Genomic DNA, 72,089 nt, shown 5'->3' on the forward strand with positions numbered 1-72,089 from the left:
TTTCCGCAAAAAGAGTTCATGGAGAAAGTTGAACAAAGGGATGAAACTTTGAAGTCTCACTTAATCAATTTGATGGCATGCCAATGTGACACCAATGAATATTGGTATCATTGTCATTGTGAAATTAAATGCACGTTAAGAAACCTAGGCACACCTACTTGGTTTCCAACACTTAGTTGTGCTAAATATGCATGGGATGATTTACTTGAATTCTTATGAGAAGCAAATTCAAATAAAAGCGTTCCACCTGTTGAAGATGTAACTGATTTTTTGGCTGGAAAGAGTACCAGGCCTGAGGTGCTCTTATAGACACAAGCTATTATGGTTAAAGGATGCACCAAAATTTGGAACAGATAGTGATGAGGCGGTTTTGTCCTCCATCGAACAATATGTTACATGTGCCATTCCAAGAGAAGGATGAGAAAACAGCTTGAGACAATAAGTGTTATGCTTTCAAAGTCTTGGATGTAGAAAATACTGCTGATGGAAATAAAAATGTAGAGGAAAATGTTATTCAAAATATCGTTTTGGATTCCAACGACCTATAATTTCTAAAGGAAGAGTAAACAGCTTTTTGTCAGCAGTAAGACATACAATAACTCATAAATCTCCCAAGAATACACACAACTTAAGACGAACGGAAGCTTCAAAGTATGTTAATGACGATAATCCAGTGATTTTGAAAATGTGGACTGCAAACATGGACATTCAGTTTGTTGCAAACAACTCAATTGCTGTTGCTCGTTACGCTATATTGTATATTACAAAATCTGAACAGCCAGAGATTAAAATAGTGTGGAAAGACATTTCTGCAGAAAAGAGTCTCAGCAAGCAATTGTAGAGGCCACGGTCGGCTGGAAGAAAAGGTACGGTTTATAAGTCTTCTGACACTGATGCCGGTCCGCACTGATGCAGTCGACCTAAACTGTTGGATTTGGTTGTTTTCACCACTGCGGTAGCACCGGATGGAGCTACCGACTTCAAGGAACTGCATTTCCAGGGCTATTTTTGCTAAAAGCACATTCAGAATATTGAAGGCTGGATTTTTATCAGCTTTGATAATTTTTACACAGATAAATATTGGATATTTTTCTAAACTGTTGTGGTGTTCTTTTGTAGTGTTTCCACTGCATAACTGTATGGTATGTGAAAATGCTGTGCACACTGCCTCTGAGATAAGCCTGACTGCTCATGCTAAGCTACCAAGGGGGTAAGCAGTGGTTATTTTAGTAGTGTATCCCTCTTACCCTGACTATGAAGAAGGGTCGCTACTTGTACAGGGTAACAACCTGCCAACTAGAAACCCCCATTTCTAACAGTCTCCATGTTGGAGGTTCCAACAATTGAAATGGTTGAGGTGTTGCCTAGAGGCATCTTGTACCACTCACCAATACTGATGAGAACGCGAGGTTCCTAGGTGGATCGTACCTGGAACTGGAGATTTAATGCTTGGAAACTTAAGGACAATGAGATGGTGGCAGAGATAAGGACAGATGCATCACTCTACTTTCAGGAGAATGAGTGATCTGTAGCATCTGAAATAGTCCTATGAGAAGACTAAAAAGCAGACCTATGGAACAGAGCCCAAAATATTGTTGCTCCAATTAAAGCACTTAAAAATGAAAGAGGTGCAAAGCACAGCATTAGGCATGAACTCCTGGAGCTGGAGTGCTCACTGGTGGCAGATCAAATGCACCTGGACTTGTGACACTACAATATACCCAAGGCGGCCAGTCTGAATGAGCTCAAAGATAAGGCTCATCAGCTATACTTGGCCAAACAGCGGCACCATAATGAAGTAGGAGTCAAAGTGGGTCAATTGGAAATAGCGGCTTAATAGATATGTAAAACAAAAAAGTACTAGAAACAGTGGATTAATTCTTCCGCTACTATGCTAAATTCTATCAGATAGAGTGACTGCAAAAGAAGGACAAAAATGAATCTCCCAGCTTTAGATAGACCTCAATATATGTAAAGTGGAGAGAGACAAGGGGCAGGATCTGGACCAGGAAATACCCCAAAGCAATGTGGAGGAGGCTACTAAACATATGAAGACAGGTAAGACCCCATTCCCCTATGAATCCCATTAGAATTCTACAAGAGATTCTCTGCACTTCTGAGCCCCAAATCCAAAAGTTTTTCAATGGATCTAGAGTGGAAGGTTCTCTACCACCTGATTTGACTTAAGCTTCTATAGCACTCATTCAGAAAGAGGGTAATTCTCCCCAGGCATGCACATCATGTAGGCCTATACGTCTTCTCAATCTTGAGGCAAAAATCTTAGCTGCAATCTTGTCAACTGGGTTTATGGGGGTCTTCTCCCCAATGATCCACCAAGATCAGACTGGTTTAATGCCTTGATGATATACAAGACATAATTGGTGCAGAGTTAACAATTGGATGGCAGAGATCCATCGAGTGGGTTACCCAAGGGAAATAATGAAATTAGATGCAGAAAAGCCGTTTGACTCAATACAATGGCCTTTCCTGTTTCAGGTGCTATGATTGTTTAGTTTTGTACGGGGGTCTGTAAGTGGGTGGTGGTCCTGTACAGTCTGACCTCTTCTGCATTCCCTCTGTAAAGAGTTGGTCAACAGGATTGTCCTCTCTCCCCTCTCCTCTTCACACTGCATGTCGAGCCATTGGCTGTGTTGGTAAAGGTAAATCCTCATATTAAGTTTCAAATCTTGGATTCCTCACTTCAGAGAAAATGTCCTTTTTTACAGAAGATATACTCCTGTACCTGGATAATCCTCTATATTTCATCCCAGAGTTGCTAAGTCTCTATGGTCAATTTGGCAGATGCACTAGATATAGGATCAATTGGAATAAATCTCAGTTATATAACATGTCAGGATGGACATACGGTCAGAAGCATCCAGTATGTATCACTGCTTCACAGGTGTTGTTCAAATACCCGTGTATATGCATCACACAGTGAAGTAAGCAGTTTCTTGAATATATCTTGACACCAGTGATTAAGGATTTTCAGCTAGATGTTGTGAAGTTGCATTCAATCCCCCTAGCACTGCTCGGAAGATGGTTCAAGTTGACCATGCTGCCAAAGTTATTACACATGCAGAATAATTTATTCCTAAAACCAAATGAGGTGTTCATAGAGAGAGAGAGTCCTGCACACTCCTATGGGATGGTGACACCCTCTGGGTAGCTTTGATAACGCTGACCCGCTATGTGTGCAATGGTGGCATAGTTCTCCCTAACATTAGGGTAATTTACTGGGTGATTTAAATTTCACCTGTCAATAATTGGATACATGCCCCAGCAGACAAATAGTTTATTTAGTTAGAAAGAACGAAACTGGTAACATCGTCCTTCCTGTACTACATATACAGAGGAAACAGCCTATCCTGGCTCCATCCGACAACATAAACTGTGGTATTGGCTTTGGAGAGAGCCACACACATTCTAGGATGGAAGGGCAACATCTATAGAAAATGCCCACATAGGAAGGAACCCTACTTAATGAGGTGGCCAAACTTGAGGGATTGAAACCCTTCTACCTGATGAAGATTCTCACGGGTTAGACCTCTTAGAGGGAGACTAATTGAAATCAATCCACAATTCTCAAATGTATAGGTACATTTAAATACAACATGCGCTCAAAGCGAAAATTCTTAATTAGGGGACAATGCTAGAATATGCACCACTGGAAGGGTGGTTCCTCAAGGGAGAGTTAGGATTGGGCACAGTATCTGCAGTATATAAGACTTTAATGAACAGCATGCCTGATGGGCTTCACAGGGTGAGGGATAAGGAGAAACCACACTAACAAGAACTGGAGGACCTTGATTGGGAAACAGACCTGATGTATCCGAGGGAGGAGGCAAAAGGAGGACACATCCGCCTCATACAGTTGAAACTTTTATACAGGGTCTACTATAACTGAAACAGATTATACAAAATGGGGAGGGCACCTGCTCCCACCCACACTTTCCTGCATGCAGTATTGAGGTGCATAAAATTGCAGGAATTCTGGATGTTCAAATTGAATGATGTCACCTAGTCCTGCAAAGTGACATGTCACTACAACTCCCATTTATGACCCTAGGCATATCTTGCGAAGTGAAACTCCCCTGAGACCCAAACTTACATTCTGTATGCTCGTAGTTGCCAGGAGAGACATAGGAAAGAGCTGGGAAGTTCTGATGATGCCAACTATAGACAAGTAGAAGTCAGTGAGAAAAGCAGGGGATACCCTGTGAGATTTAAGAAGGTTTGACAGTGGTGGAGGCATTTCTTTGGATTGGAGGACTAGTTGCATAACAGACAACAGGACAATAAAATAACCACTGTTCTCCAATTGGGTGAATATAACTTCAAATCAAAGCTGTGACCTGCTGTGCTTACTCACTGACTTTCTCAGGAGAGGTGGTGGGGGCTGGGTATATCTGCACAATACTGAATTAATGTGTGCTTGCACTAACCCTAATTGTGATTCAGCAGCAATATAAGTGATGTGGTGTTAATCTGTACCTTTATTTGCTTTTGGGAAAAACATGAAAAATTGCAAAAAAAACATATCATTTACATCATAAGAAATCCACAATTAAGGTTGCTTCAAGACATTGGTATTGTAGTACTTCAGGCCCCATATCCTCAAGATTAAGCACTTGTCTTTCATTTTCTTTGTACAGTTAAAATGAACTATAGTTACACTGAAGAAGAACCTATGTGAGTGCTTAAGAGTGCAAGAATAGGGAATGGCAGTAGAGTTGGTCTCTGTGTCCTGGGTGTCAATCTCATGAAGTTAAGAAACCGGTTTTGTATGGTGTTAAAAATAGAATTATGGCTCTGGAACAAACAGGCAGAACCACTAAAATTCACCTGCCATAATCTGCCACCCGCATGTTTATCTGTTGATTGATTACCTTTTTTTCACAGCCATTTGCAAATGAGTGCTTTGTGCATGGCAGGAAATTTGAACACCGCAGGACATTTTCTTACGCATTCCCGACAGTGTCAATCTCCTTTGTGTGTATGTGTGAGTATGTAAGTGTGCATGTGAACTCTTTCCCCTGTGGAAGTCTAACAGATCTATCTATCTGTCCAGTGGCATAGCAAGGCGGGCGGGGTGGTCTTCTCTGGGAGACACAAGTTTTGGGGGCAGCGGCCTCTCCCACCACCCCTGCTCGTACCTGCAGCCATCGCAGGACAGCAGATGCGTGGGAATCACCAGCCCCCCCTTACATGCAGGCCGCTGCAGGGCAGCAAGCGCAGGGACCGCCATGGGCAGCCAAAGGTCTAGCTACACCACTGCTATCTTTCTATCTATCTATCTATCTATCTATCTATCTATCTATCTATCTATCTATCTATCTATCTATCTATCTATCTATCTATCTATCTATCTATCTATCTATCTGTTGGTCCGTCATCCAGCCATCCATCCATCCATTCAGTTTGTCTATTTCGGAGACCACATTTGCCCAGCTACTATAGCACTGTGCAGACCGTCATCTGTAACCAGGTCCTTATGCTGAAATGTTGTCTCTTACAAAGATGTCAGTGGTGTCGTTGGGCCTGATTACAAGTAGAGGTGCTATTTATCTCAACTGCTAAATAAGGATCACCTGGGGTTTGTTCTTTATTGGGTGTGATAAATAGCACCTATTATGAAGTTATTGAGGCATAACATGCAGCTTTTGGTGCTTAGCACACCAAAACTCACATGATATGGAAAATACCTTACACATTTCCGCTGTTAAATTTGGTCAGGTTTGACCTTCTGATATTTATTGAGGCTTGAGGTATTTAACACATGCGATAATTATTGGATGCATTAAATACCTTTTAACTTGTAAAATGGGGTTTACGCATTGGGTCGGAATTTAACAAGAAACTTATAATCAGACCCCAAGTCTACTGCATCCCCAGTGTAACGTTGTTAAGCTCTGCCCAACAAACGCATTACATCAAAAAATGTCCGTACTTTTGTGAACTGGTGAATTGATATCTGAACTATGATGGCTGCTTGTCCAAATATAGGGGCAGATTTATGATAACTGGCGCATCCCCAGGGATGCGCCAGTTATTTTGCGCCGCTGCTCCGCCACCCATGGTGCGCCGCATTTACAATGCGGCGCACCATGGGGCAAACACGGCACAGATGCGTGACGCATCTGTGCCGTAAAGGTGGCGCATTGCTGGAGTTGCGTCGCAGGCGCGACGCAGCTCCAGCAAGGCTCGGGGGTGCCCCATCTTTACAATGCTGCGTCAAGACCTACGCCTGCTTCAAGCAAGCGCAGGGTTTTGACGCAGCATTGCCCTGAAAGTGACTGAGTGCAATCTTATAGATATAGAAATCGTTTTTGGCCACTATAGGTGTGGCAGGGTATACTCAGACATGAGTCCCTTTCTCACTGCTCCATCAGGATTCAAGCAAGCCGGGCCGAAGAAGGCTGAAATGCCAGAAACCGGTCCCCGGTAGCTTGTCTCCTTTCTGGTGAAGAATTGGCTTGGTAGTTTAGTCTGCCCTGTTCCCATGATGCACTGGGCCAGGGACAGACTGATTTGCATATAGCCAGATTCTGAGCTGTGATGGGGCAGTGAGATAAATAACGGTGATGGATCAAGCCCTGATCTTTGGACTGGGTAAGAGTGGTCTGTTTAACTCAGACACTCTGTTCATCACCACCCCCTTCTCTAAATCGTTTTTGGCCACTATAGGTGTGGCAGGGTATACTCAGACACGAGTCCCTTTCTCACTGCTCCATCAGGATTCAAGCAAGCCGGGCCGAAGAAGGCTGAAATGCCAGAAACCGGTCCCCGGTAGCTTGTCTCCTTTCTGGTGAAGAATTGGCTTGGTAGTTTAGTCTGCCCTGTTCCCATGATGCACTGGGCTAGGGACAGACTGATTTGCATATAGCCAGGTTCTGAGCTGGGATGGGGCAGTGAGATAAATAACGGTGATGGATCAAGCCCTGATCTTTGGACTGGGTAAGAGTGGTCTGTTTAACTCAGACACTCTGTTCATCACCACCCCCTTTTCTAAATCGTTTTTGGCCACTATAGGTGTGGCAGGGTATACTCAGACATGAGTCCCTTTCTCACTGCTCCATCAGGATTCAAGCAAGCCGGGCCGAAGAAGGCTGAAATGCCAGAAACCGGTCCCCGGTAGCTTGTCTCCTTTCTGGTGAAGAATTGGCTTGGTAGTTTAGTCTGCCCTGTTCCCATGATGCACTGGGCCAGGGACAGACTGATTTGCATATAGCCAGGTTCTGAGCTGGGATGGGGCAGTGAGATAAATAACGGTGATGGATCAAGCCCTGATCTTTGGACTGGGTAAGAGTGGTCTGTTTAACTCAGACACTCTGTTCATCACCACCCCCTTTTCTAAATCGTTTTTGGCCACTATAGGTGTGGCAGGGTATACTCAGACATGAGTCCCTTTCTCACTGCTCCATCAGGATTCAAGCAAGCCGGGCCGAAGAAGGCTGAAATGCCAGAAACCGGTCCCCGGTAGCTTGTCTCCTTTCTGGTGAAGAATTGGCTTGGTAGTTTAGTCTGCCGTGTTCCCATGATGCACTGGGCCAGGGACAGACTGATTTGCATATAGCCAGGTTCTGAGCTGGGATGGGGCAGTGAGATAAATAACGGTGATGGATCAAGCCCTGATCTTTGGACTGGGTAAGAGTGGTCTGTTTAACTCAGACACTCTGTTCATCACCACCCCCTTTTCTAAATCGTTTTTGGCCACTATAGGTGTGGCAGGGTATACTCAGACATGAGTCCCTTTCTCACTGCTCCATCAGGATTCAAGAAAGCCGGGCCGAAGAAGGCTGAAATGCCAGAAACCGGTCCCCGGTAGCTTGTCTCCTTTCTGGTGAAGAATTGGCTTGGTAGTTTAGTCTGCCCTGTTCCCATGATGCACTGGGCCAGGGACAGACTGATTTGCATATAGCCAGGTTCTGAGCTGGGATGGGGCAGTGAGATAAATAACGGTGATGGATCAAGCCCTGATCTTTGGACTGGGTAAGAGTGGTCTGTTTAACTCAGACACTCTGTTCATCACCACCCCCTTTTCTAAATCGGGTTTGGCCACTATAGGTGTGGCAGGGTATACTCAGACATGAGTCCCTTTCTCACTGCTCCATCAGGATTCAAGCAAGCCGGGCCGAAGAAGGCTGAAATGCCAGAAACCGGTCCCCGGTAGCTTGTCTCCTTTCTGGTGAAGAATTGGCTTGGTAGTTTAGTCTGCCCTGTTCCCATGATGCACTGGGCCAGGGACAGACTGATTTGCATATAGCCAGGTTCTGAGCTGGGATGGGGCAGTGAGATAAATAACGGTGATGGATCAAGCCCTGATCTTTGGACTGGGTAAGAGTGGTCTGTCTAACTCAGACACTCTGTTCATCACCACCCCCTTTTCTAAATCGTTTTTGGCCACTATAGGTGTGGCAGGGTATACTCAGACATGAGTCCCTTTCTCACTGCTCCATCAGGATTCAAGCAAGCCGGGCCGAAGAAGGCTGAAATGCCAGAAACCGGTCCCCGGTAGCTTGTCTCCTTTCTGGTGAAGAATTGGCTTGGTAGTTTAGTCTGCCCTGTTCCCATGATGCACTGGGCCAGGGACAGACTGATTTGCATATAGCCAGGTTCTGAGCTGGGATGGGGCAGTGAGATAAATAACGGTGATGGATCAAGCCCTGATCTTTGGACTGGGTAAGAGTGGTCTGTTTAACTCAGACACTCTGTTCATCACCACCCCCTTTTCTAAATCGCATTTACAATGCGGCGCACCATGGGGCAAACACGGCACAGATGCGTGACGCATCTGTGCCGTAAAGGTGGCGCATTGCTGGAGTTGCGTCGCAGGTGCGACGCAGCTCCAGCAAGGCTCGGGGGTGCCCCATCTTTACAATGCTGCGTCAAGACCTACGCCTGCTTCAAGCAAGCGCAGGGTTTTGACGCAGCATTGCCCTGAAAGTGACTGAGTGCAATCTTATAGATTTCACTCAGCCACTTTTGCAAGGCGCACCTGCCCGGAACGCCCACCCTGCGCCGGAACGCCGACAAGTGGCGCAGGGCTTTACAACGTGACGCATCTGCCTAGATGCGTCACGTTGTAAATGGGTCGTAGGGATGCGCTACGTTTACGCCGCAGTTGCGTGACACAAAGTGGCGCATTCCCAACATAAATCTGCCCCATATAGTTTAAGCTGATATTTGAATGATGATCATTAATGCTACCTGAAATCATAGTTTGTATGTCTGATGTAAAATTCTGCTGCTCGAACCTGCAATGTCTCCCTAACATATGTGACAGAGCTGCTGTATGAGCCTCTAAAATTTTTTTAGCTCTGCTCTCTACGGTCGTAGATTGTGAGATTAGGACATTGTTTCATTTTCAACCCTGCACTTCCAAGGTGATTGTCATACATAATGGAAGGAGCACTGTTATGGTCTTATGACCGAAATCAAGTTTGATGATGATGATGGAAGGAGAATCTGCTTGAAAGTGGAAGTATGGAAATATAATGGAAGTAAATCCACAAGTATAAACAGATGCTTTTATCAAAACATTGTTGTGGAGGGTACACCTCAGATACTACTGGATTTGGTGCCTCAATGGACTAATGCATCTACACCCTGCATTCCTGCATTTGTGTTTGACCTAATAGTTACTGGTTTAAACCCAGAAGGGTCCATTCAGACTTTCATCCTTCAAAGGTTCATAAAAGAGTACAGTGAGTTCAGTATCAAAAATCATCTATTATTCAGGACTAATATGCCCCAAGTGGTGAACCAAAGCCTGACTCAACTGCCTGTCTCTTACTCGTGTTTTTTTCATATAATGTAGAAGAACCCCCTCAAATTAAGCTGCCTTGGTCCAGTGCCCCAGGACCAAAAATGTCTCCCTCGAACAATGCTTTACCTGGGGCAAGTCAGGTTTGATAGGCACACCATGAAAGTGCTGAAACATTGCATGAAGGCATTTTCAGAACTAATGACATTTCGTCAAAGAGTATACAATTGTGGCTTGAAAAACTTTATTTGGCTCAATTTCTTCAATATTTGCTCGAGGGAGAACCTCCCAAACCACTCATGAGGAAGTTGGGCTTGCTAGCTTGACTTGTGTGCTACCTTTCATGCTGGGTATATTTATTTCCCACATTCAACGATCACCAACGTAGATGCAGATTCCATAATAAAAGATTTTTCACACTCATTAATACTAGAGAGTCATACATGCAATGTCTATACTGAATTCAACGCAGTGAAGTTCTTTATACTTGACATGAGAGAGGCTTCAGACCTACTCATGTTTTCAGATTTTACATTTTAATGATGGTGATTTTCCAGCACTTGACACAAATTCATCTTCCCCTCCTAGTCAGTGGATCACGAAGCTTCGATATGGCCTTCAGGCTTCATAATAATTCTACGAAATTCATTCAGTTCAGTGGTCTGCTTCCACTGTAACATTTATCAGATGCAATGTTTGCTGTTCCTGATGATCCTCGACGAGACGGATTTTACAGTTGTATACAAATGAAGGTCACGTCCTAGACCAAATGGAGATGCTGTTTATATTTTCAATGTTGTATTATTTTTGTATGTAAAGCATAGTAAAGCGTACTTATTAGATTTGGGGAAAATGTCAATATTACTAAAAGAGATGTGTCCTATTCCCAGCGAAATGTAACTTTATTTTCACACTAGAACGATTGTACAGTTTTCTCTGTCTAGAAATGTGTGAGGAATCATTATTTTGGAGATGAGTCATAGTTTTTCCCAATTCTCTAAGGCTGACTTTATGTCAAACCTTTTGGTATACTGACCTTAGAATATTTTTCATGTTCTTTCTCTCCTGACACTTGAGCAATCCTTATGACATGTGCTTCTTGTTTCTCATTTGTCATGTCCTGGACCGTATTTGATGCCTGATATCCATTAAATTGGGGCTTTGTTTCCACAGCCAAAGGTATTTTAAACGTATTTACATTTTGCATATTATTATGACTGACACACGAATTCCTTTAGCCTTCTTCTGCGCTTGGACGCCCACTGGGCAGCAACCGCGCCATACAAATAACAATACAATACAATACTTTATTGCTTTTTTTTCATTTTTAATACACATTCATGGTTTGTACTTTGAACTTAGCCTCGAGTAGACTTTCCTGCGTGTATTTTCTTCTCCTTTGTGTAAACTTTTACATTAATTGTAAAGCTCCCATCTAGAATAGACTTACACGTAGCCATCAATCGACCCTTTTAATTTTGAAAAAGCGCCGACACCAGACAAATCTGTGTTCTAACAAAATGATTGCTGGATGTTCTATGATAAAATTAATCTTTTTTTCTTTCAAATATTTGCATAGAGTGCAGACTAAATTCTTTTGCAGTTTGAGAAACCTTTATTGTGGCATGAAGATGTATTCAAATGTTTTTTTTAAAAGTGTAAATCAACCATTTTTCACTGGAGGAATAGGGAAGGTAGCACTTGATTCAGGGAGTAGGTCAGTCAAGGGGCGAATAGACGTGGGCTCCTCTCCTGTACCTTTTAGAATTATAATCTATTTCCACAATCTTCAGAAGTGGGATTTGGGCTGATTTACGTTGCTTAAAGGGCCACCAGCAAAAGGTCGTAATAGCTCGTTAGTGCTTGAAGCTTCACGTTAGAATGACTCATTTGCACCGAGCCAGACTCTCTTTATAAGTAAGGCTGTCTTTAGGCATTTCTAGCAACGCATGGATGCACCCTGAGAGTCATGGGTCTTGGTTCAATTGCAGGACAACATTGATGTCCTCGGGGTCTCCCATCGTCTTTTATAGTGATTTATCAATGCACGTTTGTTGACATTGGTATTTAGGGCAAGAACATCCATAAAGGAAGGCAAGGTCATACAGTGCCACAGAGGCATCAAAAAGAGATGTGGCATTGCTAAGAGCTGCAGATACTCCACATTTTTTGCTTCAGGAAGGTGTAGGAAGGCACCATGAGAAAAGCTACATCTCTGTCTGTGGCATTGGTAACCCTGCCACTGCTGTTGTTGACCTTGCTCTGCGTCTTTCCAAGGGACATGGACAATGTTAATGTTAATGTTAATGTTATGGTGATTTGTATAGCGCACGGCTGCCCCAGCCAAGGGGCGTCCCGGCGCTGCGAACAGACAGTTTACAGAGAGATAGAGGCGCAGAAAAAGGGACAATTATTGAAAAAGATGAGTTTTGACAGCCTTTCTGAAGGCTAAGAGGTCCTGTATCCCACGGATAGCTTCGGGCAGACTATTCCATAACTTGGCAGCTAGGAAGCTGAAGGATCGGCCGCCCACTCTGGCCAGACTGGTGCGGGGGATAATCGCAAGATGCTGCCCCTCTGAACGGAGCGATCTTCTAGGGATGTACTCTGACAAAAGCGGGCGAAGCATTGGGGGGGAGGAGGTTTTAAGAATTTTAAAAGCTAGGCACAATGCCTTGAACTGGACCCTTTTGGCCACCGGGAGCCAGTGCAGTTTTTTCAATGCTCCAGATACCGAAGAATAGCGCGGAAGACCTACCAGAGCCCTGGCTGCCGCATTCTGAACTCTCTGCAATCTAGTGATTTCAGCTAGATTTGCCCCCAATAGGAGAGAGCTGGCATAGTCCAGTCTGGAAAGGATGGTCGCCTGGACAATTAGTTGGCGAGTGCGGCAGTCAAAGAACTTCAGAATGGGCCTGATGTTACGCAGGATGCCAAAGCACGTGGCAGCTACTTTTTTAGTGTGGTGAGTGAACTTTAGAGCAGAGTCCACCCAGACTCCCAAATTTTTGACACATTCCTTAGGCATAGGGGGTGGGCCTAAGACATCAGGCCACCAGTTGTCACCCCAGGACGAAGTGTTTTTCCCCAGGAGCAGTATCTCCGTTTTCCCAGCGTTTAATTGAAGAAAATTCGCCGTCATCCAGTTGGTGATGTCAGTGAGTGTCTGTTTAAAGTGATGGGCCCCCAGACCACTGTTGTCATTAAGTGCCACCACCAACTGGGTATCGTCTGCATAGGATACCAGTGCAAGTCCGTTTCTTCTAGCCACCTCCGCCAAAGGGCGGACATATACATTGAACAGGGTGGGGCTCAGGGAAGAGCCTTGCGGCACTCCCTGTCCAATGTTATGTTCCTCAGAGATGTAAGGGGGGGTAGAGACTCTGAAAGACCTGTTGGAGAGGAAGTCTCTAAACCATCCCAAGGCTGTCCCAGTGATTCCAATTTCCTCCAATCTCGTCAAGAGGACCTCGTGTGACACCGTATCGAAGGCAGCACTAAGGTCCAACAGGACCAGTGCTGCTGTGCCGCCGGTGTCAAGGATGGTACGGAGATCCTCTGAAACACTGAGCAAGGCGGTCTCGGTGCTATGACCGGCTCTAAACCCGTGCTGGGAGTCGTCCAAGATGTTATTGGTGAGGAGGAAATCGGATAAGATGTTGTTGACATGTGCCTCGATGATTTTGGCAGGCCAGGGAAGCAGGGAGATGGGTCTGAAGTTCTCAGGAAGCAAGGGGTCTAAAGTGGGTTTTTTTAAAATGGGGGAAACCCAAGCCTGCTTCCACTTGGAAGGAACTTTGGCGGTCGAAAGGGACAGATTGATGGTACTGGGAGTGCACGGATCAGGAACCTAACATACAAGCTGCAATCACATATGACAAGGCAGGGCACAGGCATATAGTGCATGCATTTCAACTCTACAATACTGAAAACTGTACTGAATGTAGTTTTAGAAGAAAAACGAGAAATAAAGAGATCCTGCATGAGTGAACAGGATTGTGCTTAAATACTGAGTGAGATGGACTGCCAAGTAATTTAAATTCGGAGCCTGTAGATCTGCATAACCTGTAGGATAGTTCAGGGGCATATTATCAAGGGGGTTTTTTGGCTTTAAAAGCCAAGAAAGCGGAGATAAAATTATCTCCCTATTACCTAGCTGTCGCTAACACCAGTTAGCGACAGCTAGTAGGAGATAGCGACCATCTTGGGCCCCGCTTTGCATGTCAGTGATATTTATCACTAATGACATGCAAAGTGGGCGTGCCAAGATGTTAGCGACTGGAAACAGTCGCTAACATTGCTATCTCCTATTACCAACTTTTGGAGATATTTGCGCTAAGCGCAAATATCTCCAAAAGCTAACACCTGCCCTGAACAGTTCTTAGCCATGTTATCCAATGGGAGGTGGATAATATGGCTAAGAGCATTAGCTCGCTAATGCATGAATATCGCTGACTTTTCAGCGATATTCATGCATTGCGGCCGATTTTTATCGCATTTGCGATAAACCTTGCTAATACCAAGGTTTATCTGCGGTAAAAATCGCCGCAGCTCGGCGATACTTTTTTCACGCTAACCAAGCAATAGCGATAATTATCGCTATTGCTTGGTAATATGCCCCTCAGTTCCATGACGGCCTTCGAAGCCAGAAATTGGGGGACAAGTTGGAATGTTTGTCTGGTGAGGGAGGTCTCCTCAATGTGCCTCATTGGGGGTTGGGGAGGGGGCTTAAAGTTGTGTTACACCACTTCTTGGCCAATCAGGGATTTCCTCACACTGGAATTATGGCCAGGCTTCATGAACAATTTTGCATTAGAATGCACTAGCATAATGAGGATCATACTGAACATTTATTGATCAAGCGCATCAGACCAACTGCTTTCGGTATTCAAGTCACAATTAGCAATATTCACTGTTTGAGTGATTTTAAACTCAATAACAGAGGCCTGAAATGTTTTTCCCAGCTATAACAAAGACATCTCCATTAAGCTTCAGTGTGGCCTTAAGAAATACATTTTCTGTGTTCGCTGACACTCCTCCATTGCCCACTTCTATCATTATTAATCAGACACATTCACTCAAACCAAAAGTCATTGTACTTTGCACAAGTTAATTGGTTACTGACAGTAAGGGATATTTGCTGGCATCTGAGGAACAAACTATGATGAAATGAGGGGTATCCTGATGCATCCCTTTTGCCTCAGCTATTTCTCAGTAGGATCAGGGATCCGGCGACCCAGTGAAATATGCTAAATTTGTCCTGGTGTTATTTTGCTGCCCTAGGACACAATTCAGCAGCGCCCGCACATTGTCTGCTTTCTGTGCAAGCACCAATCAGTAGGTGGTGAGGGGGTTTTCTTATTTTCACTTCCATCTGGGCCCGAAACAAGGCCTGGTTTAAAGGGCCATCAGCCCTCCTTTTGGTCAAGTATCATTGTGGCTAGGAGCCAGCTGCCAATGCAATGGGAGGCAACAAATGCTCACAGTGTATCACTTAACAAGTACATTGGTGAAACTATGATTTGGAGACAGATTTTGTATTTTGTTCAACTCCTCTCCCATGTAAGAGATGTGCATGTACTGTAGAATGCTGGATGGATCTGTGGCTTTGAGTAATGGCAAAAATGTAAGTAGCAAACATACATTTATTTTTTGTTTCATTATTTTTTTGCTCTATTCATTGCAGTGTAGGCTGTCAGAGCACTTTACATCACACACAGCAATACAATCAAACAAATATGTAAATCAATATACAAGAAGCCCTTAGTTTTAAGAAAAAAAAGAAAAAAAAAGAGAAGAAAAAAAAGGAAAAATAAAATTATGAGTTTTAGCTGACATATGTCAGTACATCAAATCCTTCTGCTCTTTTACTGAGTGTTATCGATGTCTATTACACAATTGTTTTAATTTTTAAGGTGCAATATAAATCGAGTAACAGGTGTCGATCGATTTTTACTGTTTAACTGTGGTAAAATATGTTTTGAAATTTTTTAATTACAATGTACCGATTTGTGGTTTCAATTTGCAATGCTTTTAAGGATATTTTTCTTTTATCCAAATAAAGATTTTCTATGTCCTATACAAGAAGTGTTAGGAAAAATCAATGAGTTTTATGTAGTGTAAGAGACACATATCATCTATTATTGGACACATTTTATGTTAATTGTGAATGGTCGGAAGAAATGCAAAGTCAGGATTTAAAACGTAAATCAGTGATCAGAGAAGTCTGATCTAGTAAAACTATATTACTACTCGAAGGAACACTTCTTTTCAAACTTAGAATAACAACTGATTGAGGAAAAAACAAGGACCTAAACCAATGGCTTGCAGTTTGCATGTAGCTTCTTGATACCGGTTAATATCTCACTGTGCTATATTAGGACTGCAACTTATGAACTGAAGTATCAAAAGGATCTTTGTGACAAAAGAATTACCTATTTACATAAAATACAAATCTTTGATCTGTATATAACTGGATGTGCTTCGCAACAGGCACATAAACCTCCATGCTAATTCATAAGTTAAACCTAATATAGACTAAAATATAGAACTCTCCTGAAACTACATAAACCTTCAGAGTTGCCTAACCATTATGGGGAGAAGATGTGGCCTATGGGCTACCAGGTACTAGTCTGATGGAGGCTCAAACGTCCTGCTATTTTGGGGAAATCACTTAACCTCCCCCTGCCAAAAAACTGAATATGTTCAACTGTAAGGCAACTGGTGCTCATGTTAAGCACTCTTGTACCTTCAGGTCGAGTGTGCGCTAAATAAAACTGCAAAAAAGAAAGAAAGATATATATATATATATATATTTTTTTTTTTATGAAGCTGGAATAGCGAAACGTGTCTGTCGGGGGTGTGGGGTTTGTAATAAATCATCGAAGAACTGGATACCTGTGTGCTTGCCGTTCTTTTGACGAGACGAAGTCAAAGTGTGTTGCAATATATATATATATATATATATATACATATATACATATATATATACATCCAAACACACAAAAAGGTTGCCCTTATGGAAACGCCGACACAGTTGGTAAGTAACTCCGTGATTTATTCCAGGCAGCAAACACAGCGTACCATCTCTCCCACACGGAAATTGCCAAATGCATTTCGGGCTCCCGCCCTTGTTCACTGGCTGTTCACAGGAAAATCAGCAGCTGTGTGGACTAAATGTCGTTACACCCCGCCCATGTGGGACTTCGTGTCTCGTTGCTTTATGGGTGTAGTAGTCCTTGCAAACTCCATAGTAGGTGCTGCTGAATGTTCGAGCAAAGTTCAACAGTATTCCCCCAGTGGGTTCCTTGGGGGAGACGCACTGCTGTGCTTGCCAATATCAGTCCCGAAATATTGGATTCACCAACTCCTAAAGGCACCTGAATCTTCAAGTGCCAAGGTCCGTTTTTTAGGCGGCAGGGCGTTTCCGCGACGGAGCGCGCCGCAATAATATCCAAACACACAAAAAGGTTGCCCTTATGGAAACGCCGACACAGTTGGTAAGTAACTCCGTGATTTATTCCAGGCAGCAAACACAGCGTACCATCTCTCCCACACGGAAATTGCCAAATGCATTTCGGGCTCCCGCCCTTGTTCACTGGCTGTTCACAGGAAAATCAGCAGCTGTGTGGACTAAATGTCGTTACACCCCGCCCATGTGGGACTTCGTGTCTCGTTGCTTTATGGGTGTAGTAGTCCTTGCAAACTCCATAGTAGGTGCTGCTGAATGTTCGAGCAAAGTTCGCGGAAACGCCCTGCCGCCTAAAAAACGGACCTTGGCACTTGAAGATTCAGGTGCCTTTAGTAAATTGTTGTAAAGGAAGTACAGTCTCTTGGTCTGAATGTTGTAAATCTTGTGTTGGTGTCATCAGGATTTCCAAGAGATCATCTTCATCTGTCCCGGTTATATTGCCTGAGTCTACTGGGGCTGCTTTATTCGGGGTTTGCATGAAGATTTTCTTAAACTTCAACTTTCTTATGTATTTAAACAAGTCGATTTTGGCATCCACTAAATTGAATTCACTGGTCGGACAAAAACTAAGTCCTTTCTTCAAGACCTTTATTTCATCAGTGGTTAAAATCCTTTTTGAGAGATTGATGACATTATTGTCTTCCTTGGTGGTTATTGCCTTTTGCGATTGGAGGCACTGCGTGTTACCATTGGGGTGGTGTTGTTCTGTGAACCTCCCCTTGCGCCTCTTCCCCCGCCTCGTCCTCCTCTTTGTTTTTGTTGTGGGGGGTGACTTCTTAATTGCGGTCTCTGGCGGGTCTCCTTCATCACCTGGTACTCGTCGAAAAAAGGTTCCCCTGCTTCGTTCTCCTTTGTTCTTGGGGCTTGGTTTTGTTCACCATCTGAGTTTTCTAATTCCGACTCCTCAGTGTCCAAGTCTATTGGCTGTGTGGTTCCCTGAGCCCAAAAAAAAAAAAAAAAAAAATATATATATATATATATATATATATATATATTCACTGAAAAAACCATAGGTTATAGACCATATATAGTTAGGAATTCGCATTTACAAAACCTTATTTTACTCACACAAAACCATTGAAATTCCATATATAGTTAGTTGCACTAACTATATATCGCGCACCCGCAATCCACTGCTGATGATGTCACATATTACATCATTCATGACATGGTCAGTGACATCACTGATGACATCACTGATGACATCTTAAATGACATCACTGATGACATCACTGATGACAACATCCAGTGACTGTATGTTTCTGTAAAGTTAAAATATGTCTTACATATTGAAGAATGAGTGGATGTATAAGTGTCTGGATGAAGGATTTAGTAGGTTCATGACTGACTGTATGAGTGAGTGATTAAATGTGTCTCACTGAGTGCATGGGTTAGTGACTAAACTGTCTTAATTTGTGCATCATTATGTCTGTTGTTCTGTAAACTGTTGCATGTGTTGATAAGTAGCTATATGAGTAACTATATGGGTTATTGATTGGTTGCCCAAGTATTTGTGTGGGAGACTGAGTGTGTGTGTGGGTGGCTGGGAGGTGTATGACTCTGTGCATAGATGTGTGAGCAGTTGATTCACTAGATGTATGGTTTCAAAAGTGCATGTGGAAACAGCTGTATGGGCGGTTGACTGTGTGCATGAGTGTATTGGTGAGTGAATGGATATCTCAGTGCTACATGTCAAAGTAAGTACATATGTAAAACACAGTACATGTGAGAGTTGACATATATAAATAACTGTGCATTAGAGCCAGTGAATGTGTGAGTGGCTGTATGGATCATTGTGAACTTGTATCAGGGATTGTATAAGAGAGTAAATATGTGTTAGTATATGTTTGAATAAGTAAAGTTTGTATAACTGTATAGTTGAGGAAATGGAGGTGTGATTGATTCTTTGCATGACTGACTAGGTGTGTGAGTAACTCCATGGATGAGTGACAGTCTGTGAGTGTCTGTTTACACTGATTGTATCTAAGGTTATATTAGAGTCTGAAGAGGTTCATCGTATTATCACATGAATGATATCATCAGTGATGTGATCAGTAATGTCAAATGAAATGTCATCAGTGATGTCATCAGTGATGTCATTTGAGATGTCATCAGTGATGTCATCAGTGATGTCACTGACCATGTCATGAATGATGTAATATGTGACATCATCAGCAGTGGATTGCGGGTGCGCGATATATAGTTAGTGCAACTAACTATATATGGAATTTCAATGGTTTTGTGTGAGTAAAATAAGGTTTTGTAAATGCGAATTCCTAACTATATATGGTCTATAACCTATGGTTTTTTCAGTAAATTTTCAAGGTTTTGTAAATGCTAATTCCTAACTATATATGGTCTATAGCCTATGTTTTTTTCAGTGAATTTTCAAGGTTTTGTAAATGCTAATTCCTAACTATATATGGTCTATAGCCTATGTTTTTTTCAGTGAATATATATAAATACATACATATATAAACATATATCATCTGTATATCTATATAAATACAAACATAAATGCATGCATACATATACTTATATGCATACAGATGCATGTTATTTACATGAAAGTTGAAAAAACACTAATAAAAGCAAAGCTAAAAAGCCACCTCATTACAAACAGAATGGCTTTAACTTAAACGAGGGCGAGATCTATTGCATTTTCAATGCTTGTTTACTTTGGTTCCATCAAGAAGGCATTCAGATGTGTCACACATTTGCCATAAATTCTGAATGTTAGCACTCTAGTTGCACATTAGATCACTGCAGTAAAGCTACTGCTCACCAGGGACGTCTGCTGCTGGTATTCAAAGTGCATGTTTCAGTCTGCATGTCAGAATTTTTTTAATGAAATAGAAGAGGATTTGAGAAGTCACTCAAAATGATCCCTAATTTTTCTTTCTGAAGCACTAATCATACTTTCCATGGCAAAATTAACCCCCTTATGTTGTTCCTTTTTAAATTGAGTGTTTTCAGACTTACCACTTCATTCCAATCAAGATGGCTTCTGGTGTGCCATACTTTTGTCATAAGTAAGACTGTTAGCGCTCTAGTTGTTCTTTAGAACACTCTGGGACATTCTGTCATTGGGCTATACTTGGGGTACATCTGGGTGATATTTGGGCTACATTTCGGCTCTTTTGTCTCTGGTGGCCATCTTGGGAGACTGTATGTCAGAATTTTTTAATGAAATTGAAGAGGGTTTGAGAAGTCACTCAAAATGTGCCCTAATTTTTCTTTCTGCAGCACTAATCATAATTCATATGGCAAAATATACCCCCTCATTTTGTTCCTTTTTAAATTAAATGTTTTAAGAGTTACCACTTTATTCCAATCAAGATGGCTTCAGGTGTGCCATACCTTTGTAATAAGTAGGACTGTTAGCGCTCTAGTTGTTCTTTAGAACACTCTGGGACATTCTGTCATTGGGCTATACTTGGGCTACATCTGGGTGATATTTGGGCTACATTTGGGCTCTTTTGTCTCTGGTGGCCATTTTGGGAGACTGCATGTCAGAATTTTTTAATGAAATAGAAGAGGATTTGAAAAGTCACTCAAAATGTGCCCTAATTTTTCTTTCTGCAGCACTAATAATACCTTCTATTGCATAATATACCCCCTCATTTTGTTCCTTTTTAAATTAAATGTTTTAAGAGTTACCACTTTATTCCCATCACGATGGCTCCTGGTGTGCTATACCTTTGTAATAAGTAGGACTGTTAGCGCTCTAGTTGTTCTTTAGAACACTCTGGGACATTCTGTCATTGGGCTATACTTGGGCTACATCTAGGTGATATTTGGGCTACATTTGGGCTCTTTTGTCTCTGGTGGCCATTTTGGGAGACTGCATGTCAGAATATTTTAATGAAATAGAAAAGGATTTGAGAAGTCACTCAAAATGTGCCCTAATTTTTCATTCTGCAACACTAATCATACTTTCTATGGCAAAATATACCCCCTCATGTTGTTTCTTTTTAAATTAAATGTTTTAAGAGTTACCACTTTATTCCAATCAAGATGGCTTCAGGTGTGCCATACCTTTGTAATAAGTAGGACTGTTAGCGCTCTAGTTGTTCTTTAGAACACTCTGGGACATTCTGTCATTGGGCTATACTTGGGCTACATCTGGGTGATATTTGGGCTACATTTGGGCTCTTTTGTCTCTGGTGGCCATTTTGGGAGACTGCATGTCAGAATGTTTTAATGAAATAGAAAAGGATTTGAGAAGTCACTCAAAATGTGCCCTAATTTTTCATTCTGCAGCACTAATCATACTTTCTATGGCAAAATATACCCCCTCATGTTGTTTCTTTTTAAATTAAATGTTTTAACAGTTACCACTTTATTCCAATCAAGATGGCTTCAGGTGTGCCATACCTTTGTAATAAGTAGGACTGTTAGCGCTCTAGTTGTTCTTTAGAACACTCTAGGAGGCTGCAGTAGAACACAAAGGAATCAACTGACAGTCTCTGTCCTTGTTGGATGTACATGTTTTACTGAGAATGTCAGACTTCATTTTCACATGGCTGAGAAAGATAATGTGAATTTACAGAAAATATGCTTTCAGTTTAGCTTATAGATCCCCTTCCAAAACACTGTGGGAAAATCATGAGATATTAGTTTTCTTTCAATCAATATTCATGATATCACAGCAGAAGGTTTTTTTCACATGGTAAAATCACCTTAGAACCCACCACAATTCCTAAAACGAGTATGGTACCATCAACAAATGATTTATAATGTAACTAAAGTCCTAAAACCCTCTATTAACTACAATCTTTTTAATGAGGTGCTATCATGTATATTGGTCCCAAGATGGCTGCCAACACTTCTTGGATGAAGTGCTGACAGCCAATCAGATCAGATGTGTGGTTAGGCTCCGCCCAGATATATATCTTTTTTTGAACCTAAATTACTCAAAATCCACTGGAGCACATATATTGAGACCTAGCAAAGGCACATCGGGCTAACAGTCCCTACAATTTTGCCAAGTTTCGTGCAAATCCATTCAGCCGTTCGAGCTAAAAGTGAGGCCAACCGCCCTATGGAAATTAACATGGGAAAAACGCGTTTTGGGACCCCCCTTTTTTCTCGGCCCCCCCTTGATGAAACCCCCCCAAATTGTCAGGGGCTGCTCAGAAACAAAATGTTCCATTTTCCTGAAAATTTCAGCCAATTCCGTCCAGAAACGCCAAAGTTATTAGACATAGAATTTTCAAAAATCCCATAGAGAAAAAATCCTAACTATATATACCTACTGGCGACCGCCAGTAGGTAATATATATATATATATATTCACTGAAAAAACCATAGGTTATAGACCATATATAGTTAGGAATTCGCATTTACAAAACCTTATTTTACTCACACAAAACCATTGAAATTCCATATATAGTTAGTTGCACTAACTATATATCGCGCACCCGCAATCCACTGCTGATGATGTCACATATTACATCATTGATGACATGGTCAGTGACATCACTGATGACATCACAGATGACATCTCAAATGACATCACTGATGACATCTCAAATGACATCACTGATGACATCACTGATGACATCTCATTTGACATTACTGATCACATCACTGATGATATCATTCATGTGATAATACGATGAACCTCTTCAGACTCTAATATAACCTTAGATACAATCAGTGTAAACAGACACTCACAGACTGTCACTCATCCATGGAGTTACTCACACACCTAGTCAGTCAATCAAAGAATCAATCACACCTCCATTTCCTCAACTATACAGTTATACAAACTTTACTTATTCAAACATATACTAACACATATTAACTCTCTTATACAATCCCTGATACAAGTTCACAATGATCCATACAGCCACTCACACATTCACTGGCTCTTATGCACAGTTATTTATATATGTCAACTCTCACATGTACTGTGTTTTACATATGTACTTACTTTGACATGTAGCACTGAGATATCCATTCACTCACCAATACACTCATGCACACAGTCAACCGCCCATACAGCTGTTTCCACATGCACTTTTGAAACCATACATCTAGTGAATCAACTGCTCACACATCTATGCACAGAGTCATACACCTCCCAGCCACCCACACACACACTCAGTATCCCATACAAATACTTGGGCAACCAATCAATAACCCATATAGTTACTCATATAGCTACTTATCAACACATGCAACAGTTTACAGAACAACAGACATAATGATGCACAAATTAAGACAGTTTAGTCACTAACCCATGCACTCAGTGAGACACATTTAATCACTCACTCATACAGTCAGTCATGCACCTACTAAATCCTTCATCCAGACACTTATACATCCACTCATTCTTCAATATGTAAGACATATTTTAACTTTACAGAAACATACAGTCACTGGATGTTGTCATCAGTGATGTCATCAGTGATGTCATTTGAGATGTCATCAGTGATGTCATCAGTGATGTCACTGACCATGTCATGAATGATGTAATATGTGACATCATCAGCAGTGGATTGCGGGTGCGCGATATATAGTTAGTGCAACTAACTATATATGGAATTTCAATGGTTTTGTGTGAGTAAAATAAGGTTTTGTAAATGCGAATTCCTAACTATATATGGTCTATAACCTATGGTTTTTTCAGTGAATTTTCAAGGTTTTGTAAATGCTAATTCCTAACTATATATGGTCTATAACCTACGGTTTTTTCAGTGAATTTTCAAGGTTTTGTAAATGCTAATTCCTAACTATATATGGTCTATAGCCTATGGTTTTTTCAGTGAATATATATATATACATACATATATAAACATATATCATCTGTATATCTACATATAAATACAAACATAAATGCATGCATACATATACTTATATGCATTTTAGGGTTGTTAGGGCGTTTTCGTGTGTATTATGTTGCTTTTTTAGGGCTTTTGGGTCAATTAAGTAGGGTTCCCGGAGCCTAGGGCTGAGGGGCCGGTTCAGTTTCGTGCGTATTGGTGTTGGCAAGGTTTTGAGGGATTTTGGCGGTTTTTGGTCGAGATTTGGCCGTTTTATGGCTTTTTTTTGTGTTTGCGGGGGGCGCGTATTCGGGTTGAAATTCGTCCCCGTTCCAGTTTATGGATTGGGCTGATTTTTGGTGAGATGTTAGGGAATCGCTGGAACTAGTGTCCAGCCAAGTTTGAAGCGGATCGGAGCAGGGGAAGTGCTTTAAAGAGCAATTTTTGTGCGGAGTAGCGAATTGTCATGTTATTCAATGGGAGTTTTTGGTGCGCATGGAGAAGGTGAATTTGGGGTGTTCCAGTTGCGCTAGAGGGACGGGGCTTGGGTGAGCTGTAGGGAGAGTAGATCGGCAGGTGTGCCGAATTTTTGGGATTTGTTGGCCGAAGGGAAGGGTGTGCTTGGGCAAAGTCGATTTGGTGAAAACGGTGCGTTATTTACATGAAAGTTGAAAAAACACTAATAAAAGCAAAGCTAAAAAGCCACCTCATTACAAACAGAATGGCTTTAACTTAAATGAGGGCGAGATCTATTGCATTTTCAATGCTTGTTTACTTTGGTTCCATCAAGAAGGCATTCAGATGTGTCACACATTTGCCATAAATTCTGAATGTTAGCACTCTAGTTGCACATTAGATCACTGTAGTAAAGCTACTGCTCACCAGGGACGTCTGCTGCTGGTATTCAAAGTGCATGTTTCAGTCTGCATGTCAGAATTTTTTTAATGAAATAGAAGAGGATTTGAGAAGTCACTCAAAATGATCCCTAATTTTTCTTTCTGAAGCACTAATCATACTTTCTATGGCAAAATTAACCCCCTCATGTTGTTCCTTTTTAAATTGAGTGTTTTCAGACTTACCACTTCATTCCAATCAAGATGGCTTCTGGTGTGCCATACTTTTGTCATAAGTAAGACTGTTAGCGCTCTAGTTGTTCTTTAGAACACTCTGGGACATTCTGTCATTGGGCTATACTTGGGGTACATCTGGGTGATATTTGGGCTACATTTAGGCTCTTTTGTCTCTGGTGGCCATCTTGCGAGACTATGTCAGAATTTTTTAATGAAATTGAAGAGGGTTTGAGAAGTCACTCAAAATGTGCCCTAATTTTTCTTTCTGCAGCACTAATCATAATTCATATGGCAAAATATACCCCCTCATTTTGTTCCTTTTTAAATTAAATGTTTTAAGAGTTACCACTTTATTCCAATCAAGATGGCTTCAGGTGTGCCATACCTTTGTAATAAGTAGGACTGTTAGCGCTCTAGTTGTTCTTTAGAACACTCTGGGACATTCTGTCATTGGGCTATACTTGGGCTACATCTGGGTGATATTTGGGCTACATTTGGGCTCTTTTGTCTCTGGTGGCCATTTTGGGAGACTGCATGTCAGAATTTTTTAATGAAATAGAAGAGGATTTGAAAAGTCACTCAAAATGTGCCCTAATTTTTCTTTCTGCAGCACTAATAATACCTTCTATTGCATAATATACCCCCACATTTTGTTCCTTTTTAAATTAAATGTCTTAAGAGTTACCACTTTATTCCCATCACGATGGCTCCAGGTGTGCTATACCTTTGTAATAAGTAGGACTGTTAGCGCTCTAGTTGTTCTTTAGAACACTCTGGGACATTCTGTCATTGGGCTATACTTGGGCTACATCTGGGTGATATTTGGGCTATATTTGGGCTCTTTTGTCTCTGGTGGCCATTTTGGGAGACTGCATGTCAGAATGTTTTAATGAAATAGAAAAGGATTTGAGAAGTCACTCAAAATGTGCCCTAATTTTTCATTCTGCAGCACTAATCATACTTTCTATGGCAAAATATACCCCCTCATGTTGTTTCTTTTTAAATTAAATGTTTTAAGAGTTACCACTTTATTCCAATCAAGATGGCTTCAGGTGTGCCATACCTTTGTAATAAGTAGGACTGTTAGCGCTCTAGTTGTTCTTTAGAACACTCTGGGACATTCTGTCATTGGGCTATACTTGGGCTACATCTGGGTGATATTTGGGCTACATTTGGGCTCTTTTGTCTCTGGTGGCCATTTTGGGAGACTGCATGTCAGAATGTTTTAATGAAATAGAAAAGGATTTGGGAAGTCACTCAAAATGTGCCCTAATTTTTCATTCTGCAGCACTAATCATACTTTCTATGGCAAAATATACCCCTTCATGTTGTTTCTTTTTAAATTAAATGTTTTAAGAGTTACCACTTTATTCCAATCAAGATGGCTTCAGGTTTGCCATACCTTTGTAATAAGTAGGACTGTTAGCGCTCTAGTTGTTCTTTAGAACACTCTAGGAGGCTGCAGTAGAACACAAAGGAATCAACTGACAGTCTCTGTCCTTGTTGGATGTACATGTTTTACTGAGAATGTCAGACTTCATTTTCACATGACTGAGAAAGATAATGTGAATTTACAGAAAATATGCTTTCAGTTTAGCTTATAGATCCCCTTCCAAACCACTGTGGGAAAATCATGAGATATTAGTTTTCTTTCAAACAATATTCATGATATCACAGCAGAAGGTTTTTTCACATGGTAAAATCACCTTAGAACCCACCACAATTCCTAAAACGAGTATGGTACCATCAACAAATGATTGATAATGTAACTAAAGTCCTAAAACCCTCTATTAACTACAATGCTTTTTAATGAGGTGCTATCATGTATATTGGTCCCAAGATGGCTGCCAACACTTCTTGGATGAAGTGCTGACAGCCAATCAGATCAGATGTGTGGTTAGGCTCCGCCCAGATATATATATTTTTTTGAACCTAAATTACTCAAAATCCACTGGAGCACATATATTGAGACCTAGCAAAGGCACATCAGGCTAACAGTCCCTACAATTTTGCCAAGTTTTGTGCAAATCCATTCAGCCGTTCGAGCTAAAAGTGAGGCCAACCGCCCTATGGAAATTAACATGGGAAAAATGCGTTTTGGGACCCCCCTTTTTTCTCGGCCCCCCCTTGATGAAACCCCCCCAAATTGTCAGGGGCTGCTCAGAAACAAAATGTTCCATTTTCCTGAAAATTTCAGCCAATTCCGTCCACAAACGCCAAAGTTATTAGACATAGAATTTTCAAAAATCCCATAGAGAAAAAATCCTAACTATATATACCTACTGGCGACCGCCAGTAGGTAATATATATATATATATATATATATATATATATATATATATATATATATATATATATATATATATATATATATATATATATATATATATATATATATATATATATATATATATATATATATTACCTACTGGCGATAGCCCCTACAGACTCAAGTCCAGTCCTTCCTTTGTACACATGGCGATAAGAAGAAATAGTGGTGGTGGATTGATAGTTTGAGTATTTTAATGACTGGTTAATGTAGTAGGAAACTTTAGTGTTGTCGCTGATCTGCAATCACGGTGGACTTTGGCTGTCACTTCGCGTGCTGCGGACTGCTGCCTGCCAATCCTAGGCAAACCTTTTTAGTACTTTGTGTAGTGAGTTACATAAGAAGTTTACAATTCGACGGTCCGCAAATCAAGCAATACTAATAATGTAGTAGACCACATGAGATTGGTCAATAATATATCCCGTTGAATAGTTGTCTATTTGCTATTTCGCCAAAATATTTTGTTAGTTCTTTTGAAATGTTTGATTTGGTTGACAAATATCATCCATGTTTTCTGTTTTTCATGTTGTACAGGGGACGCCTGGCTGACCTGTTGGTGCGTGTGGGGAACTGCTGCCCTGACTGCTGCTTTTTCGTGCAGCGCCTCGCGGAACCCGCTTCGCGGGTCCCGCTTCGAGGGGTGTGCTGTCTTGGACCTTTGGACCCCTGAAGTTGTTTCTTTGCCAAAGCGGAGCCTGCAGTGGGTGTGTGTGCGCGTGGGCAGGGCTGCGAGCTGCGGGACCGAGACTACCTCTCCCAGGAGTCCCCGCCAGCCCTAATTACTATCATCTGGGCCGCTCTCCCTGCCTGCCCCGCCCCCACTAACGAATTTAAAACCTTTGGGACTCCGATATACTTTGGGACGCCTGGCTGACCTGTTGGTGCGTGTGGAGAACTGCTGCCCTGACTGCTGCTTTTCCGTGCAGCGCCTCGCGGAACCCGCTTCGCGGGTCCCGCTTCGAGGGGTGTGCTATCTTGGACCTTTGGACCCCTGAAGTTGTTTCTTTGCCAAAGCGGAGCCTGCAGTGGGTGTGTGTGCGCGTGGGCAGGGCTGCGAGCTGCGGGACCGGGACTACCTCTCCCAGGAGTCCCCGCCAGCCCTAATTACTATCATCTGGGCCGCTCTCCCTGCCTGCCCCGCCCCCACTAACGAGAGTCTCTATTTTTTCAATCTGTTATTCCCGCTGCACGGGAGTGCACGCGGGAGCATCCCGGGAGAAGCCTGGGACAAGGGCGGGCCCTCTAAGGCCCTCGTAGGCCAGAGGAGGCCGGGCTGGGCCACCTCCCTAACATCTGCTGTCCAGTGGCCCTTGACCTGCCATACGTTGGATATGATGACAGAGGAGGATACCCCTGGAAAAAAAGGAAGATTACGCAATGGGTCATTGGAGAACTATTTTCAGAAGAAGAGTGAGGGTGAAAAGGACTCTATTCTAGCAGAGCGTAGGGCAGAGCGTCGTCGCTCAGTCGAGAGCATGAAACATAGACCCCTCACGGATAGTTCCTTGCTTGTTTTGACCCGGGAAGGAGGCTCTGTTGACTTGAGTGAGGACAATGCTAGTCTAGAAGGCGTTCCACTACTGTTCCATGATTTTGTATCCACACCTTGCTTGCCTGTGGATAATATTACAATAGTTTCTCCTACCCCTAGTCCAAGCCGCATTATGGCCACATCTAAACCTAGGAAACAGAAACCTAAGCTTCCACCCGCTGTTCAGATTCACCGCCCACCACCAAGTAAAAAAAGGAGAAAACATAGGGAGGCCCCAGGTAAAGCTAAAACCCCGTATACTGAGTTTGGTAAAAGGGCAAAAACCCCCAATTCAATTGAGATTACCCCAGCACAGGTTCGGGATTCTACACCAGCAGTAGTACCTTCATTGATTTGTAGCTTACCTGAAGTAGCCATACAGGCGGAGGCTCCTGACAGTAATATTAGAGATACAGCAGCTGATATTACACCTAGGGGTGGGCGGAAAATCCGTTCCGCTCGCGGATTTTGCGGATTTTCGGGAAATCCGCAATCCGCGAGATTTGCGAATCTCCCGCAAAATCCGCAAATCCGCGAGCAGCGGATTTTGCTCGCACTGCTCGCACTGTTCGCGTGAGTTCGTGTGAGTTTGCGCCCCGCGAATAAGTGCAAAATTGCAGAAATACGATCCTAGCAAAACTGAAAGTAACTACTTACCAGGTTCAAAAGTTCAGGCTCATCATTAGTAGCCATTTCCTGTAGTGCTTCCTGAGGGGCCCCTCCAGAGTTCAGTTGCCAGTTGAAACTATTATGTGACCCTGCTCTGAACCTCAGAATAGTTACACATATGCCACAAAGGTCCTGAATTACAGCTAAGGGAGACAAGCAGGAGCCAGGCTGGAAGTTAAAATCCATTAATCAGCCCCTAATTCATTATTGTCAGTTGGGGCAGGGCAGGTGTTGTAACTAATTTTGCAACAATGAAAGCACTTAGCAAGTGCAAAAGATCACTAATCAGGGCGCATTAAGGAAGCAGGTGCCAGCTAAAAAAATATTCTGTGACACATTAATCAGCCCCAAATTAATTCAGGTCACTTGAGGCAGGGAAGGTGTGCTTTGCTTTGCCGAAAATAATGTACACTGGACAACCAGAGGGTGTGGTGATGAAACAGAGGGTGGCATGGGTGGGCCAGAGGGTGGCATGAGTAGTCAGAGAGTGGCAGTGGTGACAGAGAGTGGCAGTGATGAAGAAGAGTGTCCCAAACAGGCTGGACACATAGAAACAACAAGTTCGCGAAACTTGCGACCCGACAGGTAAGTTCGCAATTTGCGAAAGTGTACAAAACCCTCGCCAACTGGCAGAAACACGGGCGAACACAAAAAAAAAAAATCCGCAAATTCGCGGGAATTCGCGGATTTTGCGGATTGCGAATCTGCAAATCCGCAAAATTCGCGAACGCGAGATCCGCAAAATTCGCTCATGCTTAATTACACCTCCCCCCACATTGATAGGAAACTTGGAGTTTTTGTTGAGATCTCTCCTTGTACCAATCAATGAGTCCATCAAAAAGGTGGAAATCAGACTCACCATATTGGAAGCAGCAATAACTAGTATGGCCACTCTGTCTAAAACCCAGGGGAGTGGGGTGGCGCATCCTACACCCCCGATAAGGCCCCTCCCTACCCTTGTCCAAAAGAACCCACCTGCCCCAGTTCAGTCGGCCAAGCAAACTGTTCAGCCCCAGGGTAGAGCTGACCTTCTCTCCAAAAACCCACAGCCTCCAAAACATGTAAAGGCACCAGTAGTTGAATCGGGTGGCACCCCAAATAAATCTATTCCAAAGGTCCCGGCAAGCAATAACCAGGATGCCCAAGGGGAAATTAGTGATAATAGAATGCCACGCAAAAAGGTGCCACAAGTGGAGATTCCCCCTGAAGCAGTGCCCTTTGTGGTGGTCTTGACAGGGGTCCCTCAGCTAGCAGAAAATAAGAAGGAGGGATATGTTGACCTTAAGAATAAAATTATTCATTGGTTAAGGACGTATAGGCCGATAGCGCCCAATATAGATGGAGATATAGTCCATGTTAGACGGATTAACTGGCTGGGGAGTAGAACTAAAAATATGGAGGGGGATTTAGTGTTGGTCAATTTTAGAGACCCTCGGGCCGTTGATTATATCCTAAACTGGCCACCAGGAAACGGGGGAACTTGCATCATCCCTCGGGCCCTAACATACTTCTATCCTAGGCCAGAGTATACCCCATTTAAATATCCTAATAAACCTCATTCTTATAGACCACCCCTTACTTTGCCCTACAATAACAATTATACCCATTTTGGGCAACACTTTTCCTTGGTGCCTGACCAGTTCTCTGCCTGGTCTACTGTCCCTTATAGACACACGATGAACCATGGCACCAGGATGAATCATTTGAGGCCTTTTACCCCACTGGACACTTACAATCGGTTTTCCCAGCTTTCTGGGCTGGAAGATTGCGATTGAAGTTTAGCGCCTGGGGGGGAGGCAAGGGAACTTCTGGGTGAGGAGGCCCCAACAAGACCCTGTGGTAGCATAGGTACAGGGGAAGGCAGTCCTTTTCCAGCTCAAACTGTCATTATTAATAACATTACAGAGGTTCCTTCCTCTGCTGGGCCTATGACTAGCCTGGTTGGTTGCCCCGTAACACCTATTCCCCCGGCACAGGAGGGGGGGAGATGTAAGATCAGGGTGGATAAGGAGGGTGTGAAAGGGGGGGGGGTCCACCATAGTGCCCAATGGACGGCGGGTAATAAATCTCCTTTCTTGGAACATTGCGGGGCTAAAAATGAAGTTAGAAATTCCAGAGTGGCATACGTTCATTGAGAGGTTCGATGTTTGCCTATTTCAGGAAACTTGGAGCCTATCACCATTACACAAATCGGGGTATACAACCCACTTTCTGTCAGCAGTTAGTAAGGGAAAGGGTAGACGAGCGGGTGGACTCATGGTCTGGATTAAAATAGAACTGGATTGGGTGATCACACGCCACAACTTGGAGTGTAATGATATACTCCATCTCTCCTCTAGAGGAAAGTCGGAGGGTAGTAGGCTTGACATTTTCAATGTCTATGCTAGAGGGACACCTGGGGACTCTGCCTCTCTGACTTTAACAGCCCTGGACTCCGCCTTAGCTAATTGCCCTTTCAGCAAAAATCATTGTGGTGGGTGATCTTAATTGCACGTTTGAACCCCTCCTCGGAGATGACCCCTTGGATATTGAAGAGGAGGATTCAAAATGGTCCATCCCAAGTTTATCCTTGCCCCCCATTAGGAGGTGGTCGGCTAGGGCAATTCAAATCAATACACTGACCAGGGTCCACAAGTTAAGAGCCCTCAATGGCAGGACTATATCTGACCAGGCAGGGGCATTGACCTTTAATAGGCTTACTGGGCCGTCCCGAATTGACTACATCCTAATGGATATTTGTTTTTGGGCAGAGCTTATTGACATGGAAGTCCTCCCAAGCCAGGATAGCGATCACAATCCCCTGTGTTGCAAGTTTAATTGGGGTACCCTTAAAGATAGGAGGATGAATGTCACCTTAAAAATATCTAAAGAGATTATCCTCAAGGAGGAAGATCTAGGGGCCATAAAATTATTGGTTGAGGGCCTGTCTTCTGATTTGGAAGATTGGGTTGGTGAAAATCAGACCAGCAGGGTCCCATACCCCTCCCTTGACTCAGCCTATAAAGCTACAATTGATCATGTTGGCAAATTTTTTATCTCGAAAGGGAAAAGCAATAGGGATACTGCTAATCCCCCCTCTTCTAATAAACCTTGGTATACAGTCCTGTGTAAGGGCAAAAGGAAAAATCTGACAAAAGCCCTGATTTCTGGGGATCCTTTGCTGGTTAGAGCGGCCAGGAAGGAATACCTAAATGCATTATCACTGGCCAAGTGTGAGTGGGAGGAACAGCATTGGCAGGACTTATCCAATGCTGTAAGTAGTAGGAACCCGAACCTTTTTTGGGACCTGATCAATAGAACTAGGCAGAGGAAATCGCTGCACATATAACCAGCCAGCAATGGTTTGATCATATCTCATCCCTTTATGGAGGTAATGAGGAAACAACCAGCCCTGGGGCAGACAATTTGAGAGATGGAGATTTCTCTGGGGTGGACGACCCTCCATTTACGACCATAGAAGTAGTGATGGCGATCAGACATCTAACCCCAAAGAAAGCAGCTGGACAGGATGGGATTCCTGGAGACCTGTTGATAGCGGAGCCGCAGGCTTGGGCCAAATTAATCGCCACAATAATGAATTTGATCACCAGGGGTCACCAGGTGCCAGACTCTTGGAAAGGGGCAGAGGTAGTAACCGTGTTCAAGAAGGGTGTAAGAGACGACCCTGCGAACTACAGACCTATCAGTCTGATAGACATAATTCAGAAAGTGGTCGGCAGGGTCATCATCTCAAGAATAGGAGATTGGATGGAGGAGGCCAGTATTCTCTCTCACCTACAGGCGGGGTTCAGAAGAAAAGTAGGCACGATGGACCAGGTCTTTCGCTTTTTTGCTATCTACTGAAAGGCAGTTACCATCAAGAAAGGCAGTTTATATATGGCCTTCATAGATCTCAAGACGGCATTCGACCTGGTCCCTCGTGCAAAATTATGGGAGATTCTAGGAGAGATGGGTTTCCCAAGTGGTCTCCTGAACCTTATCGTAAAGCTCCACGAGGGGAATTACGCGAGGGTCAGATGGGGATCCCAGGGGCAATTGACAGATAGGATCCCTGTGCGGAGAGGAGTACGCCAGGGATGTGTTATGGCTCCGACCCTCTTCTCCCTATTCGTGAATGGAGTGGTGGACCATCTGAAGGGGGAGGAGACGGATGCCCCATCCCTGGAAGGGGAAAGAATCCCCACTTTACTCTTCGCCGACGACACCATATTAATCTCCAAATCCCCTGTGGGTCTACAAAAACTCTTGAACCGGTTTAGCTCCTTCTGTACCACCCGAGGCTTAACCATCAATACCTCAAAAACCAAATTGATGGCACTCTCCCCCTCTAAAAGATTCAAAAATAACTTCCTGCTTAATGGTGTTCCTTTGGAGCTGGTTGAGTCTTTTGACTACCTTGGTGTCCGGATAAACAGCCGAATGACCTGGAAGGATCACTTGGCCAAAATGTTACTCAGTCATCAAAGAGTATCGGGGGTGATTCTGAGGGAAATCCGTGAATCATGTAGTAAACCTGTCTCCCCGGCCATGGCCATATACGAGGGTCAGATTCTCCCAGCTGCATTATATGGCTCTGAACTTTGGGGGTTCGAAAATGTTTCAGATCTATCGACAGCGGATAATAATTTTCTAAGGAAGGTGGTGGCTCTTCCTGCTTCCACCCCACTAATTCCCCTGAGACTAGATCTGGGCAGAAGAGCATTAAAGGACTTGGTAAGGCTTCGCCCGTTGCTCTTTTGGACCCGTTTAAGAAGAACGGAGGAGCTTGCAAAATATGCTGAGGGGTTGGACGATCTTCTCCTACTGGACACGGGAAAAAAAATAGGATGGTTGAACAAATTGAAAGTCCTGGTTCTTAAGTTAGGGCTAAGAGATGCTTGGGAGTCACAATCGCCGCCACCAAAGGATGTGATCAAAAAGTTATACTGGGACTGGGTACAGAGTAACCTGTTGAGGGCTACGGATGGGGGCTCACTCACGGACCAATTTTTGTCATTTAAATGTGTGAGGAAATTGGAGCCCTTCCTCGACTTGATAACTAAACCCTTAGATCGAGCACTATACCTAAAACTGCGATATGGGACGCTTCCGGTGCATGACTTCACGGTGAGGTGGTCAAACTCTGGTGCCCCCCTGCGTTCATGCCCTGGCTGTGTAGCACCAACAGAGTCTGTGGCCCATCTATTTTTTGCCTGCCCAGCTTACAAAGGGGCGCGGAAATTTTGGCTGAAACCTGTCTGCAGGGAACTGGGGTTGAGGTGCCATAGTCAGGCTCTTCGTGTACTCTCTACGGACTCTTCATCTCCCTTTATGATTTGTGGGGTAGCAAAGTTCTTGGGAAGTGCATGGATGACGCGATCCCGCTTACTGAAACTGCAGTCGGGGGGTCCAACGGTCTGATGCCATATCTGTTGGTAGCAAATTAGTGACTGTGTTGCACCTTATTCTTTTACTTGTATTTTAAATATTTTACTGTGTATTGGAAATGTATTTTATATGATTCTTTTATGGCGATCAAGTTGCCGAATAAAGATATATATACACGTACACACACATCAGCTTCCCCCAGGTGCAAGAGGAGGACACAGGAGGAGGAGGAGGAGGAGGGTGCTGTTGAGGATGCAGGCCAGGATCGGGCAGGCGAGGGCTCCTTTGCTGGCCCCAGTAAGTTTTAATTTTAATATAGAGTACTTATTTTTTCCCAGCGTTCCTCATTCGATTTTTTCTAAATCGTCTTTGATATTCTTGTAGACTGGATCTAAATTCTTATCCTGCCTCGACTATGACTCCGTGTGGTATTACTAGATTATTCTTATTAGTCTGTCTATGTAGCTAACTAAGATTGCACATTTGGCAATTCCATTGGACTCCCATTCTAGTTAGCAATAGCTCAATACACAGAGTGCAGTCCTCTGGGATTGTCCATAATGTCTTTTCAAGTCTTCTAAATGTTTATGCTTTGACAATTGCCAACAATAAAAAGGTGAATGACCACCAAGAAAGAATAAGATACTACTTTACTTTTGGTTTGGAAAGGAGGACAATCCATTCTACTACTGTTGCAGGGACAAATCTGCACAAACAGAACTATGGACACTAAATAATGCATTGCTTAGCTTATCAATTATAATAGGTGCTGTTAGACTTTCCACATACCTCAGTGATAACAGACTTTGTAGTTGAACCCCCAATCTCCTTACTGACTAGATAGTGTGGCAGAGTCATTTAGCTCCCAAAGTCACCGATGATTATGATTATTCCCCAATGATGTCAGAGGCACGGACTTATGCTTGCAAAAATTGCAAAACCTTTAACTCATCCACTCTAGTCTGGAGGACCAAAAACCACAGAGTCTATTTAAGTTTAAAAGCTTTATTAAAAGTAAACACATTTATTAAAATCAAGTTTGTCATAAAAGTAAACGTTTAACTGAAAATGGAAAAGTGCTTAGTGCTGACGATTAATTGGACACATTTCTTGTGGTCGAGCCGAGCTCTCACCTGGTTTGAACTTGATCCTGCTCGTGTTCTTAGAAGTCAAGCTTCTGTCTGTTAGGAGAAAAAGTGGTTCGTGTTAAAATTAAAAAGCAAGCATTCAGCAGTTGTGCCAAAAAGTGCAGCAAGACAACAGCCTTCCCTGGAAAAAGGGAAATTTTTACTTTATAGTCGACAGTCACAAATTATTAAATTATGTACTGTTTTTTTCACATTTCTTTCTTACTCCTAGACCAAATATTATATAGTAGTGAGTGGTGTATTTAACATTATTAAATGTACTTTGTAGGTGGAACATCTGGAGGCGGGGCCAGCGCGGAGGTGGTGGTGGCATTGGACGAGTGCCGGACAATTCTGTGGGGGATGACACGGTGGTGGCGGGCAGAGGTAAGCTATATATTCCTTACTCATTGAGATTGAAGACTGCAGAGTGTGCTTTCTGCACGGGTGTATTATAAATCAACCAGGTAGTAGCCTCCTCTAAATGTACTTCGACTTAGCTGTGAAGTTTTTGGCGAGAAGAATCTCAATCAGATCTGAGATGAACTTGATGGATGGGATGAACGAAAAGCGAAAGAAGGGTGTAAGTAAGTGTGGAAGGACGAGAAATGTAATGATGACTGTCAAAGAAGAATGATATGTGTTTGCTTGGTCCCCGAGGTGGCTGGGAAGGAAAGAATATGGTATGGTGCATGGCTGGGTAAATGATGAAGCAAGGATGGGTGGAAGGAGAACAGCCTGGGTGGGTGAAACAGAAACTGTATGTGTGCATATACTTTGAATGGAGGGATGCCTGGATCATTCATGGTACTATCTGACTCTTAGATAATATATGTGTATCTAGAGAGAGTAGACAGTCACTGGATGAACTAAGTGTTACTTTGAAGAGCATGTAACACCGCACCCGCACGTCCGTTCCAGTGTAGGAAAGGCAAGGAAAAGAAGTTGTCATTTTGTCCAAATACTACCATGCATATTAGCAGTAGTTTGTATTGCAACTGCAAGCACAGCATATATCCGGTTATTACGGTGGACACTCCCTACCTCTCTTAATAACTTTAGTTTAGTAGTAGTACGTCATTCATGTGTTGGTGTATCACTGTTCACTCAATAATAAGCAAAGCACCTAAAGTCATCCCATATGCCATCAAATACAGCCCATGTGAAGTGATGGATAATCAAATTATTTAGCTTCTTCATTTTCCTTTTCTAATACTCATTTGCACTGAAGGGTGAAAGCTAAATTAATTAAGCAGTAGCCCTTTTAACAGAGTATTCTCAGTGCCACCTGTAATAGAAAAGTAAGAGCTTCACCACCTGCATGTACTGGACCGGTACAGTAACGCAAGTCTGTCTCACTCACCATGGTGTGCGTCTGTTTTTCTCGGGTGGAAGTTCACTGCGCTGGCATTATGCCGGCTTGCATAAGATAACGTACCAATTTTCCTAAACAAGAGAGAAGAAGAAGAATAAGACTAGTGTACTGTCATATTCGACTGTAATGGAAGTCCATAGTGCTCGTAGAATTTGTTCCTTAAACTCCCACTAATGTTAGAGCAAGGATGAAGAAGTCGGAGGTTACATAGATACTGTCCTCAATAGTTATGTACTGTGCTTTCAATTTGCTACTTGTACTGTGACAACTTTCTGCTCAATCATTTTGTGTTAATCTTAAGGAGCATTGGTTACAGACTATGTCTTTCTTTCTTCATGTAGTTGCTCCTTCCAAATCCAAGAGACCATCAAGGAGGAAGGAGCTGGCTCAAATGGCCCGGCAACGGAGGCTGGATGCCACTGTCGCTGAATATCGGCGGCTGGTGGCCCTGGAGGAGGAGTAGACGCAGTCTGGTAATACAACAACGTCCACTGGGACAGCTGCATCCTCCTCTGTGCGGGCTGCCAGCCAGCGCATTGCTCCAGCGGTACGGAGCCGGGCTACCAAAGCCAAACGCCACCACGCAGCAGCAAAGACAGCAGCTGCCCCCCACAGGATTTGCAAGGCACGGCGGCGCCGCTTATCCCTCAGACTGCCCTACCTGGAGCAGGAGGTCCTGAACTATAAGAACTTGGTGGAGGGCCTCCGCTTCAAACTTGCCACCCTCCGCAAGGAGCATGATGCCCTGGCTGCCAAAGTTAACAGCACCCTGCCATTGTGTCCCTTGCCCCTTTTTTAGAGACTTTTGGGGGGTGGGAATTGGGAGTTGGGTTTTTGGGGACTTTTGAAGGACAATCGTTGGGGTTAGGGAGGGTCTTGCGGGAGATTATTTTGTTAGGGCTATAAAGATATACTTTTTGAAACTTTATCTGACCATACCTGTTTTTTACTGCTTTTGAGTCTGGTGGGTGGGGGTTTAACAGTAAGTTTGTTTTCCTGAATAGTCCTAGGACTTTAGTGGTACTACCGTCAATATCTCGTCTCTCCTAATACTCCATTATACTACCTCCAACCAAACGCTTATCTTACCTGTAATTTCTGTTTGAAAGTAGGGCTAGGCCCAGGGCTGGCTCCACGGGAAATGGCGATTAAGGTTGCAATCCAGGGCGGCTGAAATTTCCTCCTCCTTGTGGTGGTACTAGTGGTGTGACACAGTGACAGTTGCATGGCTATGGAAAAAAAGAAAATGAAACCTGGTTTGTCCTTACTGTAGCATTACAACGGTACGATAGAGAATATAGCAGGTGACAGTACACTAGACTACAACAGTGCCACAATGTAGCCTAACAAATGGTAAAGTATTTATAGTATAACTTGTACTTGCGTAGGATTTCTTTGACATTGGCTAATACTACAAGAAATAGTACTGAAGCTGAGTAAGTCTAGAATATATCCTCGGATTCCTTCACCAGCCTGTTGCTATGACCTTATCCTCCCCAGCAAGTGTGTGGAATTATTGATGTCAGTTAGTCACACATCAAGCAAAACCACACAACCCGGGGGAAGAGGGTTAGGGTTTGTAAAATGGATAGGAATGGGGGTTTACTTTTGGGTAGGTTTTGTTGAGAGAAAAATAAAAAAAAGCACAGCATGGACAAACAATAATTGAACATAAAGAAATTTTTAGTTACAAAGCTAACCATAAATCTTTTACGTGACATAAAGGAAGTGCATGCACTACTGAATGCGTTGTTACAGAAAAGTAAGTAGTACTTTCGACAACCGTGAATGCCAGAATGCGACAGTACAGGGCTACATTAAATTAGGTTAAAAAAATAGCCGAAGTAAAACATATAGAATGGCTGTAGGGATCAATTTAGAAGCAGAGAGAGATCCAAGAAATGCAGTCACACACACTCATTGAATAAAATAATGGATACTGTATCTGTATTGTTGTAGTAGTCCTGTTGAATTTGGTAAGTAAGTTGCATGCAGCAAACAATTCCTCTTATTAGCAGCTCTCCTCCATTCCAGCTGACGCTTCGTCCATCAATGTTGGTGACCAGAAGACACCCTGTACACTGCCTGCCTGGCAGATGCTGAATTGCGGCTCGCTAATGTGAAGCATGACTCCATACTTTTTTCCCCATTGCAAACTGAAACCCGGCCTGTAATTATTGAACAAAAAACAGCACTAATAAAAAAATATAAGGTATGTACGCTGTGTAGTGCAAAAAGTCGCACTTTGATTTTCCTAATAGACAGTACAACGTTTTTGAAAGTGCGTACTCTGTCTGAGTCACCTTTTGAAGGATAAATAAGTATGGGCGAATTAATTTAGCGGATCTTTCCCCTCAAGCTAGGTGTACTGTAAACTGTGTTTTAGAGCAAAATTAGACCTTCCCAGCAGTGCTTCCACCCAGACCCTTACTAAAGCCAGTTGCAAAAATGTAGAAGACCCCCAATCAGATCTCAAAAAATGAGGCCTAGCAGAAAACTGGTGACAAAACGTACTTCAAAAGTAAAAGTAGGCCCAAATACCCCCTTACCCACCGTGGATTGTATTCAAACCACTTGCAAGCAAGCAAAAGTATCCATAGCCAGCATCGCTCCAAGACTCGAAACCCCCCCCACCCAAACACATGCAATAGAAATACTGCTAGTGCTAACCCTAACGAGCCCTAAGTTAAGAATAGTGGCAGAGGCTTTCTTTAACTATGTCAAATCCCCCCTTTCCTACCATGGATTTTCTTCAAATGACTTGCAACCAAAATTACACATTCTCACAAGTGCTCTAAGACCCCAGAACTCAGTTGCAAAAATCTAGAACACCCCAAAACACATGCAATCCTGCTGCTAGGGCTAACCCTAATGAACCCTAAGTTACAAAAAGTGCCAAAAGGGTTTTCCTTATGGATTTTGTCCCAACCACTTCTATCCGGTATTAGACCTTCCCAGGAATGCCCCAAGACCCGCCAACCCACCCGCCAAAAAGCACAACACCCCCAAACAGCCCAAAAGCAAAATCTCATACTTACAATATTTCTCGGCCTTCGGTCCAAACGCGCTGTGTAGCTAGGCGATAACTCCGGTTTACCACCACGGATTTCCTGAAAAGCAAATACAATCAAGATTAGACTGTCCCAGCAGTGCTCCCAGACCCGGAAACCCACCCACAAACACCAGGAAGCCCCCCAAACAGGCCCCCGAAAACGCTACATTGAGCAAAATGTCAGAAATAGCAAAAAAAAATCAGCGTGGATTTTGTCCCAACCACTTCTATCCGGTATTAGACCTTCCCAGGAATGCCCCAAGACCCGCCAACCCACCCGCCAAAAAGCACAACACCCCCAAACAGCCCAAAAGCAAAATCTCATGCTTACAATATTTCTCAGCCTTCGGTCCAAACGCGCTGTGTAGCTAGGCCATAACTCCGGTTTACCACAACGGATTTCCTGAAAAGCAAATGCAATCAAGATTAGAGTGTCCCAGCAGTGCTCCCAGACCCCGAAACTCACCCACAAACAGCCGGAACCCCCCCAAAGAGCACCTCAAAGGCAAGCAAGTCAGGAAAAACACAAAAAAAATTCCGCCTCCGATTTGGTCCAAACCACTTTTATCCGGTATTGTAGCTTCCCAGCAATGGCCCCAGAGCCGTCAACTCACCCGCAAAGAAGTAGAACACCCCCACAAGTGCTGAGTCTTTCTTCATTGGGAGTAATCCAGCCCTCTGCTTTGATGGAAATAGGAGTCTAGAGGAGGAGGATAGAGGAGCATGTTCTTCTGAACTTGTGAACCTGAGGAATGCAAACTGCGGCACCTTCAAATCAATAAGCAAACAAGTGAAGACAGTTCTGCTGATGGGCTTGTTTTTGTGATTAGGTGATTAAAGTTTGAATTATATTAACTGTGCACAACAAAGAAAGACAGACACACAGGAATGAAAGTGAATAAGGACAAAAAAGAAAGTTATTGATTCATTGTCTCATTTTCAGGGCTCGGTGTTAAGGTCCAGGCATAAGAATAAGGCTTTGTCTTCATACTCTGCGAATTCAGGCAGGGTGAGCTCAGTGTCACCTGACAGAGTAGAAATTCCCTCATCTACGTTGCTGTCCACCTCGTCTTCATCCGGCGCGCTTTCTCGTACTCTGTAATCTGGTGGTATGAGGTGCTGATTCATCTTGATCATTGTTAACCTCTCCACATTTTTGGGCGAGAGGCGGCTCCGTTTGGGAGTTGCAATGGCACCAGCAGCACTGAAAACACGTTCAGAAGACACACTTGCGAGTGGGCAAGACAAGTAGTTTAAAGCCAGGTTGGAGAGCTTTGGCCACAATTCTTTTTTCCCACGCCAATACGCCAATGGGTCAGCATTAACATAGACCTCTGTTGAGTCATTCAGATAGTCCTTCACCATCGACTCAAGGTCCTCATCCAAGGTTCCTCCACTTTGCTTAGCTGTTGCTGTGCCTGTGACCTTTTGAGAACCAAACCCAAGCCGAGCTAGCCAATCCTCTTCAGCCTCCAATGTTTCTGTTGTGTCTGGTGCAGATGATCCGGTTGCCAGTGTCTTTAACGGCTGAGAGGTCACTTGTGCCACAGCCACAGGTGCAGAAGTGGATTGTTTTGACTGGGGATGGCCTGCTGATGCTGATGTACTGCCTTTTCCTTCGATTTTCTGCCATTCTCTTTCAAACCTCTTGGCTGACAAGGCTAGCCAACGTTTGTACTTTGGAACATGTTCATCATCAAAAGGAAAGAATGCTTGGCCTGCCAGCGCCTTTTTGTAGCGTGGATCCAGAATAGTAGCACAAATGTAATGCTATTCTGAGTGGATCATTTTAAGACGTTCATCACCACGTAGGCGCTCTAATAATTTCTCCGCCAAAACAAAAGGGTCTTCGTTTTTTTCATCTTTTTGAAACACAGAACACACCTCCTTCAGTTGGTGCTCCAGCATGTACAACAATGGGATAGCTTTTCCCAAATTACAGTCCTCCTTGCTGACTGCACGCGTGAAGACCTCAAAAGGACGAAGCATGCGTGTCAGGCTTTTAACTATGTGCCATTGCTCCGCACCCATCCTCAGGTCCTTCTGAGCTGTACCCTGTGTTAAGAAATATTGATTGAGTACCGTATACTGCTCATACAGACGCTCAAGCATTTAGAAGGTTGAGTTCCAACGTGTTACCACCTCCTGGATGAGTGCTTTCACTGGCATTCGACGGTCATGTAGCAGGCTCCTCAGATGCTTCCGGGCCTTAAAAGAATGGCTGAAATGGTGACACATTTTTCGGCAGGTCTCCACTACCTCGTACGCTGGACTCTCTTTATCACTCAAGAATTTTTTGACAACCAGGTTTATACAGTGCGCCAAACACGGCACTCTGAAATAGTGACCCAGCTCCATCGCCTTAACTACATTGGCGCCATTATCCGTGGAAACATAACCAATCTGTCGTTTTTTTGGGGACAGCCAGTCAAGGACCTTTGTGTTAAACTCATCCAAAATGTTTTGTGCTGTGTGACGTTTCTCTAAACCAAACATGGCTAGTGTTGCATGTTTCCGAGCAGCTTTGAAAACTTGGTCCGGGTCAACACCTGCGTTTAGCTTTGCTTTAACCCCTGAAAAAGAGACCCAGTGTGCAGTGATGCACATGTAATCAGCGTCTGCGCCACTGGTCCACATGTCTGTTGTCAGATGTATAGTGTGAACAGCGCTCTTCTGCAAAGCTGCCCCAATCACCTCCAGCACATCTTCATGTAGTGCTGGAACCGCAACTCTGGCAAAATAGAACCGGCTAGGAACCTTCCATTTAGGGCAGAGCGCTGCCACTAATTCTAGAAAACCAACCCCTTCTACAAAAGAAAAAGGGAGAAGGTCCAGAGCTAGCATTTTAGCCAGCTTAGTGTTATACAGACGCGTCAGTGGGTGGTTGCGTTCATATTGCGCTTCTGTAAACAACATCTTTTTAATGTTGCCCTGGACCAAGCATTTACAGGATGATGATGATATCTTCGACCCAGTTACGCTCGCTGATGAACTTTTGCGCATTGGTGTCTCACTCTCTCCCACACTCTTAGTGTGGCTCACATGGGGTGTGCTGCTGACAGGGGTACTGGGTGTAAGTGAAGTGTTTGACACGTCTTCTTCCTCCTCATCATCATCAGATGAAACAGCATTACGTGCAATTTGGGCTTCCTTGATCGCCTGTAGGTGTGCAAACCATTGGACAGCGTGCTTTCTTTCAAGATGACCTCTCTGGCCTCCAGTACCATAGTTGGAACCAAACTTACCACGACTAACTGCCAACTTACAAATGCTACAAATGGCGAGGTTTTCCTTTTTTGTGGAAACACTAAAGAAGTCCCAAACTGCGGACTTGAAATGTCTTTGGGGGCCGGAGGAGGCGGCGATACTGGTGGTGGTGGTCCTGCTGCTAATGCCAGATGAATTGGAGGATGTGGATTGCCGAACTTCAGTACGTTTTGCACTTTCACCACCACTAATTGAGGTCGAGGTGGATGGAGGTCCCTTCTGGCGACTAAGAAATATGGAAGCGGTAGGTGTTGGTGTACTAGTTAACTCCAATGATTGTGGTGTTTCTTCCATTGCCTCCTCGTCGACAACATCATCACGCACAGCAGCTTCTCGGGCTAGGGTCAATATGTCTTTTTGCTGCATGCCCGCTGGGGCTGCAGTGACCTTTATGATGACTGGCTCGAGGCTTCATCAGCAGCAGTATCCGTCACTTCTTGTTGAGCCTCATCACACTCCATAGCTATGAGTTTTTCGACGACCTTCCTTTTACGCTTAGGTACCTTTGTCAGATCATGGTGTGCCTCACTCTCAGACCGCAGTGGTGGTTCCCAAGTTTGAACCATATCATCAGAAGGAGGTGGGCTTGAAGAAGATGTAGACACCTCCCTTGATCTTTTCCTTGCTAGGGATGTGGAAGACAATGAATGATCATCAGGAGGAGTGGCTTCCTCAAATGATACCTCGGTTTGATTGTCGATTTCCTGATGTGCCCCTACTTTGGGAGGAACAACTATTGTGGGCACTTGTGACCCTCCATGCACCTCTGCTTGCGCATCTCCTTGCGCTGCCTCTCCTTCCAAGTGTACTTGGGCTTGTACTTGCACATATGGTTGTTGTTGCGGCTGTGGTTGTTTAACACTTCTCAGATGAGTTACAACAACCTGTGTTGCTTCAGGGACATTGCTGCTACTTTCTTGCGATGAGCCAACATCACTGGTCGATGGTGATTGAAGAAGTACACTGACTACCTGTGCAGCACTCAAGGGCATTGACTTAAGTTGGCGTGGTGGTGGTGGTGGAGGCACTGAGCCCAATGGAGCGGGGGTGCTGCTCCCAGCTTGGTCCCCAGCAGATCCCGCTGCTGCTGCAGGCGTACTTTTTTTTTTACTCCCAAAAAACGCGGCGGCCGGCACACCAGCCTCCTTGGTAACTTACTTCTTCTGCTCCTTACTGGCAACTTTCTTGCTAGAGGAGCTACAGAGAAATTTTTTTGAGGCCATTTTCCTTCAGAGCAGGTCAGAACAGCAGGCCGCAGTTGCACGAGTTGCAGAGTTGTCTGTGGCCAGACGTGACGTCGCATGACGTTATGCTGCACACACACACCGCTGCAGGACTTCTTCCTGGCACTGGTGCTTCTCTTGAGTCTTGTGCACCTAAGAGCAATGGAAGACAGAGGAACATCAGTTCAGTTATACACCCCCAAAAAATTGAAAAAAACTGAATAATCAGCACAATCCCATGCCCTCCATGATGTTTAAATTCAAGACACCCCACAGAAAGTCTAGGCCCATGCAGCACTCTCTAGTCACTACCCCTGGTGAAAAGGGCACAACAACAGGCCAAAAAAACGAAAATCACAGAAAAATCAGCACAATCCCAAGCCATCCAGCCCCTCCATGATGTTTAAATTCAAGACAACCCACAGAAAGACTAGGCACATGCACCACTCACTACCCCTGGTGAAAAGGCCACAACAGGCCAAAAAAACGAAAATCAAAGAAAAATCAGCACAATCCCAAGCCATCCAGCCCCTTCATGATGTTGAAATTCAAGACAACCCACAGAAAGACTAGGCCCATGCACCACTCACTACCCCTGGGCATAATGGATGAAAGCTAGGCAAAATGGGTGCAGGCCTGAGAACACTGCCTGCATTCAAAATGGCCCCCTCCCTCCCAGCACATGGCCAGGGCCTGTAGCAGCACTCAAAATGGCCCCCAACCACATGGCCTGTCCACAACAGGCCATAAAAACGAAAATCACAGAAAAACTCAGCACAATCCCAAGCCATCCAGCCCCTCCATGATGTTTAAATTCAAGACAACCCACAGAAAGACTAGGCATATGCACCACTCACTAGTCACTACCCCTGGTGAAAAGGCCACAACAACAGGCCAAAAAAACGAAAATCAAAGAAAAATCAGCACAATCCCAAGCCATCCAGCCCCTTCATGATGTTGAAATTCAAGACAACCCACAGAAAGACTAGGCCCATGCACCACTCACTACCCCTGGGCATAATGGATGAAAGCTAGGCAAAATGGGTGCAGGCCTGAGAACACTGCCTGCATTCAAAATGGCCCCCTCCCTCCCAGCACATGGCCAGGGCCTGTAGCAGCACTCAAAATGGCCCCCAACCACATGGCCTGTCCACAACAGGCCATAAAAACGAAAATCACAATAAAATCAGCACAATCCCAAGCCATCCAGCCCCTCCATGATGTTTAAATTCAAGATTACCCACAGAAAGACTAGGCATATGCACCACTCACTACCCCTGGTGAAAAGGCCACAACAGGCCAAAAAAACGAAAATCACAGAAAAATCAGCACAATCCCAAGCCATCCAGCCCCTCCATGATGTTTAAATTCAAGGCAACCCCCAGAAAGACTAGGCACATGCACTACTCACTACCCCTGGGCATAATGGATGAAAGCTAGGCAAAATGGGTACAGGCCTGAGAACACTGCCTGCATTCAAAATGGCCCCTCCCTCCCAGCACATGGCCAGAGCCTGTAGCAGCACTCAAAATGGCCCCTAACCACATGGCCTGTCCACAACAGGCCAAAAAAACGAAAATCACAAAAAAATCAGCACAATCTCAAGCCATCCAGCCCCTCCATGATGTTTAAATTCAAGACAACCCACAGAAAGACTAGGCACATGCACCACTCACTACCCCTGGTGAAAAGGCCACAACAGGCCAAAAAATCGAAAATCACAGAAAAATCAGCACAATCCCAAGCCATCCAGCCCCTCCATGATGTTTAAATTCAAGACAACTCACAGAAAGACTGGGCCCATGCACCACTCACTACCCCTGGGCATAATGGATGAAAGCTAGGCAAAATGGTTGCAGGCCTGAGAACACTGCCTGCATTCAAAATCGCCCCCTCCCTCCCAGCACATGGCCAGGGCCTGTAGCAGCACTCAAAATGGCCCCCAACCACATGGACTGTCCACAACAGGCCAAAAAAACGAAAATCACAGAAAAATCAGCACAATCCCAAGCCATCCAGCCCCTCCATGATGTTTAAATTCAAGACAACCCACAGAAAGACTAGGCACATGCACCACTCACTACCCCTGGTGAAAAGGCCACAACAGGCCAAAAAAACGAAAATCACAGAAAAATCAGCACAATCCCAAGCCATCCAGCCCCTCCATGATGTTTAAATTAAAAACAACTCACAGAAAGACTAGGCCCATGCACCACTCACTACCCCTGGGCATAATGGATGAAAGCTAGGCAAAATGGGTGCAGGCCTGAGAACACTGCCTGCCTTCAAAATGGCCCCCTCCCTCCCAGCACATGGCCAAGGCATGTAGCAGCACTCAAAATGGCCCCCAACCACATGGCCTGTCCACAACAGGCCAAAAAAACGAAAATCACAGACAAATCAGCACAATCCCAAGCCATCCAGCCCCTCCATGATGTTTAAATTCAAGAAAATTCACAGAAAGACTAGGCCTATGCAACACTCACTACCCCTGGTGAAAAGGCCACAACAGGCCAAAAAAACGAAAATCACAGAAAAATCAGCACAATCTCAAGCCATCCAGCCCCTCCAAGATGTTTAAATTCAAAACACCCCACAGAAAGACTCAGTGCACCCACCACTGAGTACCCCTGGGCAAAAGGCCCCAAAACAGCCCAAAAATCGAAAATTCCAAAATTGTAGTTGCAGCAACTGTAATGCCCCAAACAAACTTACTTGTGAAATTTCTAATCCAAAAGTGATCCAAAGAAAGTCAAAAAGGCCTCAAATCCAAATATCCAGCAGCATCCACAAAAAGTAATCTTTCCAGCTCCAGATCCAAATGAAAAGTGACCAGGAGATGGACAAAGCACTGGGAGGAGCCTGCTGGACAGGAACAGGAAGTTGAAGACTGTGGGGCACTTCCTTCCTCCCACCACCCTCCCCAAAATGGACTCCTCTCAAAAAAAGTGCAGGCAAATGTCAACCTGAGGAGTTATTCAGCTAAAAATCATCATTTCCAGAAGGTTTATGCTGCTTGCTGGTGGATTTCTTGTGCAGAAGTGCAAATTTTGTATTTTCGCGAGTGTGAGATTGTTGCTGCTCGCCGCATCTCCAAGCTCGCAATTGCGAAGTACCGCGATACGTGATCACGGCGTACTCGCGTTGACAAACTCTCGCTGTGCAAGATGGCAAGCCGCGATTACGTAATCGCGCTCGCCAAATTCCCGCGGGATCCCGCAGCAAGATCCAAAATGGCGCAGCACTCGCAAAATATCGAGAAAAACAACTCGGCAAACGCTGAATGACGGTAAGTAAACACCGCGCGCCGCACAATTATATCACCAAGAAAAAAAAATGCGCTGCGTGCGAATTTGCGGATTTTCGGTAAATTCGCGAGCGTTCGCGGATTGCGAATTTACCGAAAATCCGCAAAATCCACGAGCGTAACTGATTTTCCGCCCATGCTTAGTCATGGGGTCTGTAAAGGACCCCAAAGTTTGAAAAAAATAAAAAGACAAAAAATAAATACATTAAAATAACAAGTTTCAGTGTTTTGATGTTGGTTGAGTGCAACATTGAGTGATGAATCTTTCACCTTTGAGTTTTGGTAGGTGTTTTGTGGAGAATTAGTATGGTAATTGGCAGAGAGCATTGGGGGTAGGTTGAAGATTATGTGAGTTTGAATGTGTTGATAATTTAAACCAATAAAAATTTTACTTTGGCTTTGATTTTGTGTGTGATGAAATGTGATTGGCTGGGTATTTGAATATGTATGAAAAATGAGAGAGAAACACAGCCATTTTGAGATTTTAGTGTTTGAGGTATATTTCTGAGGTGTGAGATTGAGACAGATTTTACTGTACAACAGTTTTCTAGAAGGTGAGTTGTTAATTTGTAAGGAGAACTCTGTTGTGCACTTTAAGTTAATAGGAAAAATGTTTTCTGTTAGTTATTTAATGTTTTTCTGGTATAGGTATGGATTGAGTAGGGCAACATCAGATGCAGTGCTTTATATTTCTAATTCTTGCTTGATACTATACACTGTCCAGGGAAATACGGCCATTTTGTGACTATAGTGTCTGAGGTACTTTTGTGTGGAATTTTTGGTGTTCAATTTCTGGTGTGTGTTTTACACAGTAGTAACTCTTCTTATAGAATTTAATAGTTTTTCTCTGCTCTATGTCACTCTTACCCTGCAACATCTCACTGTCTTCCTCTTTCTTTTAATAGTACACTAACTTCAATAATGGCTGAAAATGAAGTGTCATTTGACATCGAAATCACAGCAACGTTTATTGATTGTATAGATGAACCAAATCATGAAGAACGTGAAGGAGATTTTTTGGATGAAACACTGGACATGGAATTAATGGAGTGTGTAGACATTGTTGAGTTGGATGAATCATTTCAAGACACTTTGATGGATGAAATTTCTGATGAAGAAATGCTCCAAGTTTTTTTAGATTTTGAAAATTCTGAAAAATAAATTGTAATTTATTAATGAAACATTTGTTTTCATGTTTATACTTATTTAAATGTAATTTGTGAGGTAGTAGTAAAGTGATACAATTTTGTGTTCTTCATGTTCTCCATCCTTTCTTTTACTGACTGTCTCTGATTCACTAGTTTACAACATAAGTAAGTATATAGAATAGCAAGTGTGTTTCACCAGAGTAGGAACTCATGACCTCCTACGCCAATTCTGACCACACATTGAGAAAGGAAGGAATCATGTGAACAAATCTGTTTCTGCTTTCCTGAAAGACTACAGTATAGATTCAATATACCATATTAACTTGCTTTACAACCTTCAAGGTATCTACAGAGGAGACAATGTCCATTTTCATTTAAAAAAAAAAATCCAATAGGTCCGCGCACCGTGAGTGCTCGGTGCATGCACGGGGCGCGAACCCTTTCGCCGCCATTTTGTGGTTTCAGAAGAGAGTGAAAAATATAACTTAAAATCGTGGGAAGGGGGTAGGGTAGACTGTCCCTGACCCCTTAGGTCTTCTCAGGGGGTTCTTCAAGGACTCCTACGGTTAAAAATAATGTTTATTTTTTTTAAAAATACCAGAAAACACGATAGGTCCGCACACGGGGAGTGCTCAGTGAGTGTTCGGTGCGCGGACCTAGGTAAAAATGTATTTAAAAAATTAAGTTAAAAATCATATTTGAGTGTTTACATGTTAGTTGGCTCTAAAAAGAGCTGTTGTGTTCATTGTGTTTTTTTGTGGTACCTACAAGTAAGTACCAATGCAGAGTCTGATGTTACAGAGAAAGACTTTGTTCCCTTCATCAGTGAAATGTGCACCATCTGTCCTATAGATGCCTTGCATGTTGTAACACAAGTTGTTGTGGTATATACAACCCATTCCATAGTCTCTCATGTATGCAGAAACAGATTTATTTACATGTTTCCTTGCTTCCTCAATCTGCGAACAAAATTGATTGGACCAATTCCATTTTTGCCTTTGGCATATATTGGAATAGAGAAAGGCAGTTTGAGGAAAAAGTGACATCAATTGTCCAAAGATGTCCTTCAATAGCATTTCCAGACCAACCCCAGTCAAAGTGCATAAGTCATTTCCACCACAGTGCACAATTATGAGGTCAGGATGTGGGAGATGCATGAAGGATTTCACCAATGGTATCAATTGGTGACATCTCAATCCTCTCTGGCCAATCCATAAAATATCCACATTTGGTAAATCAAGGTTGTGAATTCCTCTGTTTATTGCATACCTTTTAGACCAGAATACAAAGCTGAGTCCGACAAACCATACTGAAAGCATGTTCAAGGCAGACCTGGTTGTACTCAGATGAGGGCTGTAAATGAAATGGCAGTTGGAAAGCTTGCAGTTTAGAAAAAAAGAGGAGGATATTCACTGCAATTGAAGCTTAAGAAATGATTGGTGCTTTCTGAAAATGCAAAAGAGCATATTAGGGTGCATAGTTTTGTTTTTTAAAAGATGCAATTCTAATGGTTCAGAAAAGGTCATTGACAGGAACATTGCACATGATTAGCTGTTATATTAAAAGCTCTAACAACCTTGATGGATTCATTTGAAACATAGTATGATGAACTTTTAAGCTCTGTTCTTCCTTAGGTGGGAGTTACCATGGTAACTGGTTGAATGAGCAGTAGGGGGATGGGTGAATATTATGTGAGTTTGAAAGTGTGGGAAATGTAGAACCAATTGAAATGTTAGTTTAGTTTTGAAATAGTGTGGGAAGACATTTCATTGGTTATGAGCAGAAATAAGTGAGAAGAATGAGTGGGATACTGCCATTTCTGTTTCCAGTGTCTGAGCTGCAGTTCAGGGATTGTGCTTAGGAAAATTTGGTGTGTGTTTCACACTGTTCTACATTTTCAAAAGTGATATTAAAGGTGAGTAATGTAGAGAGAGTGCTGTTTGCAGTATTTGGAAGCATAACAAGCATATTGGGCTTCATTACTGTTGTATTTTGAAAATGAGTCAGGTTTCTTCATTGTAGTGATGTGCTCATTTAAATGGGTTGTGCTCTGTGTGTAAAATGATTTTCCATGCTAAATGGTTTTTGATAAAATGTGTGGCTTAAAGAGTTTTTGACAAGGGTCACACTGTGTGTGTATGTGAATTAAGGAATTATATTTTCATCTTTTTCCATAATGTTAGCTGTGTGTGCTAACAATTTGTATCTTTTATTTTACAGGGTAGACTTCTTTTTAAAGTGTTTATCATTCTTGGATTCAATGCTGGTATAGACATAGTGTAATGGTTTCATTGGACTTGTAAATATGCTCTTTTTTTTACAAGCGCCTTGTGCAACCTTTAATATGGGTGTAAGCAGCGAATGTATGGAGAGGGATAGGAATAGCAGATAGAAAACCTTATGAAATGGTGTGGGAGATGCATAAAGGATTTCATTAATGGCATCAATTGAGATGGAATATAAGATAAAGAGGGGCATATTTACAAGCCCCTTGCACAAGGTTTGACATGGGTGCAAGTAGAAAATGCATGCAGAGTAATAAAATTGCCACACAGACACGAATATGAAATGTCTTGAGAGATGCTTAAAGGGTTTTTCTAATGGCATAAATTGAGATAGAATATACAAAAAAAGAGAGGCATATTTACAAAGACCTTGCGCAATGTTTGACATTAATGCTGGTATAGAGATAGTGTAATGGTTTCATTGGCATTTTTACAAGCCCCTTGCGCAATGTTTGACATTAATGCTGGTATAGAGATAGTGTAATGGTTTCGTTGGCATATTTACAAGCCCCTTGTGTAATGTTTGACATTAATGCTGGTATAGAGATAGTGTAATGGTTTCGTTGGCATATTTACAAGCCCCTTGCGCAATGTTTGACATTAATGCTGGTATACAGATAGTTTAATGGTTTCATTGGCATATTTACAAGCCCCTTGCTCAATGTTTGACATTAATGCTGGTATACAGATAGTGTAATGGTTTCATTGGCATATTTACAAGCCCCTTGCACAATGTTTGATATTAATGCTGGTATAGAGATAGTGTAATGGTTTCATCGGCATATTTACAAGCCCCTGGCGCAATGTTTTCCATTAATGCTGGTATACACATAGTGTAATGGTTTCATTGGCATATTTACAAGCCCCTTGCGCAATGTTTGACATTAATGCTGGTATACAGATAGTGTAATGGTTTCATTGGCATATTTACAAGCCCCTTGTGCAATGTTTGACATTAATGCTGGTATAGAGATAGTGTACAGGTTTCATTGGCATATTTAAAAGCCCCTTGCGCAATGTTTGACATTAATGCTGGTATAGAGATAGTGTACAGGTTTCATTGGCATATTTACATGCCACTTGCGCAATGTTTGACATTAATGCTGGTATAGAGATAGTGGAATGGTTTCATTGGCAGATTTACAAGCCCCTTGCGCAATGTTTGACATTAATGCTGGTATACAGATAGTGTAATAGTTTCATTGGCATATTTACAAGCCCCTTGCGCAATATTTTCCATTAATGCTGGTATACAGATAGTGTAATGGCTTAACTGGCATATTTACAAGCCCCTTGCGCAATGTTTGACATTAATGCTGGTATAGAGAAAGTGTAATGGTTTCATTGGCATATTTACAAACCCCTTGCGTAATGTATATTATGTCTGTGTGCCAGTTTTATTACTCTGCATGCATTTTCTGCTTGGTTGCATCCATGTTAAACATTGAGCATGGGGCTTGAAAATATGCCTCTCTTTTTTGTATATTGTATCTCAATTGATGCCATTAGTAAAATCTTTTACGCATCTCTCACACCATTTCATATGGTTTTCTATCTGCTATTCCTATCCCTCTCAATACATTCACTGCTTCCACCCATGTAAAAAATTGCACAAGGCACTTCTAAAAAAGGAGCATATTTACAAGCCAAATTAAACTTAAGTATGATAGACACTTTAAAAAGAAGTCTACCCTGTAAGCTAAAAGATACAAATTGTGAGCACACATAGCTAACATTATGGAAAAAGATGAAAATGTAATTCCTTAATTCACATACACACTCATTGTGTTCCTTGTCAAAAAAATTAAAGCCAGACATTTCAACAACAAAATTTTTTTTAGTATGGTAAATCGTTTTAGACACAGAAAGAGAGATGAGACACACACACAAACAGACAGATGGTATAGGCAGAGATTGAGATGACACACACATACAAACAGAGAGATGGTGGAAGGAGAGAGTGAGATGAGGCATGCAAAGACGGATATGGGGCAGGCAGAGAGTGCTATGAGACACACAAAGAGAGATGTGAACTAGTGTTTATATTGTATAGTTAATGTAATTGCTATGTGCTATGTTGGTAGTGGTCTATAATATGTCATATTTTTCTTTTCAACAGATTGTAAACATCTACAGAGTCAAAATAGATAATGCCTACCAAGAACCGCAAACAAAGACTTTATAAGCACGTTTTATCAATCAAGAGGAATCAATTAGAAGATTCATCCAGAAGATAATCTTCAGAGAAACGAAAAAATGCTCCTGGTAATGCACCTGTGCTTCCTGTTTTTTTGTAGGATAACTTGAATGGACTCTTGTGCAAAGGTTATTAGTTTCTGGCAACAAATGCATTACATCATCAAATTCTTGAGTTCAGGTGAGATATTTGCAACCATTGATGCTTGCATTGGTGGTGCTGTTGCTTCAGAAGAAGTGCTGGGAGTAGAGCCCTGCTCCTCTGATGATCTTTTTATTACAGCTTTACTCCAATTGTTTGGGTGTATACTCTGGACATGGCATTCCATGCTATAAGTTCCAAAGCTGTACTGTTTCTGTGGATTCCCTCTTGAAAGTACTGTGTGACAGATTTTACATGTGACAAAAGACACATTTACCTTTTTCTCTCTTTCTTTTTTTAAATTTCCGTACTCTGGACTCTCTCTGTGTTCTAAGGGTTTCAGGAACAAACTCTTCTGAAGATGAAGTAGAAGAATGAACTTTTTACACACAATAATTGTTGCATCTGTGGTTCCTGTTCTTCTGCAAAATTACAATGGACTGTTGTCCGAAGACTACTAATTTATTGCAATGTATGCATTGTATCATTACATTTTTCAGTTCTGGCTGAATGTTCGCCACCATTGAAGATGGCATTGGTGGTACTCTGGTTCTTGCTGTAGATGTACTAGGAGAAGAGTCCTGCTGCTGACATCTTTGCACCACAGCTCTACTCCAATTCTTGGGGTGTATATTTTTTACATGGCGTTCCATGCTGAGGGTTCCGAATGAATATTTCTTATTAGGATTTCCTGTAGATAACACTGTGTCACAGATCTTGCAGGTGACCACTGGTGCATTTACCTTCCTTTGATGTTCTGGTATGCTGAAAAATTTCCAGACTATGGACTCCCTTTTCTTACTTTGGTGAGGGTCCTCTTCAACAAAATCATCATTAGAAGAATAGTCAGAGTCTGGATGTTCAGCCATTTGGAAGTATTTTTCTGTAGCTAGGAGCTGTAGAAAAAAGGTGTTGCTTCTCTGAAAGCCAAAGAAGAATGATGAACATGGGAGGGGTCTTTAACTATTGGAGTAGGAAGTATTATAAACCAATTAAATCTTTTCTTTTGAGGTCACATGGTTGGACATAAGCTTACGGAGCGCTTACGTTGCATTTACGGAGGGCTTACGTAAGCTTACGGTGCGTTTACGCTCTATTTACGGAGCGCTGACATCATCTTACAATGCGTTTACGTATTACGCACCCTCGCGAGATTTATAATTGTCTAAAGTTATATATGGTCTTTAAAATTTTTAACTAGCATGTTCTTTATTGTCCCTGATAATGTGTTCCTTTATATTATGCAATGAATACGTAGATATAGCGATTTAAAGTTTGTAAAACTTTCGGGGGTAAGAGCTCGAAGCTTTTACGGTGCGTGGCCGGAGCTCTTACGTTGCGTGCACGTGCGATGTACCCTCGCGAGATTTGTTACTACTTCAAAAAGTAATATACTGATGTTAAAAGTTAAAAAAAAAAAATTCTACATTAAAGCAGATATTGTCTACCTTTAAAATCTATGTTAAAAACGTAGATATTATGTTTTAGAAACGTAAAACATTTGTCGGGGTAAGAGCTCAGAGCGTTCACGGTGCGCGGACCCTGTAATCATATTAAAAAAAAACTTCAAAATAAAAATTATATATATATATTATATTAAATACATATTTTCACTGAAAAAAAACATAGGTTTCAAGCCTTATATACTTAGGTATTAGCATTTAAAAAACCTTGCAAATTCTCTAAAAAAATATAGGTTTCAGGTCATATATAGTTAGGTATTAGCATTTAAATAACGTTGCAAATTCACTGAAAAAACCATAGGTTTCAGGTCATATATAGTCAGGAATTAGCATTTAAAAACCTTGCAAATTCCATGAAAAAACTATAGGTTTCAGGTCATATATAGTTAGTAATTAGCATTTAAAAAAACATTGAAATTGCTCCTATATAGTTAGTTCTACTAACTATATTTCGCGCACCCGCAATCCACTGCTGATGATGTCACATATTACATCATTCATGACATGGTCAGTGACATCACTGATGACATCACTGATGACATCTCAAATGACATCACTGATGACATCACTGATGACATCTCATTTGACATCACTGATCACATCACTGATGATATCATTCATGTGATAATACGATGCACCTCCGCACACTCTAATATAACCTTTGATACACCCAGTGTTAAACACAGACTACCATTCTTGAAACCATTGACACGCCAATACCAGTTACTACATAAGCACACACTGATTGTTAGGTCTATACACACATCCAATCATTTACCCATAGAATCACTCGTACATACAGGCACTCATCAATACAACACTATCATCTGCACTCAAACACCTATACAGACACTCACACTCTGCCACTCATCCATTGAGTTACTCACACATCTAGTCAGTCATGCAAAGAAACAATCACCCTTTAATTTCCTCAACTATACAGTTATACACACAACACCTTACTTATTCTTTTTTTTTTTTTTATAAATATTTTTTTATTGATGTGCAGGATGACAAAATGAGACGAAACCTTACTTATTCAAACATATAGAAACACATACTTACTTTGTTATACAATTACTGATACAAGTACACAATGATCCATACAGCCACTCGCAAAATCAGTTGCACTTATGTATAGTCATTTATGTATGCCAGCTACCCACACACACACTCACTCTCCCATACAAATACTCGGGCAACCAAAAAAATAACACATATAGCCACTCACATAGCTACTGATCAACACATGCAGTAGCTTACACAACAACAGACATACTGATGCACACATTCAGACAGTTTAGTCACTAACCCATGCATTCAGTAAGACACATTTAATCACTCACTCATACATTGTCATGTTCCTACTAAATCTTTCATCCAGATACTTATACATCCACTCATTCTTCAATATGTAAAACATATTTAAACTTTACAGAAAAACACATTTGAGATGTCATCAGTGATGTCAACAGTGATGTCACTGACCATGTCATGAATGATGTAATATGTGACATCATCAGCAGTGGATTGCGGGTACGCGAAATATAGTTAGTACAACTAACTATATAGGAGCAATTTCAATGGTTTTTTAAATGCTAATTCCTAACTATATATGGCCTGAAACCTATGTTTTTTTCAGTGAATATATATATATATATATATGCAAAAAACTTCAGAGTAAGGTGCCTCCAACCCTTCAGGGCGGCCTTTTCAAGCAGGCACGAAGAAGCCCGTCACTTCAACACACCAATGAAAACAACACAGAGGCCCATTTCTGGGGACAGCAGCTTTATTCAGGGATAGGCTGCACAGAAAGGCTTCCATTATTCTAACATGTTTTGGCGAGTAGCCTAGTTCACGGAAAGGACACAGAACACTAAGTGCATGTTTGCACGCATTTTTACAAAGTGTTGTACATGACGTGACTATTTGGAAATACAGCTCCCACAATGCATCCAGGACCCGTAGATCGTAGATAAATGCTGATAATTCAAGTAACAGTTTGAATTTTTCTGGCAGTTAATAACTCGCTCTTGGTGCTTAGTCACGGAGATTATATTTTAACCGTAATGCCAGGTATTGTCCCTCCCTGTCAAAAGCTCACGTCCCCAGATCGATTGATATAGGAAATCCTCCTCATCAAATTCCTTCCAGCGCTGCCAGTTGATTTGCACATTGGCATTACCCCTCATAGGTCCAAACTGCGATGAGTGGGTCATGCTCCTTCATTCAATCCAAGCAAAAAACCTCTGAGTAAGGAGTTTCCAACCTTTAGGTCGAATGTGCGCTAAATAAAACTGCAAAAAAGATATATATACATACATATAAATAAATATATATATATATATATATTTTTTGCTCCTGTTCCTCTGTGGTTCCCAAAGAAAACAAGCACTCGCGGGAGGAGGGTCAAACAGTTTTTATTCCTGACCCTCTGAGCACCACGGGCTTCCTGATAAGGCACAAAGCATTCTGGTATCAGCAGTCCTTGAACCGCTTCGCAGTTCATTACTCATGCTGCTCACAGTTCAAAAATCAAGCAGCGATGTCTCTCAATTATTTAAAACAATCCAGACATTAGTGGGCTAATGTTGAGTCATAGCTTGAGTGCACAAACATCTTGCGCCATGCTGCTGGTCCAACAAGAGCCTCGTACTCACAAGGCTCCAGGCCCGCTTCTGATATAGCGGAGGTGCTTCCTCGCGGCTGGGCTGCCGCTTACAGATAAAGTTCCACAAATGACCATGCATTAAGAAGCACTCGTCCAACAGTACGTGTCAGGCTGCAACACAAACCACAAACTCAAGTTCTTCAATTACTGGTGCCTGACGCGTTTCCGACTTTCACAGTCCTTGTTCACGGGCAGGGACATCGCTGAAATAAAGCCAGACTGCTGATTAATCACACCTGAATTTATTACCCCAGTGGGCTTCCTGATAAGGCACAAAGAATTCTGGTATCAGCAGTCCTTGAACCGCTTCGCAGTTCATTACTCATGCTGCTCACAGTTCTTTCTCTACTGATGAGGGAAGTCATCCTGAAACCCGAGACAGGTCCCGGCGATATCCTAAAACCCGGGACATGTATTGGGTCTAGAGATTCATCAGTCCTACAAGTACCGACTTGCACCCACCGGGGTGATCCACTGAAGAACTGCAAGTACCAGAGTCCCGACGGGCGATCCGGAGGAGGGGCTAGCGGTGTGCGCTCCATTTATGATGAAACACAATACGGCTCCCTTAAGCTTTGGGCCGACAGGCTCTTGGAAGACGCACCTGCGTGCCGGTTCTAGCATCAAAGCCTTTGACTGTTGTGTGGCGGACTTCTCTTCCACCCCTAAACAATCTTTCTCTACTGATGAGGGAAGTCATCCCGAAACCCGAGACTTGTCTCTGGCGATATCCTAATACCCGGGGCATGTATCGGGTCTAGAGATTCATCAGTCCTACAAGTACCGACTTGCACCCACCAGGGTGATCCACTGAAGAACTGCAAGTACCAGAGTCCCAAGGGGCAATCCGGAGGAGGGTCCAGCGGTGTGCGCTCCATTTATGACGAAACACAATACGGCTCCCTTGAGCTTTGGGCCGACGGGGTCTTGGAAGACGCACCTGCGTGCCGGTTCTGGCATCGAAGCCTTTGACTGTTGTGTGGCGGCCTTCTCTTCCACCCCTAAACAATCTTTCTCTACTGATGAGGGAAGTCATCCCGAAACCCGAGACATGTCTTGGGCGATATCCTAATACCCGGGACATGTATCGGGTCTAGAGATTCATCAGTCCTAATAGTACCGACTTGCACCCACCTGGGTGATCCACTGAAGAACTGCAAGTACCAGAGTCCCGAGGAGCGATCCGGAGGAGGGGCTAGCAGTGTGCGCTCCATTTATGACGAAACACAATACGGCTCCCTTGAGCTTTAGGCCGACGGGCTCTTGGAAGACGCACCTGCGTGCCGGTTTCCGGCATCGAAGCCTTTGACTGTTGTGTGGCGGCCTTCTCCTCCACCCCTAAACAATCTTTCTCTACTGATGAGGGAAGTCATCCCGAAACCCGAGACATGTCTCGGGCGATATCCTAATACCCGTGACATGTATCGGGTCTAGAGATTCATCAGTCCTACAAGTACTGACTTGCACCCACCTGGTGATCCACTGAAGAACTGCAAGTACCAGAGTCCCGAGGGGTGATCCGGAGGAGGGGCTAGCGGTGTGCGCTCCATTTATGATGAAACACAATACGGCTCCCTTAAGCTTTGGGCCGACGGGCTCTTGGAAGACGCACCTGCGTGCCGGTTCTGGCATCAAAGCCTTTGACTGTTGTGTGGCGGACTTCTCTTCCACCCCTAAACAATCTTTCTCTACTGATGAGGGAAGTCATCCCGAAACCTGAGACTCGTCTCTGGCGATATCCTAATACCCGGGGCATGTATCGGGTCTAGAGATTCATCAGTCCTACAAGTACCGACTTGCACCCACCGGGGTGATCCACTGAAGAACTGCATGTACCAGAGTCCCGAGGGGTAATCCGGAGGGGGGTCTAGCGGTGTGCGCTCCATTTATGACGAAACACAATACGGCTCCCTTGAGCTTTAGGCCGACGGGCTCTTGAAAGACGCACCTGCGTGCCGGTTTCCGGCATCGAAGCCTTTGACTGTTTTGTGGCGGCCTTCTCTTCCACCCCTAAACAATCTTTCTCTACTGATGAGGGAAGTCATCCCGAAACCCGAGACATGTCTCGGGCGATATCCTAATACCCGTGACATGTATCGGGTCTAGAGATTTATCAGTCCTACAAGTACTGACTGGCACCCACCTGGTGATCCACTGAAGAACTGCAAGTACCAGAGTCCCGAGGGGTGATCCGGAGGATGGGCTAGCGGTGTGCGCTCCATTCATGATGAAACACAATACGGCTCCCTTGAGCTTTGTGCCGACGGGCTCTTGGAAGACGCACCTGCGTGCCGGTTCTGGCATCGAAGCCTTTGAATGTTGTGTGGCGGCCTTCTCTTCCACCCCTAAATAATCTTTCTCTACTGATGAGGGAAGTCATCCCGAAACCCGAGACATGTCTCGGGCGATATCCTAATACCCGGGAAATGTATCGGGTCTAGAGATTCATCAGTCCTACAAGTACCGACTTGGACCAACCTGGGGGATCCACTGAAGAACTGCAAGTACCAAAGTCCCGAGGGGCGATCTGGAGGAGGGGCTAGCGGTGTGCGCTCCATTTATGACTAAACACAATACGGCTCCCTTGAGCTTTGGGCCGACGGGCTCTTGGAAGATGCACCTGCGTGCCGGTTCTGGCATCGAAGCCTTTGACTGTTGTGTGGCGGCCTTCTCTTCCACCCCTAAACAATCTTTCTCTACTGATGAGGGAAGTCATCCCGAAACCCGAGACATGTCTTGGGCGATATCCTAATACCCGGGACATGTATCAGGTCTAGAGATTCATCAGTCCTAATAGTACCGATTTGAACCCACCTGGGTGATCCACTGAAGAACTGCAAGTACCATAGTCCCGAGGGGTGATCCGGAGGAGGGGCTAGCGGTGTGCGCTCCATTTATGACAAAACACAATACGGCTCCCTTGAGCTTTGGGCCAACGAGCTCTTGGAAGACGCACCTGCGTGCCGGTTCTGGCATCGAAGCCTTTGACTGTTGTGTGGCGGCCTTCTCTTCCACCCCTAAACAATCTTTCTCGACTGATGAGGGAAGTCATCCCGAAACCCGAGACATGTCTTGGGCGATATCCTAATACCCGTGATATGTATCGGGTCTAGAGATTCATCAGTCCTACAAGTACCGACTTGCACCCACCTGGGTGATTCACTGAAGAACTGCAAGTACCAGAGTCCCGAGGGGCGATCTGGAGGAGGGGCTAGCGGTGTGCGCTCCATTTATGACGAAACACAAAACGGCTCCCTTGAGCTTTGTGCCGACGGGCTCTTGGAAGACGCACCTGCGTGCCGGTTCTGGCATCAAAGCCTTTGACTGTTGTGTGGCGGACTTCTCTTCCACCCCTAAACAATCTTTCTCTACTGATGAGGGAAGTCATCCCGAAACCTGAGACTCATCTCTGGCGATATCCTAATACCCGGGGCATGTATCGGGTCTAGAGATTCATCAGTCCTACAAGTACCGACTTGCACCAACCTGGGTGATCCACTGAAGAACTGCAAGTACCAGAGTCCCGAGGGGCGATCCGGAGGAGGGGTTATCGGTGTGCGCTCCATTTATGACGAAACACAATACGGCTGCTTGAGCTTTGTGCCGACGGGCTCTTGGAAGACACACCTGCATGCCGGTTCTGGCATCGAAGCCTTTGACTGTTGTGTGGCGGCCTTCTCTTCCATACCTAAACAATCTTTCTCTACTGATGAGGGAAGTCATCCCGAAGCCCGAGACATGTCTCGGGCGATATCCTAATACCCGGGACATGTATCGGGTCTAGAGATTCATCAGTCCTACAAGTACCGACTTGCACCCACCTGGGTGATCCACTGAAGAACTGCAAGTACCAGAGTCCCGAGGGGCGATCCGGAGGAGGGTCTAGCGGTGTGCGCTCCATTTATGATGATCGTCGCAGAGCCTGTCACCACTGGGTGAGATTACTGCATCACGTCGCTGCGAGAATCGTCGCAGAGCCATCGCCTCAAGGAACTGCGAGTGAAGATGGCCCCTGAGCCGCGCATCGTCACCCTAGAGATCGTCGCCGTCCCTAAAGATCATCGCATCGTGCCTTTGTGAGCATTTTCCTACAGAACCTCCGCACCGGAATCCATACAAGGTATCACCTCCCTCCCCATACAGACCGGATTCGTCTCAACACGCCCGCTAAGTCCAGTGGGGTTTTCGCATCACCTCCCCAAGGTCTCAGGAGTGATGCATCTCTTGTTTTCCACCGCACCAGCTTCTGTTTTCGAAATTTTGGCGCATTGAAAGGTACTCTTGGCAAAACATGACTCAAACTGTGGATAATTTTAACGCTAACCCTAAGAACACTTTTGCAACCATATTCTTGAACTGTATATGTTGGATTTTTGTCGTTTTGGTCTTGTGTAGTTTACATTAAATACCTTTATTTTTCTAAACTGTTGTGGAGTCAGTTTGTGGTGTTTTCACTGTGTTACTGTGAGTGTTGGTGCAAATACTTTACACATTGCCTTTGATAAGCCTTGATTGCTCGTGCCAAGCTACCAAGGGGGTGAGCAGGTGTCATCCAAGAGTGTTTCCTCCTTACCCTGACTAGAAGCAAGGGTCCCTATTTGGACAGTGGTACCTACCTCTGCCAACTAGAGACCCCCAGGTCTAACAATAGGTAAGTGCTTAGATGTGTGTGTAGATGTAGGAATCACTGAGTGTGTTTTTAGAGCTTTGATTGGGGTGTCAATGGTTTCAAATATGGTGCTCCATATTTTATTATGAGTGTTCAAAGGTTATACTAGTGTATGATGAGATGTATCAGATTGTCACATGGATGATGTCATCAGTGATGTCATTTGAGATGTCGTCAGTGATATCATTAGTGATGTCACTAAACATGTCATGAATGATGTAATATGTGACATCAACAGCAGTGGATTGCGGGCGCATGAGTTATAGTTAGTACAACCAACTATAACAGAGGAATTTCAATGGTTTTGTACGAGTGAAATGTCCAGCTAACTTTAACACCCCTAAAACCTATGTTTTTCCATGAATTTCTAAGATTTTTTAAATGCTAATTCCTAACTATAAAATGTCTGAAACCTATGTTTGTTTCAGTGAATTTCGAAAGTTTTTTAAATGCTAATTCCTAACTATAACATGTCTGAAACCTATGGTTCTTGTCAGTGAATTTCAAAGGTTTTGTAACTGACAATTTTTAAATGTATTAGTTGTTATATATTTTTTTTTATACCGATTAACTACATTTTTTCAAACTATTTATTTTTAGATATTTTATTTTTTAAATTACATTATAATTACATTATATATTACATTACAAAATATACTTTCTCAGAATGAATTACTTTAGTTTAAATACTTTGCCAATAGGCAATAGACGAATTCTGCCAGAGGCAAGATGGCGGCCGCATGTTCGGCTGTGTGAGCTTGCGTTCTCCCACTCGGAGACTTCACCCGTGAATGCCGGCACCCTAGGCAGTCCCTCACTGGATCTTCACAGGCGGAAGTTTTAATTTAACTATGTAGTAAATAAAAAATGTACCTTGAGGGATTATTTCACAAAAACTTTTTCAATCATCATTAGTCACAGACGTGAACTCATAAATTAACTGAACGTGAAGACACCATTTTTTTTATATCAAATCAATTTCAGTTTTCATTTTTCATATAAATACAGCATATCAGCATTCCTGCTGAGAACCACAATCTTTTTTAGCAACACAAAGAATACTACTGTCACAGTTTAAAAATTCTTCAGTAGTAACATACACCGTTTGTATATATGTATCTTTCATACACATGAATAGTCATATACAATTCAGGTTATTCAAAGCAAGTTCATATTCCTTATGTTGGCGTCTTGAGACAAAACGGTGTAGTAGCGTCGACGTTTCGGTCTCTTCCAATTAATTCACTGAGACCACCCTCAGGACAATTTTTTGTTGCATATACAATCTAATAAAACATATAATATCATTATTCCTTAAATTTCATCATCTCCTATATCACATTCTTTAACTTAGATCGTCTGCTCACATTAAACTACCTATCATTACATAAAGCACCCAGTGCAACACCATAAACCAAATTATCACAAATCCAAAGTGCACAAAGTCTATATACAAATATACACATCACTCACTTCACTATTTAATGTACAGCTTCATCGTTGAGTAGTCCTACAAAGAGACAGCCTACCATTGCTTATGGCCACCAAATATAACCTATTCAAAACCACATGTCTAAGTGCTCATGACCCATAGTTACAGCCACAGGCTTACCTTAGAATGGGCACATACGTCCTCACTTTACGCTAGATTATATTCTTTCAACAAAAGGTGTCCACACTTATCTGTCAAATCGAAACACACACCAAAATTCTATATTAGTAACGGTCGTCCGAGTCACCGACCTCTTAAACAACACGCCAGATAAGTCGGAAAGTTCTATCTTGTACTCACTCAGAACATGGCAGTATACGTTTCCGTCAATCCTCTGTATCCTGCGATTACGGCGTCTGCACTCTCGTATCCTCTGAGTGTAACCTTTCAACTCTCGCATCCCGCTGCTCTGCGTGTTCACACATGCGCAGAAGACATCGCTTCAGAACGAGATACTGTGTCGGCCATCTTAACCTAGTATTTTTTACTGTCTTGTATTATCAGATCTGTGCACTGCCCTTGACTCAGAGAATTCTCCTTATTACTCTCAAAAACCTTCAAGGTACTACACACCTGCATCCGCGATGTGTTGACTTCTCAATGGGAACAAATGTCGAAGTTTACGGACCCAGTCATTATATTACAAATGTTTCGGCCATCGTATAAAAATAGATTGTTTGGTCGAAGTGTGCCATACCCCTAATGGTCGTTTATCCTACATCGTCGGCCCGCTCTATATACTTAGGGCATATTTACAAGCAACTCAGTACCTCAATCCAGTTTCAAAATATATATGTGTTTCACAGTATAGTCTCATATAGTTGCTAGGTTTTGCCATTTTACATAAAGATTCAGTCCATTTTCTATTGTCTTGCCTACCCATATCCATCTATTTTCTTTTAATGTAAGCAGACGATCCACATTGGTTCTGCATGTAGAACTCTTTACAACTTCCAGAACAAACCATTTCATATCTTTTGGGCCATGTGATCTTTTTTACATAATGATCAACAAGAGGTGCAGTTAAAATATTGCATCTAATGCGGGACTGATGTTGCATGATCCTTTTCTTCACTTCCTGTGTCGTTTTTCCTATGTAAAACAATCGGCAGGGGCATTGGATGCAGTATATAACAATGCGAGTCAGACAGTTTGAGTGATGTTGAAACACCCATTCCCTTCCATTTAGGACACAGGATTTTGTCACTGAAGTAGTTTCACAAGCTGCACAATGTCCGCATGGATAATGGCCAACCACTGGTGCCAAGCCCCACTGTCTCTGTAATGAACTAGTAATAGGTTCTTTATATGCTTTGAAAAGGTGATCTCTCAAATTCCTTGCCCTCTTGAAAGCAAAGCGTGGAAAACTCAACTGTGGTTCCACCTTTTGAATCAGATGCCAGTTTTTTGTTATAATCTTTTTGATCTGATTGGATTCAGTGCCAAACGTTGTAACACATGTAATTGCGTTACAATCACTCTCTTTTTGCTTTTCCTCCAGTAGTGCTGCTATATCGTAATACCATGCACGTTTTAGTGCTCGTTTCACAAGTCTGTACGGATATTGTCTTGACACTAATTTAGTCTGTAGGATTTTGGCCTCTTTGAAATATTCCTCCCTTTTGGTGCAATTCCGTTTAAATCGTAGGAATCGTCCAAAAGGGAGGTTATCTCGCAAATTTTGTGGGTGGTGGCTTGAATATTTTAAAAGTGTGGTTCTTGAGGTTGATTTGGTGTATAGATTGACTGCCAAATTCCCTTCATCATTCCAAGGTCCAAAAAACTAATAGATTGGTTATAGTACTCTTATGAAATTCAAGTAATTGAGCAGTAGAGCCATCCCAAACCAGACAAACATCATCGATGTAGCGAAGATATTTCTTAATATGTGTCTCAAAGGGGTTGTTGTTAAAAATTACCTTATTTTCAAAATCTGCAACATACAGATTGTCTATATCCGGGGCAAAAAAGGCCCCCATGGCCACACCCTTTCTTTGAGCGTAGAAGTCATCATTGAAAATAAACTAGTTTTGTTCAAGTGCGATTTTGGCACATTTAATTATAAATTCTCCAGGCACCTGGCAAGGGCGTGTGTGTTTATCTAAAACCTCTTCCAGGACTAAGAGAGCTTCAGTTTGGGGTATATTGGTGTAAAGACTCTCTATGTCCATCGTTACAAGGATGTTGTTGTCTGCGTTGAATGTTTCTCCCTCCATACTTCTGATGACACTCTTGCTGTCTTTGGTATATGATTTAGTCAGAGGAACAAAATATTTAATGAAAAAATCCACGAATTCAGCCAATGGTTGTAAGATTGATTCACATCCTGCCACAATAGGTCTTCCTGGAGGGTGTTGCTCATTTTTGTGGATTTTTGGCAGCGTGTAAAACGCCGGAATTGTAAAATCTTTTTTATTCAAATATTCAAATTCCCTCTGGCTCAACCATAAACCGTCATGGCCTTCGGTAGTTAAGCTCAAGATCTCACTTCTAATCTTCTCAGTGGGATCCCTCGTTAATTTAGCATAGTGAAAGGTATTCCCAAGCTGCCTCAATGCTTCTGTATCATAATCACTTTTGTCTTGTACGATAATATTTCCCCCTTTGTCTGCGGGTTTTATGAGTATATCGTCTCGCCTGGCTAGATTGGAGAGTGTCTTATGTTGTTCTTTTGAGAAATTTATATTTGACATATCTTTTTTTTCTCTTTAAAAAGCTGATCGACTTCCACCAATACAACATTCTCAAATGTGATCAGTTTCTTTGGTATAAGGTTATTAGTAGGGTAAAAAGTCGAAGGGCAGCGGAGACCTGTAATATTCTGTGTAGTAGTTGTTATAGGTGACTTACTAAAGTAGAATTTAAGACGTAGCGTCCTAAAGAATCTATACAGTTCCATTTGGGTCGTAAATTGATCATTCCTATTAGTAGGTACAAATGTCAATTCATAGCTTAAGAGTTCTAATTCTTTACTAGTCAATTCATTACTTGAAAGATTAAAAATGGGCACTACCTGCAAAGAGGGATTATTTGTTCGAAGTGCTTCATTCATGTCAGGCCTTATTATATGTCTACCATTGGTAGAATTTGATCCTCATTTGGCGGAACCCCGGGTGTATTGATTCCTGTACCACCCCCTGCGAGTGGTTCGAGTCCGTCCCCTCTTGAGTGATTGGCCTCTCAATAAAAAAGGTCCCTGACCCTGTCCTCTGCCAAGCCTTTGGTTAGGATTATTACATCTACCTATGTTTTTGTCTGAACTAGACAAAGCCGTGTCAGAGAAAGTAGTGTGCTTTGTACCCAGTTGGATTGTCCCTGTCCTTGCTGGAAGAATTCTTTTTTCAAGTAGGGGTATGTGCGTTCTTTTGTATAATTTTTTAAGATCTTTTTGTAGTTTTTCAGTTTTTTTCAATATATTGTTGCTTTGAAAGTCAGATACAATGGTATTCAATTTTTTAAGGAACTCCTCTGCATCTGTAACAGAGGGATCCTCTCCCAGTTGTTTCTCTAATTAAGCTATCGCAAGTTTAAGTTTTTCAATGTGTTTGAACGCAGTTTCGATCCCTAGGACCATCCAACTCCTAGAACACTTGTTAGACACAAAACTAAACCCTACTTTAAAGTCTTCATCATTGACAAATATAGCCGGAATAATTCCGGCAATATTAATAATAATAATATTAATTATTGAACTGCATTGTGGGAAATGTAGTTCAAACAGGAAATGAAGCTCTAGCTCAGACAAATAAACCTGTGCCTGTACCTAGTATAATTATGGATAAAACGTCCGCAGGCACTAATCAAGCAATGGATATTATTGATCAGCTCTCTAAGGAGCTATAGGTCGAAAAAATATTTTCGCTATCTGAGCATACTGGGTCATCTCTGGATGGGGATGATTCTGATCCCGAATGGACTGATGATAACAGCATAATGGGGGATTGGAGGCAGAATGAGATTCTGAATGATGGTCTGGGCCCTCGGCATCCACGCACAGTTCGTAAAGGGGCTGGGCAAAGAGTAAGTGGCCCTCAGATTGAAGATTCAGAGATACAAAGTCCCTTTGCCTAGGTCAATGTGCTTAATGATGGGGAGTATTAACCTCAAAGCAAGATAAAAAAATTGGTGCACGGCCCTCTGAGATTACGCTGTCACTTATCCACCAAACGATCATCGCTCATCGAGATGAATCGCGCCAAGAGAATGCCCGCACTCAGGGGGTTTGCCGAAGAGTACAGAACTCTGTTCGGAGAGTTGCAAAAACTTGCATGGAGATAGCTGCTAGAATTGGGGAAGCTGAGGAGCAAATTTCCAGTTTGGAGGACTCTTTTCTGGCACAGAAGAGTGCTGTTGAGCTGATCGGAGCACAGAAGAAGGACATATTATGGAAATTAACTGATTTGGAAAATAGGGTTAGAAGAAACAATCTTAGGATTTTAGGTGTTCCGGAAGGTTTTGAAGGCAAAGATGTCAGACAATTTGTGGTAGAGTTGTTTAAGGAGGCATTTACGGATATTGCACAGTGGGACTGGCAGTTGGAAGTCCTTCGGGCTCATAGGTACCCCTTCAAACAGCGGCAAAAGACTGGGGATAAGCCTCGGGCAATCTTAATTTGCCTTAATAATTTTCTAGCAAGGGAAATTTTGTACGTTCTTGCAAGGCCAGATAGAAAAAGACGCGGCAAAGGCTGCGTTTTTTTTGTCCATCCTGATTTTTGCCCTGCAACAGTGGAACAGAGGTGGCAGCTCCGTCAACTGATTGCTCCCTTTCAGGCTAAAGGGGCCCATGCCTTTTTATTGTTCTGAGTTAAAAATTATTCACCAAGGTCAGACCAAATTCTTCTCATCCAAAATTCAGGTCAAGGAATTTCTTTCTAAGCTATAATATTGGGTGGTATTGTGAGTAGTTGTCCTGGGGATGCTGTGGCATTGTATTTCTGTTTAGGTAGAGGGGAAGGGAGATGAGGCTAAGCACTTTGGATAATAGTTTTCTGGGTTATGTCTTATGAGGGCAGCTTTTTTTTTGGTATACAAGTTAGATGACTTTTTTATGACTGTATAATGCTGGATGCCTTTAGTCCTTCTCCTTTTGTGTTTTTTTCTTTTTTGAAAGGGTGAAAGAACCCGTGTGGGGGGAGTCACCAGCTCTTTCCATCACAGGGACATCAGTCCTGTTGCCTCATAAGAGAGTTGTAAGGGATGGGTGGGTGCTGCGGGGTGGTTTTGGGGGGGAGGGAGGTTAGGGGTTCGGGGGGTGGTGTAGGGGGGTGTGTGGCAGAGACAAGATTAAGCAGGGCTGTGGAAATGATTACAGAAATGGCATTAAAATTTGTTCAAATGTTTGGATGGTTATTTTGTGTTATAGGCAAAAAATTGGGAAAGCCACAAAGCAGGCTGACTTTGGATTTTTTTGATGGGGCAGGATAAGCTTATTATAAGTACATGGAATGTCTGTGGCCTTAATGATGCTAAGAAGCGGGCCTTATTTTCCAAAATAGTACAAGCTATGTACCCCGATATATTATGCATACAGGAGACGCATCTACCATGGGGGAGGCGGGGGTGCTTGAAGCTGCCAGGGTTCGATTTGTTAGTAAGTTCAAAACAGTCATGAATGATAAGAGGGGTAGCCATTTTGATGAGACGGGGAGTTAGGGCCTGTAAAAGGGTTAAGGAAGATCGTATGGGCAGATGGGCCATAGTTGGTGGTAGGGCTCTAACGGTTTGTACACTGTATGGTCCTAATCTAGACGATCCTGAGGCGGTGAAGTACTTAAATGTTGAATTAGGTACTTGGCTGAGCCCGCTCTTTTTCTGTGGCGATATGAATATTAATTTAACAAGTGACTTCAATATTGCTAAGGAAGGTAACTATGTTGGTAGAAAACCAAAGGTCTTCAAAGCGCTTCAGACTTTGCTTCAAGAGCATGGTGCCGTAGATTTATGGTTTCTTCAAAACAATTCTGATGATGGGTATACTTAATATTCAGCCCCCCACAACAAATATGTTAGATTAGACTATGTTTTTCTTTCTGTGCAGGTGGCAGCTGTCTCTTCTATTACTTCTTCTCCCCGGATTATCTCAGATCATAATCCATTGGTAGCTGAATGTCCTTGGCCTCGAACTAGAAAATCTCCTCGGGAATGGACATTCAAAAGACAGCTATTATTCGACGAGATTTATTGCGCTCATATGTGGAAATGGCTGGAAGAATTTTTGAAAATTAACAGGGGCACGGCAACAGATCAGAGAGTATGGGACACTCTGAAAGCCGGATTGCGGGGTGAGACGAAAAGTTTCTCGTCATACAGGTGGAAATCAGATAAAGAAAAGCTTCAGAGATGGATACAAGATTTAAGAAAGGTAGAAGTTGAACTCACTAGTAAAATCAAACAGGGATTTGACATAGAATCTAGCCAACAGGAGGTAGCAATAATAAAGGCTGGATTGTTGGAGTCTTTTGGACAAGACCTTGCTTCAAAATCTTTCCAATATCGCACAGAGATGTTTGAGTTTGGGGAGAATTCTGGCAGGGTCCTTGCTAAGAGACTCCACCAGAGAAGCGTACAGAGTCGTGTAACAAAAATCCAGGATTTAACGGGGGTAGTTCACGATACTTCAGAGAGTATTAATGAAGTGTTTTTTAATTATTATTCCAATTTGTATAAGGAGAATATTTCTAGGTCCCAGTTAGGGACTGCAGCAGAGGTTTTTTTTTCTGCGTTGGATACTCTAAAGGTGTCCCTGGAGCAGTGTGAAGTTCTGTCCACCCCAATTCAATAGGAGGAGTTTGAGACTGCTGTTAAATCTTTAGCAAATGGCAAGGCCTGCGGTCCAGATGCTGTACCACTCGAGTTTTTTAAAGTATTTTTGGCAGAGGTTCGACAGGATCTCCTTAATGTACTTAGAGCGGCACAGAAGCGTACAGGTCTCGAATCGTGGCGGAATACCACTATATTTTTGTTTTAAAAAAAGGGTAAACCAGAACTGTTACCGTCATCTTTTTGACCAATTTCACTAATTAATAGTGGCTCGAAAATCTATTTGAAAATTTTAGCAGTCCGGCTATCGCATGTAATTACGCCTTTGGTCACCCTGCTACAGCATGGATTTATTCCTTGGCGGGACACAGCAGACCATGTTAGATGTGTCATAGCATTACTAGATTGGGCACAGGTCACGGCCTCTCCCCTCGGGGTGATCCTGTTGGATGCCGAGAAGGAGTTCAACAGGGTCTCCTGGGGGTTCTTGTGGGCTGTGCTTCAGTGGAAGGGATTTTCTATTGAATTCATACCGGCGATTCAGGTATTGTACTCCTCCCAAAAAGCTACACTCCGTATCTCTGGCCAACAAACAAGCTGTTTTTCTATCAGTAGGGGCACGCTGCAGGGGGTATCCGTGTTCACCCCTGCTGTTCGCCATTTATATCGATCCATTTCAGAGTAGAATAGAGGGCGATCAGGGCATAATACCAATAAGGGCTGGGGATGCTATTTATCGCACATTAGCATATGCAGATGATATCGTTGTTTTAACATCTGATGTTTCATCCGCTTTTAGTACACTGAAGGATCTGGCTAAGCAATTTGGGGCGGTTTCAGGGTACAAGTTAAATGTATCCAAAACTTAGGTGGCGCAGACACATGATATGCCAGTGTCGGATGCCCCGGTGGTCACTGAAGCTTTTTATTTGGGA

Source organism: Lissotriton vulgaris, chromosome 8, assembly GCF_964263255.1.
Source record: "Lissotriton vulgaris chromosome 8, aLisVul1.2, whole genome shotgun sequence".
Classification (NCBI taxonomy): domain Eukaryota; kingdom Metazoa; phylum Chordata; class Amphibia; order Caudata; family Salamandridae; genus Lissotriton; species Lissotriton vulgaris.